Source organism: Polypterus senegalus, chromosome 3, assembly GCF_016835505.1.
Source record: "Polypterus senegalus isolate Bchr_013 chromosome 3, ASM1683550v1, whole genome shotgun sequence".
Classification (NCBI taxonomy): Eukaryota; Metazoa; Chordata; class Cladistia; order Polypteriformes; family Polypteridae; genus Polypterus; species Polypterus senegalus.
Genome location: NC_053156.1, coordinates 64,443,975 through 64,516,063, shown reverse-complemented (window position 1 = coordinate 64,516,063; position 72,089 = coordinate 64,443,975). Strand labels below are relative to the sequence as shown.

The following is a 72,089-nucleotide window of genomic DNA, read 5'->3' as shown; positions in this document are numbered from 1 at the left end:
CTCATTTTTGGTTCAGTAAATAAAACACTGTAGTAGACTGCCTGCATTTTGAGTGTTCAGTAATTGAATGGTTTCAAGTTTGCTCATCATCTGGCCCATTCCTGGTGGAAGAGTTGAGTTAAAAGGCTGAGCCTTTTGTTTTTTGTAATTTGAATTTTTAGAAAGGGATGTGTATAAGGCTATGGTGTGAGAAGTAGGTAGGCTAGTGCTACTATTGACCTATATCTCAAACCATGATTCACAGAAAAGTAGCAACCGTGCTGAAGGTGCTTTAAATCAGCTGTATATATGAGTAATATATTTTGTATGACTTTCAAAATGGGTAGAATTCTCTGTATTATGTAAAATAAAGAGACTTTCTGCTCCAAGTGTGCTGCTCATTTTCTTGCCTGGCCAAACTCTGTTAAAGCCGTTTCTGAAACAAGAAATTTACTAAAACACAAACCACCAATCACATGATTGGCTGTATTGTGCAGTGTGTGCTGCTTGTGAAATCGGCACATCACAGTACATTCTTATTAGAAACCCCTTCTTGACTGTGACTTAGCCATGTTGGGGCTTGATTTTTGTAAAGGAGGTTTCCTTTTTGGGGTGCAAAATAATTCTATTGAAAAACTGTTGACAAGAATGGTCTCTTTGGGGAGAGAGAGGACTGTTTTGGTCACTTATCGGCTGATATTTATGCTGAGGAGCTGCGGATCTGTTCCGAATTCTGAAACAAGAGTGACCCTGATCCTTTAAACTTGTGTAAGTTTACCCTATGCAATGTGTTTCCAGTTTAATCTTAACATTTGAAACTTGATTTCTGCCCTTCTAGGCTTTCTGAATTGGTATGTATGACGGTATACAGTCATTGTTTAAGTGCCTCGTTATTTTTGCAAGACTCATCCAATCCTTGAGAGTAAAGAACAACTCCACATGCAAGTCACTGCAATGTACATAACCTAGAAACCTCTAAAAAACATTTCTGTGATGCAGTTTTGATTAGGGGTTATTTTTCTGAACGACAGGCACGTTTTGAGATACACTGCCAAAGTCTGGCCAGGTAGTTTTCAAGCGTTTGAAGTTGGCATTCCAGACCCAGTGATATGTTCAGTCCAGGCGCAGTTGGTCATTTAATGTTTTTTTGGATTTAAGAATATCGAAGGCAAATGCCGTTGGTTATAATTGAATTAATGTCATTGGGCTCAGTGTTTAGGAATTTATCTTTGTGTTGCAGGTGCAGCCAGTCAGAAGTGCTCATTCCAACAGCAGAGACAAGTAATGTAGAATTAGCAGTATAACCATGTGTAGAACTGCACTCATTCCCTTCCACCGACAGTCTATCAAAGCAAACTTAATTCAGGTTGACTAGAAGCTGTGTGCCATTTTGTTTCTTACCTGGAGTAACTGGTAATTTTGTGGAAGGTAGTATTTGAAACAGATATTTAGCTGGGTTAGTGTGGTCTTAAAAGCCATTATATGAGTAATCCATATAATCCATTTCTTCTGAACGGTATGCTGCAGTTTCTTTTGAATGAGCAGATATACTGTTAACCAAGACCAGTATAAAAGGAGTGAGGGATCATTAATAAATGCTCAATAAAACTGAACTGGTGTGGATTGGCAAAGATTGATCCTTTTAAATTGGCAAAGTAAAAATATAATACTGCTGAGCTTTTTCATAGAAAAATTGCTTTCATCCCATTGGAAAATATGAGTACTGTCAGTGCCAAGAAGTTTTAAACCCTTTTCATGGTGATACCATTTAATAACAAGTAATGTAGAATTAGTTGGGGTTCTGAATTATATTGGAAGGCTCCTAAGATCCAAATTCGTTTCCACCATTGATCAGGCTTATAGGTCCAGATTGCTAAAGGCACACCAAGTGACCATCCATGTCTGCTACCCATCATGGCATCTCGTGTTCCCCTGCAGTGGGGGGCCAATCTTTGGAAAAATGTAACCAGTTTTACAGATTGGAGGTGCACACTTTGTTGGGGAGAAGACAGAACACATCCCTTTGTTTTGAAATAAAGACTTTGACTAATATATTCATCCAGCTTCATACTGACCTCTTGTCTCTATAAAAGCCAGGCATCCGCATCTGTGACAAAGCCTAAGTACATATCCCTTTGAAGAAGTTCTGGTAAAATGGACAGACAGAATCCTTACATAAGTACCTTGGGGCCTTATTTATAAAGCTTGTGTCCGCACGAAAAGAGGATCCCTATGTGCTTATGCTACCTCCCACGTAAACGCCTGGATTTATAAAAGAAAACTTGATGTATTTACTTCAGCTCTGACCTGTGCATATGCAACATTTTGGAGAAACTGGCAAATGGCAGCCAAACCAGCTAATAACGGCTCAGTGGTATGAATTCTAATAATTCACTAGGCGGCTGCACTATGCACTAGCCTCTTTGCATTTCTGTTGCTTGCGTATGGGGATGAGGTTGTACAATTTAAACAGATTTTTATTTTCATGGAAATTGTTGCACTTGCATAATAGAACTATTTTACATTAAAGCGAGTAATTAACCATATTAAAAAGAGAGTAAAACGTAATAATTTGAAAGTAAATTTTGTTTCGTGTTGTGTTAAGAGTTATTCATTGATAATATGATTTTGTTTTGTTTGGCTTTGAAATTAACACGCAAGTACTTTTTAAACTTACACTATTACTGTAAAGCTTCAGGGAAAACAATTTTTTTAGTTACATTTCCGGCAATGTTGCATTAAATTTTGATTCTTTGTTCGGACTTTCATTGTGACAACGCAACATATAACTGCCCGTGATTGAAATTCCTTTCTTTCTCTCTATTAAACAACTTTGAATGTTTGGCCCCAAGATTTGTAAATTTTCTTTGCAAAAGGTATTCTAATGGGAAACAACATGTTAACGTTTTAATACGAATGGCATATCAAGATCTTCTTTGTTCTCTAATGTTATCCGTGGGAGATGTACAACATTACCTTTCTTGGATACCACCTTCTTTCTACAGTAATTTGGCCGGTGGAAGACCAGACGTTGTTAATGGTTATAGATAATCTTCGGGATTCTGTAAATTGATGTTTTTATCTTCTGCACCATCACCGCCAACTGTTTCAGCATAGTCTATTGATACGCATTTAACCAATTTCCCGTGTAACCGATCGTCATTTTGGCATTAATTAGTTTGTCTTCATTGTTTTGATAGGATTTCCGTGTACTCATTTTTTCTGTCGATAACCCTTCGTGATGAAATTCTTCAATAAGATTTGGACATAATAAGTCTCCTTTTATTGGGAACTTAAAGTGAGGAAAACGTTAAAATTTAGAAGAGCTGAGAGAGCATAAAATGTATCTGTCAAAAGCATTCACACAAATGAGAGGTGAGACTACCGTGTGTGTGGTTGAAAATGGTTGAGAGGAGGGTGTGACTTGAAAAAATCTCATGGCCAAAGTCTCAACTCGCGGGACTTGAAAAAATCTTCCAAAAAGCCTCGTCTCATTGCAGGATTTTTTTATTATAATAGAGAGAAGAGAGATATCACCAATACGTAATTATATTGTGTGTTAATGTGACCAACCTATTAAACCTCAAAAACAATCAATATGATGTACAGACTTTTTTATTTTGATTTTGGCATACTTTAATAATCCTGGATGGGAAATTGTCTTTTTCTTTGATCTTTCAGTTTCTCGGGCATTTCCACTGAAGAACTTTTTTTGTTTTTTTGTCAACTTTTATATCAGCTACCTATTATCACTTCTCAGGGAACTGACTAAGAGGTCTGGAATATCCCAGCCAGGCTTCACTCCATTATGCCCGCTGTGCTGGAAGCCATTAGCTGACTGAGGACATTAAGCATAACATGTTTTTGTCAATATGCAAAGACATTTTGCAGCAGTCTTCTGTTCTCCTATCGTAATATGAGCAGTTTATATTGTAATAATTGTATTACAGTATATATTATATTGTAATAAGGGAGCCATAAGCTGTTATATTTCACGAGCGCACAAGTGCTCTGTAATTCCAAGATGAGGCTGACAAACATCACGTCCCCGTGGCCTGGGTCAACCTGTAATTCATTTATTTTGAGGCAAACTGGTTTTGGCAGACCTCATTTTTTCATTGTTTATACTATTTGTTTAGTCAGCAATCGTGTCATTTCATGCGCCAGGTAATAGTGGTTATTCACCAAGACGCTGACAACATGCGCCGTTCCCAGAAGAGTACAGAAGAGAAGTACTATAATAGCACACTTTATCTTACACACTCAATACTTGAGCACAGGTGGTTGCTCTCAGTGGGGTTTAGCTGCAGGGAAGGCCTCGATGTGTCAGAAGGAAGGCTGCTCGGCCAGCCAATAAACGTCTGCAACATCGGGATTGCATAGTGGCATGCAAAAGTTTGAGCACCTTTGCTTAAAATGTCTGTTACTGTGAATATTTAAGTGAGCAGAAGATGAACTGACCTCCATAGGGCATAAAGTTAAAGATGACACGGTTCTTTAATGTTTTAAATGAGTTTAAATTTTTATTTCATCATTCACAGGTACAAAATACCAAAAAAATGAAAAGGGCCTGAAGTAAAAGTTTGGGCACCTGATATGGTCAATAGTTAGCAACATCATCTCTGGCAAGTATCACAGCTTGTTAATGCTTTTTGTAGCTAGCTAAGGGTCTTTCAGTTCTTACTTGGGTTTTTTGCCCATTCGTCCTTGCAGAAGGCTTCTAATCCTGCAAAATGCTTGGGCCAGCTTGTATGCACTGCTTTTTTGAAATCTTTCCACAGAGTTTCAATGATGTTTAGGTTAGTGGACTGTGAGGGTCACGGTAAAACCGTCCGTTTGTGCCTCTTGAGGTATGCCATTGTAGAATTTGAGGTGTGTTTCAGATCTTTATCTTGTTGTAGGACCCGTCCTCTTTTAAACATCATTTTTTTACAGACAATGTTTGCTTCCAGAATTGTCTGGTATTTATTTTAATCCATTCTTCTGTCTTCCCTGTGCCACTGGCTGCAACATAAGCCCACAGCATGATTGTTCCAACCCCATGCTTCAGAGTTGGAGCTATTTTCTTTTCCTGGAATTCTGTAAACTTTTTTCTCCAAACACCTTTGCACATTGAGGCTAAAAAGTTCTATTTTGACTCCATCGGTCCACAGGACTTGTTTCCAAAATGCATCAGGCTTGTTTAGGTGTTAATTTGCAGACTTCAGGGGCTGAATTTGGTGGCTAGGAAGTGGGAAAAGCTTTCTTCTGTTGACACTACCATGAAGGTCATATTTGCTCAGGTGTCACAGCACAGTATAAGAGTGCGCTGCCACAACAGAGTCTGCTAAATCTTCCTGAAGGTCTTGTGCAGTCAGGTGGTTTTTATTCACCTTTCTAGCAATGCAATGAGCAGTTCTTTCAGAAAGTTTTCTTGGTCTTCCAGACCACAACTTGACTTCTACCATTCCAGTTAACTGCCATTTCTTAATAATATTACAAACTGAGGAAACTACTGCCTGAAAATGCTTTACTGTCTTCTTGTAGCCTTCTCCTGCTTTGTGAGCGTCAAAAATGTTATTTTTCAGAGTGCTAGGCAGCTGCTTAGAGGAGTTCATGGCTGTTGATTGTTACCACAAAGATTGAGGAGCCAGAGAATTTATACAGCTTTGCAATTTGCATCACCAGGAGATTTCCAACAATGAGTGTGAACAAACCATAACCCTAATGAGCTTATGAAGGTCTGAGACCTCAGATATCTTGGGGTGCCCAAACATTTGCATGGTGCTCCTTTCATTTCCTTTTTTCGCAAAAACAATGCACTAATCTTGCATAAAATGCTGAAAAGAAATGTGTTGTCTTTAACTTCATGCCTTTTGGTGATCAGTTCATCCTCTGTTCACTTAACTATTTACAGTAACTGACATTTTAAGCAAGGGTGCCCAAATATTTGCATGCCATGTATGTTTGAGGCTGTTTAGCATTGAGGCATGTTCACAAATGCACATTTACAAGGTGTTTGTGAGCTATAACAGGAACATTGAGTAGAAATGTGCATTTGCCAGGTTTTATAAATCTAATTATTTTTTTTTGCGTGCACATTTTCATACTAAGATCCACACAGTTTTATAAATGAGGCACCTGCAGTATAAAGGCTGCAGGATGTAGTGGAAAGCCGTTATAACTGCATTTTCAATGGCATGATGAGGAAATGTAAAGGACTAAGAAACCAATGAAACAGCCTCTGTTCAGCTGAATGTATCCAAGAGGCATCAGTCAGACTGGGGGATTTTTATTTATAATCACTAAGCATTTGTAGGCCTTTTAAAAATGGAGCATGCATTTGCAGAAAAATGTTTGAGCTTGTCTTTGTATTTGGCATTTTTGACTGCTCTGTTTGGCTGACCATTCACTTTTTCTTTTGCAGCCTTATCTTCACTTTTGTAAGCTTTCTCTTTAGCTATGCATACTAACTTGTTATGGATTTCATTATTGGTTTTGTTGGAGTGCAGTTTTTCCTGGCAGAAACCAATATAGGTTGTACGAGATTGTATATAATCACCTAATCCAAGACATACATTTCTGTACATACAGTGTCAGAGTGTTGACTTCAGCCTATCCTGTAGTCACTCCATAGTTTTAGTTGTGTGTTTTTGCCGATTTTCATTTGTCATATACAGGGTCAAGAAGTATCAAGCAGTGCTGCTTGTGTGGACAGGTCAGATACAAATGTAGGATGACTAAAATCATCTATAATGAAACCTGTGGAGTCTGAGCATTTATTCTTAACAGCTGAGGCCAGATCTGCTAAACTTAGTTTTGGAAAAGCAGCATTTTCTTGAGGAGGGACATAATCTCCATATGGGATAACAGATTCAAACTCCCTTGGCAAATAAAATGGTAACCATGAGAAATCCCAGATTAGTTGAGTTTGTCTTTTCCAACAGTGTGAAATGTTACTATGCAAGCACACACCACTCTTTTTTACACTTGGAAAAACTCATCATTGAGAAAAAGCTGTGTCCAGGAAAAGTGGCTGACTTATTGTGAAGTAAATCGTTCAGACAAGTCTCAGTAAAATGCATCAATGAAGCTTACGAGTAACTGAAGCTCATCCATTGTATCGTATTCAAAAGAATCATACCAGGGCACTGCTCCTTTCTTAATTTATAGCCACATTTCTATTGTATATAGTTTTTTTTTATTGTTTAAATAACAATCAAGCCAGTTTGTTTTAGTATTCTATATATTTTATCATCATTGCTTCTAATATTTTGTAATGAGTGTACATTTAAACCACATTTTATGGTGCCCTAATAGAGCGCTGTACTTGTACATCAGTCACCACAAAGACAAGCGTGGCAATGCTGCCATTCTTTACTCAATGAGTTTCAAGTAGAGGCGTTCTGTAGTGAAATTTAAAAAGTATATTTTATGGCCACAGAATGTTTGAAAAGATTAAACATTTGTGAGAATTGTAAAAATCAGAAAACGTTTATGAAGTATAGTGTTTTACCATATCGCTTTTTCTCAGCCACTTTAGATTTTAGGATGTTGGTAAGCCAATGACCGTAAGGTAACACTTTACTCGGTGCACTTTGAGCTCATCTGCAGGGGTGTGTGGCTTTTCTTTCTCTTTATTTCAGTTTGATTTGACAAAGCACTCCAAATCAGAACACACGTATGAAGTGCACTGCAGACAAGTAGTAAATATTGGGGGGTCTTTAAAATACTCCTGGCAGTCTGTAAGCTTCTTTATAAATGACATATCCTTTAGTTATCCTGTATCAATAATTTTTCTGCTTGGTACACCAGAACATTCACAAATAACCCTCATTACAAGACAGGCAAATTTATTTTGATACAATACTATACATATACAAACAAAATGTAAGAAAGCAGGGTTTTTTCTTCTTTTTTTCTTTTTGTATAAATAACAGAAGCTTTTGCTGTTTTAAGTCCTTTGTGTATCACAGAAATTAATTCTTTCGCAGGAATACAACATTAAGATTGTCACACACCTTAGGATGTGGGATACCTTGTGTACAAATCATGACTGGAACAGTTGCATTAGAAAATAGGAGACTCGAGAGGGCAGAAAGCTTTAGCTTTTATCATCAACCTTCACTCAAAAATCATTGCCTGTTTGGCCCATACTGACCGCCGTAGGCATAAGGATCATAAGGATCAAAATTGTAATAACGGCCATGAATATTAAAGGGAGCCTTTGCTGGGGGAGGGGGCTTCTTTATTTTCTTCAAAGGTTCTGGGACACTTGGGGGTGTAGATTCAGGATCCTCCTCCTCCTCCTCTTCAGCTGCATCCTCCTCATCTTCGTCCACAGGGGGAGGTGGAGGGGGTGGAGGCTGAGTCTTCCCTTTGGTCAAAATAAGAGGGAGTGGTCGTGGGCAGTCTGGGTCCCAGTATGGGTCACAGTCATACTCCATTGCTTTATAGCCCTTCTGTGGCACCAGTGGTGGCTGTGGCATTGGAAACTTGGCTTTGGAAGCAGGAGGTGGGGCAGGAGCTTCTACTTTTTTAGCTGTGGGGGCAGAACAAGCAGGATCATATCTGGGATCACATGGATAAGGGGTAGTACCTGTACCTATGTAAACAATATATGGTTGGCAGCCAGGATCTTTTGGGTTGCAAAGGTATTGGATATTGGCTTGTCTGATGGGTGCAGGTGGGGTTGGTGTTGTGGGTAAAGGAGGAGGATTGGTTGGATTGGTGGCCACAGGCTTGCACTTCTTATCCCGCGGGTCACACTTGGTCGGTGCCATTCCCAGAGTGTATTGATAGTAGGGTGCATTGGGGCCATGGACCTGCTCCAGATGCCTCATCTGTTGGTAGAGCATTCGGAGGCGGTCGATTTCATAAACCTGGTGTAAGCAAGCAAATTAAAACTTAGAAAGGAACTTTACTGCTTCCCCGCACCGAATTTAATTTTACTTTGTTTAGAAGTTGATGCACATTTTGTCTGGTATCAAAAGTTCTGCTCCTATTATATGTATTTTAGAGGTCAGAAGGATCCAGAAAGACAGGATTTTTTAATTAAACACAGTACTATATCTTGAATTGGTTTCTTTTCACATCTTGAGTAATCCTACTCATGTGGAATACTGGCTATTAATTTCGAGTCACAGTCTATTTTCTGTCAAGCAGGAGGTCTGTCCAAGTGGCCTGCATGACGTCCTATATGATTTGCCTTATAGCTTACATATCTAATTATCAATCTGTCATAACTCACGTATTTGGTCAGAGCATAGATGGGATGCACATGGACCCACTCTGACACTAGACCAAGTCAAAGAACAGGGAGGCACAGTACAGAAGGTAAACTGGCTCATGCTCCCTGCCCCTTTCTCCTCATTGGCTCAAGTTCCCTTTTATCCCACTAAAACACAAGCAAATGTGCGTACCTCCTTTCATTAAGAAGAAAGATACAGAAAAAGCAGCGGTTGGCAGCATGCTTTGTTCAAACCAGGTATACTACTGTTTACTATATTTCCTATATGGTCATAAACTATGATCTATGATAATTATTGCTATTGGTGCCACAAAAATTCATTAATAAATATTGGTGTTCTGTTTGTTTTATTATACAACATAGCATATACACAATCTTTTTGCATTGTACTTCTGGGATCTAGATTATACCGTAATAATTTCTTGCTGAAAGTCTAATGCACAAAAAGTAATGGTCATATAGTCATATGAAAAAATTTGGGAACCCCTCTCAACCTGCATAATAATTTACTCTACTTTCAACAAAAAAAGATAACAGTGATATGTCTTTCATTTCCTAGGAACATCTGAGTACTGGGGTGTTTTCCGAACAAGGATTTTTAGTGAAGCAGTATTTAGTTGTATGAAATGAAATCAAATGTGAAAAACTGACAGTGCAAAAATGTGGCTCCCCTCATAATTTTGCTGATTTGAATGCATGTAACTGCTCAATACCAGATTATTTGGATTAGCTCGTTAAGCCTTGAACTTCATAGACAGGTGTGTCCAATCATGAGAAAGGGTATTTAAGGTGGTCAATTGCAATTTGTGCTTCCCTTTGACTCTTCTCTGAAGAGTGACGTGGGATACTCAAAGCAACTCTCAAAAGATCTGAAAACAAAGATTGTTCAGTATCATGGTTTAGGGGAAGGCTACAAAAAGCTATCTCAGAGGTTTAAACTATCAGTTTCAACTGTAAGGAATGTAATCAGGAAATGGAAGGCCACAGGCACAGTTGCTGTTAAACCAAGGTCTGGCAGGCCAAGAAAAATACAGGAGCGGCATATGTGCAGGATTGTGAGAATGGTTACAGACAACCCACAGATCACCTCCAAAGACCTGCAAGAACATCTTGCTGCATATGGTGTATCTGTACATCGTTCTACAATTCAGCACAATTTTCACAAAGAACATCTGTATGGCAGGGTGATGAGAAAGAAGCCCTTTCTGCACTCACACCACAAACAGAGTCACTTGTTGTATGCAAATGCTCATTTAGACAAGCCAGATTAATTTTGGAACAAAGTGCTTTGGACTGATGAGACAAAAATTGAGTTATTTGGAAATAACAAAAAGCGCTTTGCATGGCAGAAGATGAACACCGCATTCCAAGAAAAACACCTGCTACCTACTGTCAAATTTGGTGGAGGTTCCATCATGCTGTGGGGCTGTGTGGCTAGTTCAGGGACTGGGGCCCTTGTTAAAGTCGAGGGTCGGATGAATTCAACCCAATATCAACAAATTCTTCAGGATAATGTTCAAGTAACAGTCACAAAGTTGAAGTTATGCAGGGGTTTGATATTCCAATAAGACAATGATCCAAAACACACTTCGAAATCTATAAAGGCATTCATGCAGATGGAGAAGTACAATGTTCTAGAATGGCCCTAACAGTCCCCTGACATGAATATCATTGAAAATCTATGGGATGATTTGAAGCAGGCTGTCCATGCTTGGCAGCCATTAAATTTAACTGAACTGGAGAGATTTTGTATGGAGGAATGGTCAAAAATACCTCCATCCAGAATCCAGACACTCATCAAAGGCTATAAGAGGTGTCTAGAGGCTGTTATATTTGCAAAAAGAGGCTCAACTAAGTATTGATGTAATATTTCTGTTGGGGTGCCCAAATTTATGCACCTGTCTAATTTTGTCATGATGAATATTTTCTGTTAATCCAATAAACTTAATGTCACTGCTGAAATACTACTGTTTCCATAAGGCATGTCATATATTAAAAGGAAGTTGCTACTTTGAAAGCTCAGCCAATGATAAACAAAAATCCAAAGAATTAAGAGGGGTTTCCAAACTTTTTTCATATAACTGTATATAGTACCTGATGATCAGTTCTGGTGGCTTCCTAAATGTTTGACCTAAAATAAGCACTTTATGTTGGGGGGAAAAAAATCTTGGATTTGCTGTACTATGATGTGAGATCTTGCTGTTAAGGTTCATGAAACCTAATGGGAATCCTTTTATTTGCATTTTAATTTTGTTACGATGTTTTCAATTAGGAAAATAAGGTGTATATTTAGAAGAGGGTGTTTTGCACCTTTTCTTATAATCTAACATAATCAGCAATCATGACATGCATTTTAAAGATTCTGCCCTTCAGAATGTCTGTGTATGTCGCTTATTAAGATGAGGGGGAAAAAAGATGCTGTAGATATTAAAAGGGGACACTAGAAAAGAAAAGTTACGACCAGGCAGCAATGATACCAGTCTTCCACACATTGGCCAGTAGTACCATGCTTAAACAATGTAGACAATGTCTCTAGACACAATTTCTCTAACGCACAACAGCCATTTAAATTACTGTTTGATACTCACCCCTTCGTAATGTCCAATACTGTTGTAATAGCGGTAGTACGCCTGGAAATCGGGGACATTGCGATGCCATTTGTCTGCATTGCGTTTTGGCCTGGAATGTGTTGACAAGAAGCTATGGGCTTGTTCTGCTCGAATCTTGATACCATCATTCTCTGCTGATGGGGCAGCTAAAAGAATAGACAGTTCAGAATCAAGCACACATCTGGCACATCATTTCCCTCATCTGACACATCAGTATCAAGAACACATCATTTCACACTTGGCTGTACCAAACAACTGCAAACAGCAGAAGCACTGTACATCAAAAAAGCAAAAAACCACATATTTTGATAATATGTTCCAAACTTTGACATTTGTTATGGGATGGTGTGGGAAGAATAATGGAGATATAGAATGTACAGTTCGGTCCATAAATATTTGTACAGAGACAACTTCTTTCTAATTTTGGTTCTGTACATTACCACAATGAATTTTAAATGAAACAACTCAGATTCAGTTAAAGTGCAGACTTTCAGCTTTAATTCAGTGGGGTGAACAAAACGATTGCATAAAAATGTGAGGCAACACAATCTCTTCATTTCAGGGGGTCAAAAGTAATTGGACAATTGACTCAAAGGCTATTTCATGGACAGGTGTGGGCAAGTCCGTCGTTATGTCTTATCAATTAAGCAGATAAAAGGCCTGGAGTTGATTTGAGGTGTGGTGCTTGCATGTGGAAGATTTTGCTGTGAACAGACAACATGCGGTCAAAGGAGCTCTCCATGCAGGTGAAAGAAGTCAACCTTAAGCTGCGAAAACAGAAAAAACCCATCTGAGAAATTGCTACAATATTACACATGGCAAAATCTACAGTTTGGTACATCCTGAGAAAGAAAGCAAGCACTCGTGAACTCAGCAACGCAAAAAGACCTGGACGTCCACGGAAGACAACAGTGGTGGATGATCGCAGAATCATTTCCATGGTGAAGAGAAACCCCTTCACAACAGTCATGTCTATGAGTTCAAGACTTCAGGCTGTCATTACCAACAAAGGGTTTTCACTGAAGTATTAGAAATAAACATTTTATTTCCAGTTATTTAATTTGTCCAATTACTTTTGAGCCCCTGAAATAAAGGGATTGTGTTAAAAAATGCTTTAGTTGCCTCACATTTTAATGCAATCTTTTTGTTTAACCCACTGAATTAAAGCTGAAAGTCTGCACTTCAACTGCATCTGAGTTGTTTCATTTAAAATTCATTGTGGTAATGTACAGAACCAAAATTAGAAAAAAGTTGTCTCTGTCCAAATATTTATGGACCGAACTGTAATTATTTAAAAGACTTCAGGTTGTCAAACTCTTCTGCAATAGCAGAACACAAAACTATCTTTGTACCGTTCTTGCTTGTCTAGTTATGCAGTGCTGTTTAGCATCTCTTCTATCACTTAGACATTAAGGTATTCATTTATAAATTGATTATAAATGTGAGAAAAATATATTATAAATTCAAGATTTATTAAATAACCTAATTATTTAATTCAATAATACATCCGGATAAGAACATATTTTCTGTTATTAAATAATGACTGATTTATTGCCAGTCACACAAATTGATTAAAAAAGAAAAGTACATAGTAAAACAATCTCACCTCACAATATTCTACACCAAAGAAACAGAATCAATTACATATTTTTAAAGAGAGATTAAATTCTATGGTTATGAAAAAGGCTATGGGATTTTAAGTCACTTCAGTTTTAGTGCTTTTTGTACCTTTCAATTGTTAATCAATTTGCATCCCTTTTACTACTGTTTCTTAATTTAATTTGTTTTATAAGTCTTTCTCTCTATAAACTATGTAGCATTATATCATTTATTAAACTTGATTATTCTATTAGAGGCTCATTATTATTATTAACAATATGTCACAGTAACATCAAGAGGTCTTTGTATACCTCAAACAGACGTTTTGACTCAAGCCCCATTGCTGTATGACTAGTGGTGTCAATAATGGCAGAAACTACTGCTTCAGTTGTGCACAGTTTCTAAGTTTGCAATGAAACAAAGAGACAAGGCATCTGTCCAAATGGCTTAAATGCATTTATGAATCATTCCTGGTCAAGCTGTATTTCTCTGCTGGTTGAAATCTACTTTGCTCAGTGATAGGAATTCAATGCTTTTTTTCATAGGAGTTGCTAGTTACCATCACACAATTGTTCTAAATGCAAGCATATCAAATCCAGATGATATATTGCCTTGCAGTAAGAATATCTCATAACCAATATAGTAGTGGGCTATGAGTGCAACACATGGAAAAGGCACTGTAGCTGCTTAAATTGTTTCTCTGTCGAACTCAAACTCATACCATTGACACCAGCAACTGATATGGAACATTATGCTGTACATATTATAACAATAATTAGAATGCTGTTATTTCTTGCCCTGAAATATCAAAGACTGAAAGCCAAGCTCATTCATTTTTCTATTGGGGAATCACGTCTGATTCACAAATTACGCAGGGGCGGCCTTAGGCATGTGCAAACTGTGCACCTGCACAGGGCCACCACTCCAATATATATTGAATATAAAACAGAAAAAGAAAATAACGACACAGCTGACAGGTGAAGCGAAGCTAGTGCAAGTGGGCGAGTCGTCTTACAAGTCAATGTTTCACTTAGTTTTAATAAAGTATTAGTGTTAGCGCAATAGTCATAGTGAATATCTGGTCGGATAGGGGACACAAGACATTCGCATACCCATTCTAAGCAAAAGGAAGAGATTTCGAGTACACAAATCTGGTTATTCGAAACGAAAGAGAAAGGTGGCTCAGGAGGCTTTCACTGAGTCACAGGAAGGAGCAATCCTGAACTTTATCATAAGTTAAACGCTTGTGTCATGAGCATGAGGCGCTTATACAGTGTCCGCAATAGACGTGGCCATCCGCCGTGCATCGGATACCATATTGGCATTGGCGGGCAAAGGGGCCATCGATTCTTTCTCTGCCCAGGGCCGCCACGAGCCTAGAGCCGCCCCTGATTAGTTACAGACTGCATAGCATTAAACATAAAGACAATACTGAATAAAAGAGTAATGGATATTTCTCTGGTGTTCAACTGATTTATACCCGTGGCCATTAAAAAGTATCGTCCCACTGTCACAGAATCTCAGGCTATTCAGTTTCTAGCTTTATTTGTAGTTACAGCTAGTGTCAGTAGCTTGGTTCCACTAACAGGTGAGCTTCTTCACCCCAAGACATAATGACATTGTGAGATCCTATATTGAAATGACTGATTCATCAATAAGATATAGACATGAAGGTTTAGAGAAAGGGTTAAGTGAAGCAATTTCACAGCAATGAAGTGTGCTTAGCATTAAGAAAAAATACTAACTTTCTGGCTTGAGGATCTTCATTAGTGATGTGGCATCCAGTTGCCCTAGAAAGAGAGTGAGAGAAATCTCATGAGGTATCACATTTTTGAAAGGAAAATACCCATTTCTTAAATACAGATTTGTGTACATATATTAATGGTTTTGTTGCAATTTGTTGCTATGAAGTACGTATCAATAACTAAAACTCAATCCAACACACATTCACTTTTCTATTAAGTCATTATGGCTTCATGGCCAAGAATTTTGATTTGGGAGTGCAGCATGAAGCCCAATTACCTGTCACTGATTCAAAAGGATCTTTTTGAAAAAGTCGTGTAACATTAATGAACTCCAGTGGCATTTTGTATTGCATATATAGATCAATGTGGATGGGTTTTCACCATGTAATTTTCAGTATAATGAGCATTTGTTTATTTATTTGAATAATATTTTAGGACATAACGTTACAATTGATGATCAAACAACTGAAAAACAGTAACTCCTAAAAAATACATAATCCTCACTTGCATTCTTAATTCCTCCTCTGGATAATTAAAACCCGTCTTACCTCAACTTCCTAAGCCTGTTGGCTAATTTGGATGCTTCTGATATTTAAAAGGACTAACAGCTGGATACTTGCACTGTAAACTAAAATACATTTGAGAGGCCCTGGCCGAAGGCGTTTTGCTGTGAAGTCTACAAACACCAATACAAGCTGTGGCTTAACAGTATTCCTATAAAACAGCACCCTGTCCTTTTGGAGCAGAGCCAGATAACAGCTGCTCTGGATGGTAAAAGCTAAGAAAGTGCTGATTCACAGTTAGTCCAGCCCTACTGGTCTAGCTGGAGCCAGTCCATCCAGAGATGTAGAGGTAATTAAAGGTGCTGCACTTCAAAGCAGCTCAGCAGGAGACAAGGGCTCAGTAAATGTTTTTCTTTCTGGTTGCCACATTTGCCAGAGTTCTCATTTTTCCAGCAACTCCAGCTACTTTTAAACAATACAAGTTTATATAATCGACCACCAAGTGTTTTCACCCTGAAAGCTAAAAGGAACTTCCATAGACATGACCAATGAAAAATGATATAGAACTTTCTGTATAACATAGTGGTTTTCAAACCAACTAAAAAGCAACATAAAAGATCAAAGATCAATTAAAAGCTACAATATCTTCTTATATAATATGCGACCGTGGCTGTTTGTTTGTCTGTCCAGGATTTTAAATCACCTGTGGCTCGCAAACCGTTTCACCTATTGACCTGAAATTTGGTACACATATACTACGTGACGTCTACTATCCGTTTTCAGGGTCATGATATTTATTACTCTTTTTATTTTTATTTTATTGTAGAATCAACTCTCTGCAGTGTGCAGCAGGGCGGCCGTGCAGCACATGCGTATGTGCACCGTTCTCATTCCTACCACTTTCGCTATCACTTCCCCTACTTCTTCATATCTTTAATCATTCTTGAGGCAGATTGAAGACTTAAGTGCCAGCTTAAGTGAAAAATTAAGAAAAACATACTATGTAATTGCAACAAAAAAAAACTAACGTAATCAGTTTTAACGCGAAAGATGCCAATGAAAGAAGGGAAGCAGCGGGCCGCTAGGGTGCAGAAAAGAAGAGCTGCTCAGGAAGTAGCAAGTGCATCAACTTCTGAGCAAACGAATGGTAAACGTACAGAGAAAGAGTATGAAAACTATAAGTCAAGTGTATTCACTACACGTTATCGTGCAATGCGCCATTACTGGTAAGGCTATATTAGGTGTGAGGCTATATTCAGGAAATATAGATAGTGTTTATTGAAGTAAAACTTTCCTAAATCTGCATAGCACTGCAAATGATACTCTTGTGAGCCTGAGTCAAATGCAGCAAATGAGATGTAGAAAAATCACTTTGAACATGGGAAATGTGCTATATAAATAACATGTATTATTATTATTGTATACTGAAATCATTCTGATCCTTGCAAAAGGACGATTAACCTACTCCTCCACTGCACTGTGCTGCATAGCTGGATGGCACTACACAAGGCTCTCAAATAAGTTTATTCTAACAAATATATTAAATAAAAATGAACAATTACGTGATTAAGGACTTGGTTACATCTAAAACCAGTAGATACAAAGGTTTTCCAGGATTACAGAGTGAGGGTAACCAAGCACTGGAGAGGTAATATGTTTTGTGTAGATTGCAATTTTAGTTATGCCAATTTCAATGAGGAACAAACACTCAAAGCAGTCACTCACAAACTGTGGCAGCCATCTCTGTCCTGACAAACTCATATTGGATCAAGGTTTTTTATCCATATGAACTTAACAGGCTTTCACAACAGTGGGATAAACCAGAGATATAAAAGGAAGCATACTTGAATGCTGGAAAAAAGTAAAACTTTGAGATGAACCTCCAAATGAAAATGTAAATAAAGTCCACATGCTATGAGATGGCAGTACTACTTTCTGTGCCATGTTTATATTCACATACATGGCAAATTTGTACAGTGAGGTGAGATCAAGGTTATCATTAAATACAGAATTATATAAGATGTTTATCTTCACTTAACTTAGGTAGCATCAGGAGAAATTTTAACAAAACACAAAATTGAACCAAAGCCATATCTGTTTGCCATGCTCACCTGGTAAAAACGTACAGGACAATAGCGCCCCAATGGGAAGTATCCAAGAAATCATCTTCACCTCCTGCATTCAGATAAAAGATGGTTTAAAAGGAGATTAACATTTATTTAAGGTTTATTTAAGCTGCAAATGAAAATAAGAGTTTAAATGGATTGTATAAACAAACAAAATAGTTTGATTTTTATAATAGAGTTTTTTTGCAGTATAGTTTAAGAAAGCTTGGACTTCTTTCTGTCGATAAAATATGACAATACAGACTGAGATGCAGTTTCAACAATGACAGCAAAGGTAAGATATGCATTTGGAAACTTCCAGGAGCTGTCCTATATATCTTCTCTGATATTGATGGGAAATATTTAATCAAGCTGAGTGAGGTATATTATATGATGCAGGAGACTGCAATGTGTTAACCAAAGCCACATAAAGTGTAAAATTAGAAAGGACTGAGATAAGAGAGATCAGATGACAGTCTGTTAAAGTGATAAAATATTGTGATGAGAAAATGGGCATGTGGAGCAAAAACCTGAACAGCACTGGATACAAAACTTAAATGTGATCAAGGTGGAGATTACTTCTTTTAGTCATTATCACTTGGAAATGTACTGTGGAACACAGAGTAGATTCACTGTACAATATATACACACTCTTAGACTAACAAATTTTACCATTAACCCAAAGAGTAATAATTAGAAGACTAATTATTTTTTAGAAGTATCAAAAATAAAAAGTTAAAGTGATTTCCTATATTTGTAATCTCACTGCTATATCAGAGATGTGTTTGGGAATATTTTTGTCTCTAAAGTCAAACTGGTATACTATGTTTGTGCAACTACAAGTCTCCTCTGCACATCTGCACTCCCCATCTACTGTAAACGTGGCAGAAACAGTTTAATTAATTAGAAACTACACACTAATGAGCAGCAGTCCTTTGTACTACATACACCTTCACTTTAAATTACCTCCAGGTAATGATTTTTACACATAACATAGAAAGACATTAATGAAGCTGTTCAGGAAAGTTTTACAAGCTAGTCCCGCAGCCTCACTGCAACTGAGAACAAAGTAGGTTGAGGCAATCTGACTGAATTCCATTGGACCTGTCTCTGTTTTAATGTGAAGGCCCCCGAGCAGCTGGCACCATTTTTCTAGCCATCTACATTAATGGTTATTTTTTAGTTTCCCTGCAGCTACTAATAAAGCTGAAATCCTGGCATTAGAATTGTGCAGCCAAGCCAGGATACTGCAGATTAATGAAAACTACTGGTTTATTACAGTTCAGCACAATATTACTCTACCCTAGTTACTTGAAGGAATACTAAGACTGCTGGATTTCATTCCAAATGAATTCTTAACTGGAATAATTGGGTTTTTAACTGACATGCTTGCATATACAGATTACTCAGATCTCAGTCTGGTCGTTATCTGTGTGAAGCTTGCCCAGTCTTCCATATAGGTTTCCCTTTATACTGTGCTTTTGATCCCAAATAATAAAGTTATTCAATCATTTTTAACTTTAAATTAGCCTAGTGTGTGTGTGTGTCTTGTGATGGAACTCAGGTTTAGTTCCAGTCTTGTGCCCAATGTTACCTGTAATGGACTAAACACAATTCATTAAATGAAACAATTAGTTTTAGATTGCATATACTTATCTTTACTGATATTTTATGCTACAACCACATCTTATGAAGAGTAAACTGTGAAGCCAATTTCCTAGTGTAAGTCTAATACTACTGTATGTACAAATAGTTAATTTTAGCCTCCTCCAAATATGTATTTTGATGCACTTTATCATCCATCTATTTTATAAAATCGCTTTTTTCATTACAGAGTGGCAAGGAGTTGGAATCTATCCTGGCAGCAATAAGCTCAAGGTAGAAAACAGAGTCCAATATCTACTTTCTTAGGAGCAGACTGAGTAACTCAATAGACAGAATCAGTGTCCTTAGAGCATTCAGATATTTAAAGAGGCTAAAACATATGTTGATAAATTCCTTCAGAACAAAGGCTCCTTTTCATTTTATTTCCAACATTTATTAAAGAAATTAATAGACACTGTTTTGAGAGAGCATTGGAAAGAATAAGTTAAAACTATGTCTAATAAAAATGAAAGTTTTGCTAGGTGTAGGCATTTGAAGAGAATGCATACCACTCTAAGATGTGAACATTACACATAATGGTAGCCACTGGTTTCAGGCAACAACTTGCATTGTCTGGAATAAATCCTAGTATTTGATGTGGATCTACTAGTATTTCATGTCAGAATAGCTAATAAACGAACAAAGATTATACACAGAGTACTGTCTGCTGAAGATGCAAGTTCCTAATGAGCTTTTATTAAACAGTAGTTCAGAAATATACAGTAAAGATGGTATTCAAATTATAGTGAATTTAAACTTCCTGAAAGCATGACAGTGTAAATCCCACACAGAAAGCAATCAGGATGGAATAGCACTTTGGTCATGGATTATGTTATGTGGATTGGATGTTGGTTAAGGAAAGTGTAAACCTCATAACTCAGATATAGGTGTGTGATGGGGAGTGTATGGAGGTTTTTTGTTGAAACCAGTCACCCCTTGTATCTGTGTTATTTCTACCTTCATGTTGTGATACAAGAAGGCCTCAACATTCAAGTAATCAGGATGGAATAGTACTTTGGTCATGGATTTTGTTGATGTGATATGAATTTGGTTAAGGAAAATATAAACCCCATAAATCAGATGGTGTGTGATGGGGAGTGTATGCAGTTTTTTTTTTGTTCTTTTTTTAGTTGTTCCTTGTATCTGTGTTATTTCTACCTTCACGCTGTGATGCAAGAAGGCCTCCACATTTAAATATTTCAACTAAAAACGAATGTTTTCATAAGAATGCAAAACTAATACATTCTGTGGCAAAGATGTTGTTTATCCCCCCTCATCTCAGCAATTAAATTGACTGTACGTTTCACATTTTTGCATCATTTTTTCACTCTGGATTGTAATACTATAGCTTTTAAGTAGACTTGCTATAAAATAAAAAAAATTCTGTTTTGTTGGAAGCACTCATCATCCCAGTCCTCCCCTATGACGCTTTTGACCTCAACAGGCTATAAACATTCGTGATGCGTTGCCTGCGGAAAACTCTCGGAATCTCGCTCAAAGACAGTCTACGAAACGAAACGATAATGAACAGATGCATCCAACAAAACAGTATAGCTGAGGAAAATCGGAAAATAATACTACGCTGGTTTGACGAATCTTGCGGGACGTCCAAAATAAATCTGCACCTACAGTAGTAGCGTACTGACTCCGAGGGCAAAGAATTAACAGCGATTGGAAAACCTACAATGAAGCGCACCTATAAAAGGAGTTTATGTAGCATTGCTTTTAACTGATGAGATATATCTCGCGCTGTTGGTGGTGCAAATCCACCCTAATAAAAGAATAAGTGTCTGGTTGCTCTGTCTGTCATTCTAAAACAAAACATTAACGCTGCTCTTACGAATTCCACATTAAATGGCATATAACAGAGACATATGCATTTCATTTGTCACCTCAAGGGGTGCATTACAAACACTTGTGATGCGGCATGTTTTGGAATGAAAAATGCAAAGCATTTTATTACTACATGCATTACAAAATACATTCCAATAGATGGCACCCTGCAAGCGTTAAATCTTAGGTTTACGCTGATTAGTTGGCTCTTAGCCCATAGACGAGTAAGCGCTAGTTGTACTTGTATACTGTAGCATCTTCACAGCGTGGCTCATTCGAAAAAACTAAACGGAAGTCGGCTATTTTGGTGGCTTAGTTTTCTACAATATTCAGAATAATAGCCTGAAAACTGAAGTCACGTAATCCATTTAAGCTAATGTCGGGCACGGTTAATGTCAGTCTTTACATGCGCCTGCATCCACCTCTTTACTAGGCCGGTTCGCTGTAGCTGCTCCGCGGCCCTTATTCGATATAAAGCGTAGCTGAGTATAGTAGAAGTAGAAGATTTCGGGATTTGCGGGAGAAGATTTATTTTGGTTATTATTTTAGAACAAAAACTGACTGCGCTGTCTCTTTTCATATAAGAATAAATGCACATACTATTTTCATTTTTCTATTTTGACCAGGAGTGTTCATGTACGTATGTACATCCACCCGCCGTCATTTTTTAAATGGCTGCCAGAATTTTTTTTTCAGCATGATTATTAGGTTCAACGGAGTTGTGTTCTATCCAGTATTGGTTCCTGCTTTATGTTGATTGTCAGTGAAAGAGAATCCCTTCAGCTCAAAATATAAAACAAAACAAAGAAATGCTAGCTTCTTCAGTTAATGATAACCCCCAAGTCTACCCCTGACTAACGGTATCACTCTTTATTTGCTGAGACAGCAGAGTTCATTTTCCATAAGATAATCGTTTAACATTATAACTGTATAATCACCCAAAAATCCATTGAACAGTCCTCTTTCTTTACTCGCTTGTCCGGTTCCTTATCACGTTGAGTCGGCGGCAATCCTTAATAGCATTGGCTTGAAGCAGGAACCAGACATGTTCAGGGAGACAATCGACCTATAGGACACACTGACACATACCGAAACAACTTTGAGTGCCCATTTAATCTAACTAGTACCCAAGAAAATAGCAATATCAACGTAACCACGGCATGAACTTGCAAACTCTATAAGCAGTACTTCGGCCAGGGATTAAAACAAGACTTTGGACCATGGAGCTAATTACTGCGCCACCAACTGCCACCAGTCATCAAAAAATCATTATGAAAAAACTTTTACAAACGAAATAAGACCATTCTGCCCAGCAAGCGTCTTAGTTTAGGAAATTGCTTGGCTGTCCCAAATATTCTTCTTCCGTAAACTAAACAAGACAGGCTTTCCACAACAGGTTTGGTACTTATTCTTCATATTCCCTAGTTTTAATGTCATATTAAACAGAAAGCTGTAGCGCATTTCGCAGGCTGTACGATCGTATGGCGCTTAATACAGCTCATAAGAATAAAGTACAAAGAGACACATATTAGATTACAAAACAATACAAAAACGAATGCAAAAATATAAATTGTGCTGCTGATGATGTGTGAATGTTTTCCGTAAGCATCAGCTGAAATATTTAATAAAGGACCACGTGTCTACTAATAATTTAATAAAGTCTAAACAACATAGAAAATGATCAGACTTCCATTTTACGTGAATTGTCTTTCTCCAGGTCAGTACTATGTATGTTTTTCCATTAATAGCAATGCTACTCTCAGTATTTATTTTTTCTATCTTTCTTAATTCACTTATTGCATATTCATTTCCAAACACTTCTATATACACAAATGCACACATACATTTAAATCAAGCCACTAATTAACCGAACGTGTTCAAATATTACATGAATAGAGTCCCAAATTGCTTATGCCTGCGCTACCGGATAATCTGTATTGCTTGCGTGTGTGTACTCCAATGTTAATAAATAATATTTATTGTTAATTCGGATTGTTTTCACTTTATAAAAACTGCTCGTCATCTTTCTGCAAAGAGTCAAATAAACTGAGGTATACTCACCTGCTCTCGAGTCAACCGCCTAGTACCTGAAGCGGTCCCACTGCTGCTAACCCAAGCTGAGCTCAAGGGCTCTAAATACCTCAGGAAACGCACCTCGCAGTCCACGGAGGGCTCCCATTGGCTACCACACACTTGGGCGGGAGTGCTAGTGGGAGACCTCGGGCTGCAACTTCAGTGTCCTGTTGCTGTAGAAACACGTGGCAGCGGTACCCCGACGGTTTTAATTTAAAGATTTCTGGCCTTCGACGGAGAAAGTTAATCGAGAAGCTCGCTGTGTCATCCGTGAATATACAATTGAGTCGAAATCAACAGGTTTTGTAGTTTTGAGCATATATGGCAATATCAGAACTGTAAATGATAACGCTTGTAAACGATAAAAGTCAACTGTGCTGTGGACGGTGGAAGAGACTATATATCATTACGGGGATGTACGCTGCACTGGAAGTAAGAACATTTTATATTGTTAAGACCAGGCACATTCATATAACTTTAGAAATAATTTCTGTCATTTCGGTTTTGTTATTGTGTTATATTGTGCCTATGCATTTTCACAAAACTGTGTTTATAAAGTTTTACACATAAGTCTGTTAGCGAAATTCATACATTTCATGAGCTCCACAGCTCGCAAATATGAACAGTCAATTTTGAATTAAGTTTTTAAAGGCAAAATATGTCACCCCACAAGCATGAAATAGAGGGCGATTGTCAGATCATTTTATTCATTGATTTTCAAAAGCAGCATACTGCAGTACAGAATTGTGTGTAGTGTACCCCCATTGCACCTGGGAAAAAGCAGGAAGCAGCAATGAACCAAGCACAAAGCTAACATTTACTCATATAGGCTTATTTTCTTATCAACTTAAATACTTACGGTCACCGTCATAACTAAGCCACCTTGAAGCAATAACCTATCCATCCATCCATTTTCGTTATACCTGCTGTCTACACTTCCAGATAATGTGAAGCTACAGCCTGTCTCTAGACAGGGTGCCATGGTGGGAAGAACAGTCTAAAAGCAGTGTGCACTAACTATACTAAGAAAGAGAGAGATTTAGAAACCTCTGAACAATTAGTAAGAGAATATTTTAATGAATAACAAATAATATTAATACTTGAGCAAGTAAGGTTGTCATAAGTTTAAGTCATTGCTGAAAGATGTTTAAGTTGAATAAAAGTCAGGGACATGGATTATGCAAAGACCCTGTTTAAAACCTAAAGAGCCAAGCCCTTCAATTCAGCATTAGCTGGCTAGTCTTCAGATTTGGCAGAAAGCTTAGCAGGTAAAGAAGGAGGCATCTATAGGGAACATCAGTGAGGCCATGATCAGTGAATTTCACATGGCCTGAAAGTGGTTCTGGCAAACAGTTTTCCAACTTGTGAACAAGCACTTATCGGAGGCAAAGCCAGAAGATCCTGGTAAGACCAAAACCATTCTTGTAGTTGAGAACTTGCTCAGTGGAATTTTTTTAGGAGATAACTAAAGGAATGAGTTAAAGTCACAGAAGTAAGGTTTCTATGCAGGGATGCTGAGCTCTTTCTACTGTATATTAATGTGTGATATGTCTACCACCTCAAAAGGACCACTGATTAGTTAAAAGGGATCTGTTCTGAAAGGTAGATACTGAGGTGCTTTAGGCACCTAGCAAGACATTTCCCAAGCATCTCCCAAAGAAGATGTAGAGAACCCTACCCAATGGAAGGGAGCACCGAAACAAACCAGCACAACCTTCACCAGAACTTGAGTGTTAGGCAGATTAGAAACAAGTGGACCACAAAAAGAGTTTATGCATTTCTTTTTATTGAAATTTGTGTTTTTTAAAGCAATACAACACAATTAAAAATAATGTCATCACTTTTACAATATTATCAGTTTCATTACTTAAGATATTCTTCTTACATGGCAATTTAGCACTTTTTGCATTTAGAAAGTCGGAAACCAGGAAGTAGTGAGCAGAAGAAAGAGTCTAAGACTAGGGAGCTGAAAAAAGGAGCTATCTCTCAGAAAGAAGCTGCCCAATTTTAAAAATGCCTGGCTTGATCCTCACTAGATATTTTTTTTTCTTACCTGCTTGAAATATAACACAACCATAAGCCAATTACAAAATGGAGTGTGGTATGAGAATTTGCCACACAAGCTAAAATAGCCAGGGAAAAAAAAAAAAACAATGTAACAAAAACAACAAGTATACTTGACTGATGACCCTGGTCTGCACCAAAATCTTCATGTGCAAAAAAAAAAAAAAAAGTATACTTTATAAATTTACACAGTGTGCCGGATCTGTTTGTGAAATTGTAATTTCTCTAACACAACTTCCTGACGACACTGCTATCGTGCGCTGCATCAGGAGAGGGCAGGAGGAGGAGTACAGGAAGCTAATCAAAGCTTTTGTTAAATGGTGAAACTTAAACCCCCTACACCTGAACACCAACAAGACCAAGGAACTGGTGGTGGATTTTAGGAGGCCCAGGCCCCTCATGGACCCTGTGATCATCAGAGGTGACTGTGTGCAGAGGGTACAGACCTATAAATACCTGGGAGTGCAGCTGAATGACAAATTGGACTGGACTGCCAATACTGATGCTCTGTGTAAGAAAGGTCAGAGCCGACTATACTTCCTTAGAAGGTTGGCGTCCTTCAACATCTGCAATAAGATGCTGCAGATGTTCTATCAGACGGTTGTGGCGAGCACCCTCTTCTATGCGGTGGTGTGCTGGGGAGGCAGCATAAAGAAGAAGGACGTCTCACGCCTGGACAAACTGGTGAGGAAGGCAGGCTCTATTGTAGGAATAAAGCTGGACAGTTTAACATCTGTGGCAGAGTGACGGGTGCTGAGCAAACTCCTGTCAATCATGGAGAATCCACAGCATCCACTGAACAGTGTCATCTCCAGGCAGAGGAGTAGCTTCTATCTATCTATCTATCTATCTATCTATCTATCTATCTATCTATCTATCTATCTATCTATCTATCTATCTTAAAATAATGGATTCAGTGAAAAATGCTGTTTTGAAAAAGAAGTTGATTTTTAAAAAATAAGTTACATTTATTTTACAGCACAAGTGTTTTTCATGGATATAATCTTATTTGAAGCATATCGTGAGCTACAAATCACAGTCTTACTAATTCCTAACATTGGTTGAGGTTGTAACAACTTAAAATCAAGTATCTGTACAATTTGTTTTCTCTCAATCAGTATTTTTCCCTTTCTTTTCCTTTAACTAAATAACCAGGAATTTATATTTAGAATGTTAGAAAAATGCATTTATATTACGCAGAAGAGAAAAAGTTGCTGTTTAAATGTTTTTTGCAGAAATACGTAGAGCTGTGTTGATCTGTTCTTTGTCTTGACCAGGTAACAGGTAAGCAAATTGTTAAAAAATACCTTTCCTTTATTGGAAAAAAAAAAAAAAAGTGTGACAATGTTCTTGGGATTACAATAATGCAAAGCTATGAGAAACTAGTTAAGGAGCTTCTCTCTTTTTGCCTAGCACTTGGGGTGCAACATGTCTTTAAGAATCCATTTCCTACACTCTCATTCGAATTTTATCAGTGAGAACATAGGAGCAGTCTCTGATGAACATGGGTAGAGAATGGAGAGACGTTATAGTGGAAAATGGCTATTCCACCATGAAACACCTTCAGAGGATTACAGTATATGAGAAAATACTAAGTAACTACTTTTTAAATTAATAAAGATATTCAAAACAATAGTGTAACTTATCTGCGGTGGTTTGGCACCCTGCCCAGGATTGGTTCCTGCCTTGTGCCCTGTGTTGGCTGGGATTGGCTCCAGCAGACCCCCGTGACCCTGTATTCGGATTCAGCGGGTTGGAAAATGGATGGATGGATAGTGTAACTTATGATTTTTTCAAGTTTAAATAATAATTTAAAAAATACATTACTTTTTCTCCAGAATAGTTTTTTTTTTTCCATTTTAAGCATCTCCCAAAAACTGGATGTGATAGAGAAACCCTACTGCCAGATCTGGATTTGGCATAATCAAATCTATAAAGAACACACAGATTTGTTATGGGAGTGAAAAACTATTTTTTTTTTTTTTGCTAACCAGTGTTATACGGGGGTGGGGGTTGGTCTATACATCTCTCTATTATAATAAAAAAATCTTGGGTCGAGATGTGATCTTCTCGGAAAGACAGTTTGACGTCCTGCGAGAGACACTTTAACATCCCATGAGACAAAAGGACAGCTGCTTTACAGGCTTTTAAATGATCAACGTGCAGCTCAACAAGCAGCACACGCAGCTCGGCAGCAGCAGCAACAAGCCAGCAGCTGATCCAACCACATCTACTTAGTGTGTGTTCAGCCACCCGTTTCATAGCACGAGCAACAGAGACGCGAAGTGGCAGGCGCATCGTGTGACACGGGGGAGGGGGTGCGTGAGCGAAGCGAGCAGGGGGCAAAGCCCCCTAGTTTTAAACATTTTTAACAGCACATTTAATACGTACAGTAAATGCCTTAGGCAACAGTGATAATTCTGAAAAAGCACAATGTACTGGCAAATGCAATCAATACAGGGTGGTCCAGATCTAATTATGCAGATCCAGATCGTCTGGATGACTTTGCTTTATGCGTGGACGATTCAATTTCGGAGTGAAGACGATTCTTCATGTCGTCTGTTCGCACACTTCTCGATGGTCCGGGATTTTTTGGGAGATTTTCTGTGTAATAAACTTAATAAGTTATAGCGTAATGAAAATTGCATAATTAGATCTGGACCACCCTATATAGTGAAATGTATAACTGTATATGAAAATGAATGATAAAGTGTTCCACTTCACTTAAAGAAACTGTTGTTATTCTAGATTTTTATAAAATGTGTTCAAGTGTAAGTAATTTACAATATTGTATCCTGATAAACACTCCCTTACTCTTTTTCCATTTTCTGAGGGAGATAAAGTAAATTAGTAAAGGCATGTAATTTTTTACTGTTATTACTGCACATTGTAATGTGTCTGTTTTATAGTGAAAGCATAGAACCATCTTGTGGTTTTTGGTGCAACACATTTAATGAGTAATAAAACTCACAAAAGATTATAAATATAAACCCATAACAAGACTAGCTGCACATCAGTTTATCTGGGCCCAATTTTCAGTTAATTGCAATAGGCTTAAGACTGGAGACAACCTTTGAGGTATGCCTTACAGAATGGTCTACATTAGTTCAGTAACATGTTACCTGCTCATAATTTTTGCACCAGTTGCAAATGTGTTTTCCTTCAACTCGGTTTTAGATATTAGAATGATGTACAATTGTGGGAAGTTTTTTTGATACATTTCACCCTTGCTACCATAGTCATCCAGATATAAAGGAATACAGTTTTCCGATATTTTCCCAAAACACAATCAGCAATTAAAATTAAAATATTTACTCCATTCCGTTTTCCACATACAGTATACCCATATATACCCATCTTGTTATCTGCATCACCTGTTTGAGTTAAACCACATCATAAATGTGGTTTCATCATAAAATCTGGTCACATCTTTATCTAATCATGTACTAATCTGCAGCACAGTGTTGGGGTCTCTGAATGAAAGGGACAAGCATCAAACAAGGAAAAGGGACATAAACCACCAGCCTTAGTCTCTAAAAAGTTTATGCTAGAATCCACCATGTAACTGTTAATTGCAATATAATTTACCAAAAGAGAATATAAAAATGTCATTTTTATCAAGAGATGCTGGGCCTACAGTATGTGAAAAGGTGGTATTATTCACTGGATGTGTTGGGCACTAGGACTAGTACTAAACATCTGCATCAGTAGCGTTTGTCTGTTTTGAATTGACATCATATGATTGCACTGATGTACCACAAGGCACATGTGCAAACGGCAATGGTTCCATGAGTTACGACATTAGGACATTTGTCAAGTGTAAAATACAGGAAATACACATTTTTTAAAACTACATTAGAGCAACTAAATTGGTGTTGATATAGAGAATTATCCCAAATTATGCAGGTAGTCTCATCAGACTAATGAACAACAGCTTACTTCTTAACCATTGTCAAATCTGCAGTCTCCCTGTACATGAAGTAAGCAGGTTAACCCCATCATCACAGCAGCACACTACCACTCTGGATTTCTTTAAAAGATAAACAATAATATTCTTTCTGTAATAATATATTAGTGTTTTTCGTCTTTGCATGAGACAAGCATATTTGTGAGCAATATGAGGCTGTCTTTACAAGGAGCATTATTTTAAAAAGTTGACAAAAGGACCAGATACTTTTTCAACAATTGCTTTTCGTGTATTTATTCTTGGCAAAAAAACTATTGAATGAAATATAAATCAAATATTGAGGGTTAATGTTTTCTAGAATACAGACATTAAATGTGTTTAAAGTCTATATTACAAGTTATTTTGGCTGCTTGCCAACTTCATTGTATTAATTAATTGTCAACTGGTAAATGTCAAATGGTGTGTATTCTGCCAGTTCAGAAATAATCTTTGTATCAGGGTTCAAATCTTAGTCTGGGTACTTTTTGTATAAAGTTTACATTTTTCACTGGTTTCATTTTTCATATTGCATATTCCAGTGCATACTAATTGAATAATATTCTGTTTTCTTAAAATGAATGAGTGAGGTTGAGTGTGTCACGTGTTGGAATGGTGCACACCAAAGAATTTTGGAATTAAATATGTAAGCCATTCACCCCGCAAAAGCCTAGAATGCTCACATGTAGATTAAGAGTGGGATATGGAAGACTAATGACAAATGACATCATAAAGCCCCCTGTAACAAACATTCAGGCAACTGAGCCAGAGAGAGGCACTTGTAACATATAGGAAAAAATTCTACAGGTTAAACAAATAACTAACATTTAAGAAAATAAAAACACTGCCAGTTTACCAGCACAAAGTAAAACTGTTTCATCTTTATAACATGATTAACTTTTCAAACATAATTTAATTTAGATGCACCTATGCAAAATCATTACTACTACATAATAATTCTTATTAAAAACCCTACAACTATAGAACAAGACAATTGATACACCTTGTCCAGAAAATCCAGTCTTACTAAAAAGCATGAATGTTTCAAATCAAATCAAACAGCTTTTTATTGTCAATTCACTATATGTACAGAACATATAGAAGAATCGAAATACTGTTTCTCTCTCATTTTCGTAGTACAATAAAATTTAAAAAAGTACAGTGTATAACATATAAGATAAATAAAATTGGAACTTGTAAAGTAAACCTACGTACAATGTGCAATAATAAGTAGTGCAAAAGCCACTTACAGTAAAAAGTGAGAAGGTGCATTATAGAGTAGCTTATGAGATGTACAAAAAGACAGACAGTTAGCAGCAGATGTAATATTGAGACTTTATATAATACCGGCTGAAGTAGGGTACTTGGTAGATAGTGACTCTTGTTATGGTCCAGGGGCAGGGGGAAGATAGTGGACAGAGTTCAACATCCTGACAGCTTGGTGGATGAAGCTGTTTGACAGTCTTGTGGAGCGGGTCCAGAGGCTCCGGCACCTTTTCCCTGAGGGGAGGGGGCTGAAGAGGGAATGTAAGGGGTGGGAAGAGTCCCCAGCTATGGTAATAGCTGTATGGGTGAGGCGGGTATGGAAAATGTCCTTGAGGGAGGGCAGTGGGGCTCCAATGATCTTACTGGCCGCATCCACTATGCATTGCAGGCACTTCCTACAGGAGGCAGTGCAGCCTCCATACCACACATGGATGCAGATAGTGAGGATGTTCTCGATTGTGCCCTGGTAGAAAGAACACATGATGGGGGGTGGAACTTGTGTGCTCCTCAGTTTGTGTAGGAAGTAGAGGCAGCTTTGAGCTTTCTTGGCCAGTGATGTGGTGTTATCTGACCAGGAAAGGTCCTCGGAGATGTATGTCCCCAGGAACTTGGTGCTACTCACCTTTTCCACAGCTACACCATTGATGGTCAGTGGTGGGGGTGCTGTGAATGACCTCTCCTGAAATCGACCACAATCTCTTTAGTCTTACCCACGTTCAGAAAGAGATTGTTGTCTTTATGCCACTGGACCAATTGGCTCACCTCGTTTCTATAGTTGGCTTTGTCATTGTTGGTGATGAGGCCGACCATGGTTGTATCGTCCACAAACTTGACAATGTGATTGGAACTGTAGATTGGTACACAGTCGTGGGTCTGCAGCGTAAAGAGCAATGGACTGAGCACATGCCCTTGTGGGGCCCCTGTGCTCAATGTGATGGACTTAAAGTTGGTATTTCCGACTCGCACATTTTATGGCCTCCCTGTAAGAAAGTCCAACACCCAGTTGCAGAGAGAGGTCTTGAGTCCCAAGTGGCTGAGTTTTGTATTAGCTGCGGGGGAATGATTGTGTTGAATGCTGAACTAAAATCTAAGAACAACATTTGCATATAGGAGTTCTTTGAGTCCAGGTGGGTGAGGGCTGGATGGAGAGCAGCAGAAAGAGAATCCTCTATGGACCTGTTTGACCTGTATGCAAAATGTTTCTAGAGCACCTTTAAAACTTGGTCCTCTGTTCTTATAAATTTTTAAAGTTCATTTTCATTTTGAAAAGTTCAGAAAAACACAATTAAAAAGAGAGGTTATTCTCTTTACTGCAGTGGGCTGGCACCCTGCCAGGGGGGTTTGTTTCTTGCCTTGCGCCCTGTGTTGGCTGGGATTGGCTTCAGCAGACCCATGACCCTGTAGTTGGGATATAGCGGGATGGATAATGGATGGATGGTTATTCTCTTTAAATTCTTTTCAGAAGTGGTCATAACAACTGAACAGAGTTTTTCATATAATTATACCACTGTATACACTGGGCATGGCACTTACACAATAGTATCTGTCTGAAGTTTGTAGAACAGATGTAAATGAATTAGCATTTTTCAATCCATGCAATCCAATTCAGAGTCACAGAAAGCCAGAGACTATGGTGCAAGTACATCACAGGGACCTATTCATGTATAGGCTACCAAACAACCTCACCTGCATGACTTAGGGAATGTGGGAGAAAACCCACTTATAATGTGCAGGCTCCATCAAATGAGAAAGTCCTCAACACAATAGAAATCAAAGGAAACCTGGAAAATTCTAAAACCATTTTTAGAAAGATACAGGTTGAGAATAAAACAAATAGAATCATTACAGTAAGAGGATATAATGGGCTGCTGTACTGTATATTTACATATTGGAACATGTCATACAGCAAAATCAAACAGCTAATCCAATAGAACCCCGCAGAAAGGGTTTTATAGCTTGTAACCCAGGCAGGATTTCAAATTTATTCAGTGCTCAGCTCCCTTACAACCTCTTTCATGCCTCAGTTTTCACTACTATATCCAGGGAACAGGTAATGGGGGGCTTGGCATATTGACACACTTCACACATACCATAGGAGATGTTTGCAGAGAGGTAAGTGGAACTTTCAGTAAATAAACATTGCAATTCACAGAGACAGGTCATAGCAGACTACTCTTTAAGGGTCATGCAAAATACTATTTATACACTGAACCAGATGCTGCAACACCTGGAGCACGGCTTTAGTTAACTATGATATGGTGCTACACTTTATGTGAAAGTTGTTTACCCCTACATTGTTCTAAATGCCAGGTACATACAAAATACCTTCCAGACACCAATGAAAAGTTATGTTTTTTTAGTGTTTGGGGGTACTTAAGATGGACATCATACATATTTACACTAAGATAAAGCTGAATGAAGTGTTACTGCACAAAAAAACACTAAATTATAACCTGATCAACAACTACTATGAAGAAGCCTAATGGCTTTCCACATATACTACTGTATCTCTCCAACCAGTTTTTACACACTGGTTAAACTATGGGCTCAGGTCTGTAGTGAAGAACCAGTGCAGGATGTACAGTAGACTTTAGCATGAGGGCCGTTCACCATATGGCCTGTTAAAAGGCTTTATCATTTAAAGCACAGCAACCCCATGGTCACCACCTTTAAGTACTTAGCTCATCATTACTGTTATTTTACCCATAACCTTAACTAGATCTATAAGGCAATGAGCTTGAAAGTCAAGGTGCAGTTCAAAACAGCATTTACATTACCATATAAGACTGAATAACTACTGTACTACCATTACAGAATGACCAAATCCTTTTCAATGTAAAAACATAGATTAAAATCAAAACCATTTCAAGTATGTCACCACCCAGATCAAATGCTATTGATTGCACCAGTACTGGTTATGTAAAAACTACTTAATGCTGAAAATACAGAACCTTTAAAGCCACCCTGTTCAGCAAAGTCAAATGAAGATACTCTCAAAATAACAAAGGAGATAATATTGTAGCTACATTTCTTAACTAACATATAACTTTATTTTATACATCTCTAAAGAGTGTCATTTTGAACCTAGAAACTCTAAAATGATACTTGTATCAGTCCATGTAACTTCTGAATACATTAAGTATGACGCTCATGCAGTGGTAATGAATTGGATAACACAAAACAAAATAATAGTGACTTGCTTTGCCATGCCTTTTTCATTTTAGTCATATATTGATTAGTTACAAACCAACACCATTAGGACAATGGTATCCACTAAGGAACCCATTTGCCTGAAACTACTGTATATACTCAAAGAAGACATTTCCTAAAACATCAGTTTCATAATGCTTATTCTCCTAAATCATCAAGTCCTTCCGTGAGAACCCTAAATCCAGAGGACCGTTTCATTTATGTTAGGTAGAATGCCCAGAGGGGACTGGGCAGTCTAATGGTCTGGAATCCCTACAGATTTTTTTTTTCTCCAGCCGTCTGAAGTTTTTTTTTGTTTTTTCTGTCCACCCTGGTCATTAGACCTTACTCTTATTCTATGTTAATTAATGCTGACTTATTTTATTTTCTGTGTATTTTATTTTTCTATTCTTCATTATGTAAAGCACTTTGAGCTACTTTTTGTATGAAAATATGCTATATAAATATTGTTGTTGTAAAGATAGCCACTTGATTAGGTACACCATAGCCCAAGAGTGCCATGTTGTATTGAGATCTGGTAACTGTGGAGACCATTTGAGAACAGTGAACCCAATGCCATGTTTAAAAAACAGTTTAGAATTATTCAAGCATTGTGACATGACACATTATCCACCTGGAAGCAGCCATCAAAACATGGGTACATTGCAGTCATAATGAGATGGATACGGTCAGAAACAATACTTAGGTAGGCTGTGGCATTTAAATGATTTCCAAATGGTACTAAAGAAGCCCAAAAAGTGCGCCTAGAAAATATCCCCAAACACCCTGAACAACTGATACAAGGCAGGATGGACCCATGCTTTCATGTTGTTTGTTGATGCTAAATTCTTACTCTACCATTTGAATGTTGTAGCAGAAATAGAGACTCATCATAAGGGCAACATTTTTCTAATCTTCTATTATCCAATTTTGTTGAGCCTGTGGAAACTGTAGCCTAAGTTGCCTGTTCTTAGCTGACAGGCGTGACACCCTGGGTGATCTCCTACTGCTGTAGCCAATCATCATTATGGCATTTTAACCTAGTCAACTGCCACTCATTAGATGTTTTCCCTTTTTCAGACCATGCTCTGTAAATCCTAGAGATGGTTGTGCATAAAAAAAAATCCCAGAAGAGAAGCAGTTTCTGAAATACTCAGAGCAGCCTGTCTGGCACCAACAACCATGCCATGTTCAAGATCACTTAAAGCAAGGATTGAACTTCAGCAAGTTGTCTTGACAAATGTCTACATGCCTAAAAGCATGGAGCTGCGGCCATTTTATTGACAGATTAGATATTTGCCTTAACAAGCAGTTGAACATGTATGCCTAATAAAGTGGCCAGTGTGTATATTATTGATTTACCCCTCTACTTCACAATTTTAAATTATAAATCAAACAATTCAGACAAAATGCAGATTTTAAATTAAGGCATTTACATATGTTTTGGTCAGGCAATGTAGAAATTACAACACTTTATATATACATAGTCCTCTGGGACATACTGTAGCAATGTTAGTACTGTATTGCAAACAAAAAGAATTGGTCTACCAGAAGAGATTTGGTTTCAGGCTTCAAACCAAATGAAATGCTGTCACCGGACATGGAGAGCAGTTTTTTGCAAAGAACCCCAGAAACAATTAACTAAAAAGATCTTTAAAGTAGGAATCGCCCAAAATTTCCTTGCTGTTGTGCAACACCTGCTAAGGAAATGTTTGGTGGATATTATTATTGGCGAGGGTGGTTCTACAAGTTACTAAATACAAAGATCCAGTCTTTGAGCCTGGACTATAAAGGTTTCAACATTGTATTAAGGACTAATCAATCTTTGCGATTTAGCGGATTGGATTTCTGCATTTATTAATGATAAAAATGTAAAGAGCAAAAGAGTTCATAAGCTTTGCTTGCAATTTAAGATTTGAAAAGTAACTGCATCTATACTTTAGATCAGTGGTTCCCAACCCTTTTTTTTAGCCATGCCCTACTAGGCTGCTCTAAAATCATGATGTCCCCCCACTGTAACATATACTTTATTCTTATTATTACATATTCAAAAAGTGAACTCCTACTCACATGTAGGAAGCCCATAATCTCATTAATTTGGTCTAAACAAGCATCCAAAGAACATAGAAACAAAAGAGGGAAAGGATAGTTGAAGTATGGACAAGAAAATCACTAAGAAATTGTTTATATACAATTTTGAAAACTTGAGATGTGATACTCAAATATAAAAACAGCCCTTTCTGTAATATTTTGATCCTTTTATATTTGTTATATTGCAAAAATGTTATCATCATTGTTACAGTGTATTTTAATAGTAAAAATGATTTCCAAGTAGAAAATTCATAAATTAAAGGGTTCTTCACCATTCCTTCTATGTTTACATAAATGTCTCTGTAAAAATATATTTTTTTTCTATCATTAACAGTGAATTTGTTTTTTTCATTTTACAAAATTAAAACACACCTAGATTCTCAAATTACCCCCTCCCCCCCCAAAGGGGCATGCCCCCCACTTTGGTGAATAATCTAAAGCAGTGATTCCCAACAGACCCATGGAGACCCTTATGAGCATGAAGCAATTCTTCAAACATCTTACAAATTAATCATTATTCTCTATACCATATGCATGAGCTGTATCTTTATTCTGAAATTTAAATCTATTTACTATCCTGTCCCCTCAAAATGTTTTCTGTCCTACTTCCATATACAGACACCAAGTATGTTTACTTACAAAATGTATTGAAGGACATTTTATTTATTTTTTTTTTTTTTAATACAACTTCCAGCTGCTTTTTTTTTAGGCAATAGCCACTAGAGAGCACTCAGTGGGAATCTATTGCAGCCTTATTAAAATATAGTATCCACTCTGTAGATGTTGAATGCGATTTCAGACAAGGATAAACAGGACACTGAAAAATGTATTTACCTAACTTGCTTTTACAGTTTGCTTAAACTCAAAAATAAAATCTCTATGATGCCTGCAAAATCAACTTGGGGCAGCTGTTTAATGGTCAAATTCCAACATGCAATACCAGGTGTTATTCAAAGTGAAGTTTAAGTCCTAGGAATTCTAATAATTTCCATATAATACATTGTGCCATTTGCAATGCTGACTAGTACTTCCCATCATAAACCTTTTTAAAAAAAAAGTGTAAAAAGTTATACAGCTGCATGTATTTTATTTTTTACAGTTGTGCAAAGCAAGTACTGTGTATGCCATAAGACCAGAGGTCTTAGGGGGGCATTCCTTTGCTAGACAAAGGCTTGCTAGTTATTTCTTGGTCAATTTCATCGGTTTGTACTGTTTAAATATTGTTTTTTCAAACATACATTGTCGTTAAACGCAGTACTTAAATGGAACATTACCAACAAATTCTTTGTCATATATAATTGGATTATATTAAATACACTTAGTGACTGCGTTGATCTGGAGACAATAGCATTAACTTATTTAAAAGCATTATAAAAATGTCCACACACTGCTGGAAATAAAGAACACAACACAGAGCAGTAAAAACAGGTTTAATTGGCAATTAAAAGTGAATACAAAAACCACACATTCTAAGCACAGAATGGTGGAGATAAACCAAGTAGTCAAACATTTTAAATATCTCTCGGTACAGCTTTCTATTCACATACATACACAGGTAGAAACTCTGTATAAGCACAGCAAGGTATATCAAGTGCAGTCCAGTTACAAAGTATGGCACCTTAAACAAAGGTGATGCGGGTCCGAGCCTGATTAACTTGCCAGACATTGAGCTCCTCGTACTCCTCAAGGGCTGCTTCAAACTGAGCTGGCGTGAAGCCTTTAGAGATGCACCTCTGCTCTGCCTCACCAAATTTTACGCTGCGTACACCTCGGTCGGGAACCATTTCACGGAGTGTGGCAAAAATCACATCAGCAGGCCTCTGTGTCCTAAACCACAAAAATCAAGTCAGAAAATTAGTTGAAAGTGAGGGTTAATTCTGCCTTCTGCTAATCCAATATGTACATGTCAGAACAAGAAAAGCTTATGACTGCTTAAAATATACCTTTAGGGAAATTCAAATATACATATTAAAGCTGTAAGACATAACTTTTAGGCTACTTTTGCTTTTTGACTAAATAGCACATTTCCCTTCACAAACTGGTTGTAGTATTTATTAATGTTAGCACATGAATAAGCAAAGGTTGATAACATCTTTGTTGGGAATATTGAAAACATGTGAAAGGCAATTACTTTTTTAATGTTGTTATTCTTAACCGAGCACAGTCTTATATAGATGGGCTTGTGCTTCTGTAGACCATTCAGTTTCTGCAGTATTACATGGTTGTTTAATCTCGGTACATTTGCAGCAAATTAAGCCTCTGGTTGTGTAAAATTACCAGAACTACTTCATTCATCTGGTGAAAGAAAGTATTAGTATGGGCATAAGGTAAACAATTATCAAAATATACAAATCTTGATTTCGTACTACAAGTTATGAACTCATTATCAGCTGTGTCCCATGTTTAAATTTTCTTTATTTTGCACAGTTTCTGATGCATAATGAAACTGGGGATCTGATCCAGAAAGCAGGATTAGTGAGAAATCTGCCCTTTCCCCAAACAGCACATGAAACATTTACAAATTGTACATGGAAAGCCTAAGTAAACACTGAATTACACTTCTGGATGTCTTGTAGAGTTCCACAAGCAATTTTACATCTTTCTGCAGAAAATCATTGAAGAGTTTGGTACTTGAATAAGAGTTGTGCAAAATATTTATTTATTAATTTTATTACAATCAATACATAGCAATCAAGTTTTACAAAAAAAAAAAAATTATGCTAAGAACAGATCGATCCCCACCCTTGAGAGAGAGAGCAAGCCAAGCGTGTAAAATTTAAGGCTTTTAAAAATACCTAAATCAACAAATTCTCTGTGCTTTATAAAATCATTTCAAAATATTACTGATTAGATCCTGCCATGTTTTGAAAAAGTCTGCACAGATCCTCTAACTGAGTATTTGATTTTTCCAATTTTAAATAATATAACACATCAGTTTCCCACTGACTTAAAGAGGAGAGTTTGGGTTCTTCCAGTTTATCAGAATAAGTCTGCGTGCCAACAGTGTAGTGAATGCAATCACAGTTTGTTTGTCTTTCTCCACTTTAAGACCCTCTGGAAGAACCCCAAACACAGCTGTTAATGGGTTAGGAGGGATTGTGAGTCCAAGACTGTCTGAGAGGTAATTAAAATTTTTGTCCAGAATAATGTTAATTTGGAGCAGGCCCAGAACATGTGACCTAGTGAGGCTGGGGCTTGGTTGCAGCGTTAGCAGGTTGGATCATGCCCTGGAAACATTTTGGAGAGTTTTAGTGAGACAGATGTGCTCGATATATAATTTTGAGTTGTATAATTGTATGCTTTGCATATGGAGCTTGAGTGAATTCTCTGCATTGCTACTTTCCACTCCTTTTCTGATATATTAATTGAGAGGTCATTTTCCCAGTGTCCTCTTGGATCTTTGAAAGGAAGGGATTGTAAAAGGATTTTATATATTGTAGAGATGGAGGCTAACTCCTTGAAATTGAGCAATAATTTTTCCAGAGTGGATGAGGGTGCAAGATGAGGAAAATCTGGAAGGTTCTGTTTAACAAAGTTCCTGATTTGAAGATAGTGAAAGAAATTTGTAGCTGGAATGTTAAATTTGGAATGTAATTGTTCATAGGATGCAAAGGCGTTGTCTATATAAAGATCTCTAAGCAAGTTAATTCCAAATTTTTCCAGATATTAAAACTGCATATGTTTGTGAGGGTTGAAAGAGGTGGTTCTTTTGCAGGGTGCCACAGAAAGAAGCTTCTCCGTCTTAAAATGCTTTCTACATTGGTTCCAGATTCTAAGTGAGTGGAGCACAATTGGGTTATTAGTGTATTGCCGATAGCGTGTGTTTATTGGAGCACAAAGCAAGGAATACAAAGAAGTACTGCAGGATTTTACTTCTATTGCGGTCCATGCCTGTGTATGTTCTTCTATTTGTGTCCAGGTTCTTATCGACTGTATATTTGCGCCCAGTAATAAAACTGGAAGTTAGGTAGAGCCATGCCGCCTTCTGCCTTTTGTCTTTGTAGGGTCGCTCTTTTGATGCGTGGATGTTTAGAATTCCAAATAAATGAGGTTATTGTTGAATCTAATTGCTTAAAGAACGATTTATTAATGTATATTGGTATGTTTTGAAATAAAAAGGAGCTTAGGAAGAATATTCATCTTAACAGTGTTAATTCTTCCAGCTAGTGTGAGATGAAGGGTTGACCATCTATGCACAGTCTTGTTTAATTTTTTCCATACAGACGCACGAAATTTTTTGATAAAGAGCTTTATGTTTACTTGTGATGTTTACGAGGTATTTAAACTGTTCTGCAATGATAAAAGGAAGGGTGTCTAATCTAATATTATATGCTTGCGAATTCACGGAAAGAGTACACTTTTATTCAGATTAATTCTGAGACCAGAGAGCTTTTGAAATTCTGTGAGTGCTGCTAAGACTGCAGGCACAGAATTTTCTGGATCCGATATATACAGTACCATGTCATCTGCATATAATGAGATTTTCTGTTCCAGTCCTTCTCTGCTAATCCCCTTTATCTGATCAGTATTTCGACAATGTATTGCCAGTGGTTCAATGGCAATTGCAAACAGCAGTGGTGACAAAGGGCATCCTTGTCTTGTGCCACGTTCTAGTTTAAAGTAGTCTGAGCAAATGTTATTGATGCAAACTGAAGCTTCTGGGTTAGTATACAGTAATTTAATCCATGCACAAATGTTGGGCCAAACCCAAACTTCTCCAAAATAGTAAAAGGTATTTCCATTCAATCATGTCGAATGCTTTTCTGCATCCAATGATAATAATATTTCTGGGGTGTTTGATTTAGTTGGTGAGTATATTACATTAAACAGGCGTCGAAGATTTGAAGATAAGTGTCGGCCCCTAATAAATCCAGTTTGGTCTTGTGATATTATTGAGGGGAGCACTTTCTCCATCCTTCTAGCTATGATTTTAGAGAGTATTTTAACGTCGTTATTCAGAAGTGAAATTGGTCTGTATGATGCACATTGTAATAAGTCCTTATTTTGTTTTGGAAAGACAGTGATTAGTGCTTGGCGAAAGGTTTGTGGAAGAGATTGGTTATCTCTGGCTTCTGTAAATGTTGCTAATAGGAGGGAGCTAGCTGAGCGGAGAATTTCTTGTAAAACTCTGCAGGGTAGCCATCAGGGCCTGCTGCTTTTCCACCTTGGGTGACTTTATAGCATCCAGTAATTCTGATAATGACAGAGGTTTATCGAGCTCCTCCACACTAATAGCGTCAATTTGTGGTATCTGTAATTTATCCAGAAATGCATTAGATTGTATATTGTCTTCTTTAAACTCAGTAGTATATAGGGATTTATAGTAGTCTCTAAAAGTGCACATTATATTTTTGTGTTCGATGATTTTATCTCCATTAGTGTTAGTAATTACGAGATTGCGTTGCACTTCTTGCTTGTGAATTTGTTGCGCTAAAAGCTTATTAGCTTTCTCTCCATGTTCATAATAATGATGTCTGAGTTGTGCAAAATAAGTGATAACTAATGCTGTGAGGCCAATTTAACATGCTTCAAGCCAACGCAGTAGCTATTCACGTAGGCTGTGTCATGAAAAATATATTTCTGAATTGCACCACAGACACATGCTTAATTTAGTTACCAGTTTTTTGTTAGTATTCAAGGAAAGTGAACAGTCCATTAAAATACAAGCCATTTTTGCCCTCCAGGAACACCACTCCTCTTACTAAAGATTTTCTTCCTTACAGGAAAATTTGCCCCTTACAGTTTTCAACTTTAATACATTTTTCTTGCTTCCAAACCAACAAACCTAGTTATTTTAGGAAATATGTAATTACCAAACCAGACAATCAGACGCAAAGGGTCTGGCCTGGAACCCCTGCAGATTTTATTATTTTATTTTTCTCCAGTTTGTCTGGAGTTTTTTTTTTCCCCCCCTGTCCTTCCTGGCCATCGGACCTTACTTTTTTTTGTTAATGTTCCCTTATTCCAATTTATTTATTTTGTCTTTTTTCTATTCATCATGTAAAGCACTTTGAGCTGCATAATTTGTATGAAAATGTGCTATATAAATAAATGTTGTTGCATAGGGTTCGCATTAATATGATGCATAGTCACATTTGTAATGAGGTGCACAACACACTACATCATAATCTGAGATAAAACGACAAACACTCAATGCAGAAATATAAAATTAGCCTTAAGGTACAAATTAGAAAACTCACGACTGTATCCTAACTAAGATCTCATTCATTAAGAGCAGACTGATCTCCCAATACACATGCAAAAACATTTCTGGTGTCAGCCAAAACAAACCACGTTATTACTCATTTGTTTATTTTATTATTATTTATTTTTTAAACAAATGTCTATTAATGAGAGTGCGATTTGCCTTTATTAAAGTTTTCCATAAAACAAGTCTTTTTGTTAAGTAATATTACCGGCATGCCACTGTTAGACTTGTCTAGAAAAATGACAGACACAACCAAGATGTACTCCCAAAGAATCAGCACAAACCTATTTCAGGAGATTGCACTTTTGCAAAAACAGCTCCTGGCTGAGGGCTCTTCACTCCAGTGTGTGTTAAAAAGAGGTACGGATACACAGAGTGATCGAAATGAACTGATAAAATGCACAAATCCAGTAGTTACCATAAAACCTTTCTCCCCTTCTGTACAGCCCATTGTATTTACTTATTTGCATTTTCACAGTATTGTTAACATTTAAAAAGGTGGGGAAAAAATGGTAAAGTGTTAAAACTTTTGAAATCAATGCCTTGGCTTAACTTGCACCAAGGATATCGTGCAATTTTAATTCCAGGCAAGAAACGTTAATGGTCACTTTGTATGGAAAAGAAACTTTCCAGCAATGAACAAGTCAGTTTTTGGGGGCTGCCTCAAACCCTGACTTGTGAGGTGGAAGAACTTGATTATGCAGTAGCTAGAGGTTAATTTTTCCTGTGTCTGCCCTAAACAGGCAAACAAAACTGCCAAACTGGACACACATTTCAGCCACAGGTGCAGAGAAGAACTTGCAGACAGACTTCAGTTTTTGCAGAAGATTAAGAACCTTTGGTCCACTATACAAGTGTTAAAACAGCACCCAACCAATATTCGGCCAACATTTGTTCATATACATCCATCAATTAAACCTGTATCGATATTATGATGCTGAAACTACCATAAGCAAAACTTATTTTCTAACGTAAAACCTTTCTGCAAAGCAACTCCCGTTGATTGATGTGCACACAGACAGCAACAAACTGAGTGTTAACTATATACATGCTAAACAATATGTTCAAAACACTAAACTTCACTCATATTCAACTAGGTGCCACACTTTTTATGCAAATGAGCCTTACTGGTATGAAAATGTACAGTTTGTGTGTGCAACAAAAGAAATCATGTTATGCATCCTTAGAAAAGAAGAAATATTTTTGCAGAGCTGTAATAATTTTTGGTATATGTGGAGTCCCATGTGTGTATAACATGTCCCTTACTAGCCCTGTACAACTTGTATGAAAAGTTCTGAAACCAGTTAACCTCTTAACGCGCACACGTACCGGTCCCGGGACATAACAGCGGTTCAAAAACGTTACAGTAATGTGTGCATGCCCATCTGCCATGCATCTCGACACCCTACCCATCAAATGAAACTTCAAAGTCTCGTCTTTCCGATGATATAAACCATTTTGACACACAACCACCACAGCACTGACACTAAAGCCTTTTTTACAGAGAAGTACATACTTTTAAGAGTTGACTGTGCCTACCTTTGAAGACCCCCTGCAAGTCAAATATCAATATTTCCAAGCAGTATTGATCCCATTGTGTCCGTAAGGCTCCAGCGAATATAATCCAGTAAAACGATTTAGGTCCAAAACACACGATATATTCTCAAAGGGACAAAAACTCCAGAAAACGTTTCATAACTTGAGACCACCCAAGTAATTTTTTTTCACTTATATTGCTCATATTAGACGTAATTTGTTTCTGTCGGCGATAACCATGCTACCGCATGAAACACGGAAGTGTTAGCTTCGAAAGACACCTAAGTTGGCCAATTACGACGGGTCTGGGGTTGACTGGCACCTCGTATAGCCAACCAGTGTCACAGAAAGCTTGCAGGGTGACGTATAGCCCTGAACTCTGGTAGAATCTACCAGTTTGATTGGACACTGTGACTGACACTCAAAACTTACAGCCAATGAGCAGCCGAGCATTTTGATATGTAACTTGCCATACTAACTTGTAAACAAAGCGATTGGAGCTGCGTGAAGGTGGCATTTGTGCCAGTCTGCAGAGTTGGTGCGTGGTTGTTTATTGTGATTTCGCCAAGTTTTTTCGCAGTTTAAATATGAATAAAAGTAGAAGTTTAAGCGTAAATAAGCGCTCGATTAAATAATAGATGCATGCAGCGTTGCAAAGTATTCAACCGCACACGGGCGTATAATGGGAGAGAGCGGCGTGCCCGCCCTTGTGCTTTCTGCTTGCTAGTGATTGCTGCCATCAAGTGGCACATGGAAAAACGCTGAGCTGTGTTGTAACAGTTTGTAAAAGAAATATATATAGTTTGTGTGCATTTTATTAAAAAAAAAGTAAAAAATATAAATATATTTTTGGCCCATAACTTGTATTGACTATTTTTACATAGAAATGTGTATTTTTTATTGTTTTTATTATGGAACATGAATTTCCATAACTAATAGAGTGACACTGTGTGTAGATATAGATTCCTTTAGGTGTAAGCTTTCAGTAGAGCCCTTATTGATATATGTGGGTTGAAGCATTCAAAATTTATTACACTTTTTCCATATGTTCCAAAATGTGGATAATGGTCCCTCTAAAAAGCCCCTGGGCATGCCCACATAAAAACTGGTGTAAAAAATGTCATTTTTACAGGTATTCTTTTCAAAATAATGAAATTTGAGTAGTCAACAAGTTATTCTGTTGGTACATAGTGTGTTTCTGTCCCCACCTACCTACTGCAGCTTTATTTTCTTTTATTTTCATAAAAAAACTTAGGCGAGAACAAAAAAATTTGTTTTTTTTGTGAGTTCTAATGTGCATAACTTTTGATCAGTCACACCTACAGTGATTCTGACTACTAAGGGTGAAACTAGAGAATGTTACCTTTACAAAGAGACCAAACATGTGTTTATACTCCAGATAGTTCAATAACAGCAATGATTCTAATTTGGAGAGGTCGAATTACAAGCGATTTAGCAAAAATGACCCCGAATGATAATTAAGCTATTTCTCTGTTATGATTAATAAAAGCAGACAACTTCAGAAGGGGGAAAAAAAAAAAAAAAAAAAAAAGGATGTTGGAACAGCATGCCAACAGTCATTGGGCTCAGCTAATGAGAAAAATTAGACTTCCAAACAGCTTAATTCAGGTCAGGTACTGTTTTTAAAATGTCAGGTTTCCAATATTATGACTTACAGTATGGCTGATGCACTGCTGTGGTTTATTACGATGCATTCAAATGCTACTTTGTGATCATCAATTTCTGTCTTTGCTTGTTGTCATCCCTGCAGTTTCGCGTTTGTCTTGAACTTGATAATGCGACTCTACTGAAATGTTTAAATTCTCACCTCTATCAAGTCTAAAACAGGTACTCCGGTTTACATATACTACAATTATTTTTTTTTTTGGCTTTTAAATTCTAAACAGTTTGTCTTTTAATAATGAAGCTGGACAAGCCTATGGTAACAATCTTGGTTGTAAAATCTACACTAAAAACAGTGTGTACTATGCACATATATATTTAAAAATACTTCAAGTTAACTTCATGTCAATATTATAGGTCTATAAAAATATCTAGTGCAACATTAACTGTTCCCCATTAACAGTAAGATGTCAAACACTCTGATTTTAATGAATTTAAGACATTAACACAAAAAAAAGTTCCTTATGAAGTTTCCGGTAAGGAAGTTTGAAGTTTCAAAGTAAGCTCATGGAATCTCTAATAATGGAACTGGCGCGTGATATTATTGATTAGCACATGGAAGAAAATTTAACTGCACTTATAGGTGTACTTTACAGGTGACAGTAACAACTCTAAAGCCATTAACCTTTGTCTTTCGAATTATTAACAGATTACCTCTACAAGTACTACTAACTCTAAAGGATGTGGAGAAAAAAAAAAAAAACCCACACAATTGACTAACCAATTTGAGATTTTAGAGAAATTAGCAAAATATTATTACTGTTCTAATGAAGCAAAAAAAGTGCCATAGTTTAGGAGGTTGACTTTTTTTTCATAAATACGTGAATTTCCAGCAAGCTATACTACATAAGCACTATGAAGGTCAAATATCTATCAACTGGTTCTTAGTGTCCAAGAGGTCTGTCGTTAAGAAGCTTACTCCAACACCTAGGACATGGAAAAAAATTTCAGTGTAGTCAATGTAATTTTGAAGCTTACTGTGTGCTACATACTTAACTCACCAGGAATATATAAATGATAAATAATGAGAATAAACAAGTATACAGAGTAACAAAGGTCAGAAGCAGAATATACACGTGGCCAAGTTTAAAAAGGGTTCAATCCAACCTACCTCGTTGTCTGCGTTTTGTCTGCCTGCAGAGAGTCCTTGGACATCTCCATGAGTCTCATTGCTTCATTAACATCTTCCTTCTCAACCAAATCTACTAGTCGCAAACGAGCCTGTGGAGTTTATTCAAAAATAAATAAAAAAAAAAAGAATGTAAAACTGCCACATACACACAAAATAAGCAATGCAATTTCGAGACAGAACCCTGGATTTTAAAGTAAATGATGATTTCTATGTAGCGCTGTGCCAGCACTGTCAGACCGAGACAAGTGCAATGCTCTCTTGGATTGCTAGCAATTGCTCAAGTCTCCGCCTCTCAACACTGGCCATTCAACTTTCATCCATTTGTGGAACAAGATGCAGTTTTCTTTAAAATGTCATAAGGAAAAGGCAGCAGTGGCCCACAACTTGTGGTGATTAAAAATTGTATAAGGAATAAATGCACACTACTTTTCTACTGGACTATGGTCAAAAACCCACTTTTGGTTGCATATTAGAACCGAATTTAGGAATTTCTGCCATAAAAAATAACTATTTGCCAATACGAGTAAGTGACTTGTATAAATATTTGTAATCATCATGATATGGAGAAAAGCAGGCTAGAATGGAGAAAGCAGTAAGATAAGGAGAGCTCTTGTGAGGACAACCTAAACTAAAAAATTCACTGTCATAAGAACATTATATTGAACCACAATACGAGTACATTTTTTTCAAAACCTGATTACCCAGAACAGGGTCAGAAGCTGTAACGTAGCTAAGCAAACATAAGACACAAGACAAGCACCCTATCACAGGGTGCAAACAAAGTGCTACTGCTGTGCCACTCAAAAAAAAAAAAAAAAAAAAGGTAAAGCAATATTTGTGAATATAAATCAATTACCCTGGGGTACACTATGTCAGATGTCAAACATGTCTGACAAATTCTGTCCCCGAGCTTTTCATATTAAAAAGTTTGTCCAGGGCTGGGGAAACACTTAAGATAACAAACAAAAGAGAACTATTTTGGAATGGCTTAAACATGATAAATACTGTACAAGCTGACCTGTTTACATGAATGGTGCGGTTGCTGGAGGCAACAAACCCATTAATGAGGTCACAATGTATAAAGTGACTTGAGAACATTTTAAATTTATTGTGGTGCTGTCAATGCGGTTGGGTACAAATAGGCCAAGTGGTTGACATTTACTAACAATTCAATGTCAAAGGTTAACGTTACATGTTAAGTTTTACATCTCATACAGCTAGGTATTGTATCCCAACAGTCTGGTTTATCAGTCTACCGAGTGGCATTGTGTTAAGGTGATCAAGTGCATATTTCTGGCAACTCAGAGAACTTTGCCTGCCCCATATACCTTTGTAGCTTGGGCTGAACACCACTGGATATAATGATAAAAATTTTAAGGGGATTCTTTCTAGGGATAGCTCTGCCAAATGTCAGCACATTCTCTGACCACTGCCTCTAAACTGGGATGAGAGCATCAGAACTACAAGTGAAGCATACAAGTGACAGAATGAGATTCCAGTGGAGGTGAGCCAAAAACAATCACTCTGTAGTTCATGAAGCTAAATACAAACACAACTGGATACAACTTTAATGTAAAACTATAGTACTGCTTTAACAAATACACAAATCAAGCTAGTTAATCCACAAATGGACTCAACCTTTTAATATCATTGCCATGGGTTTAAGTTAAAAATTTAACATAGAAAATATGCAATGTGCACAAATATATAAAATAACCAAAAGGCTAACTATAACTGGTTTTAACATAGGATATAAAGCTTAATGTGTGAAAAGATATTCCAATGGTACAGAGTACAGATATTGACATTGAATATATAAAAATACAAATGTGCAGTGTTTTTCATTTGGTTGGGTAGTCCAGGATTAAGGCCATTGTGTTTTGGGTCAGAGTACTTAATCAGAGTTTTAAAACTTTGAAAGGTAGCAGTACATTAGCACATATATATTATGTACACACACACACACAGATTATAGCTTGTATTTCACTATTAATGGAGCAATGATTTGATATGACATGCTAGAAATAACAATTAGCTTTAGAATTCATCCTTAATTTTGAAAATGGCACCCATGTATTTTTAGCAGGCGACCAGATCACCCATTTTTTTCCCCCCATGTGTCATGCATCTGAATGAGCTAGCATTTTAATGCACTGAACGCGTTTTAGATGGAGTTACTGCAACAGCATCCATTCTACAACTGGGAGAGAGAAAAAAAAAAAACACACAACACAAAACAGATTAAGGAGACCATAAGGTGGTTTTTGAAGAGCCCAGTAGAATTTAAGAGAAACATATATGAAAGTGTTAAATGATGTGACCAGAAAATATACAAGCTTCTAGTAATAACACCTTATAAAAGAACAAGCTCCTCCTCCTCCTCCTTACTCACAAAAGGGCCGATAATGACAACTATAAATACTGTATACACAAAACGCTTCAGTGATGGTTCTAGCCACAGTCAGTTTTGCATGGGTTTGCACAGTGGCAGAGATGTACAAACTGACTGCAACCCTGCAAAACTGATCGTAACTAGTATATTGGATAAGAAACCACAGAAGAATCCTTATGAAAAAATGAAATGAAAATGTGGAGGACTCCTGGTGGGAAGGGCTTGGATATCCTTATAAAAATGTTAAAGAAAAAACACACCGCAACAACATCTTCGCCTAATATATAGGATACAAGCCAAAACCTCTGCCTTCAAGTTATTATTAAAAAAGCTGCCTGCCTATACCCAAGTGATGTTAGAACCTCAAGGACTCAAGAAGTGCTGGCTTTGCAGTAGTTCTAGATACATCTACCTGCACAAACAGCACTTTGGAATCAGAGAGGCACTACAGACTAATACTCAGAAGGGAAAGGGGTGGGGGAAGAACACACCATTATCTAGATAACTAATCACCATCATCCACAGGCAGCAGATATGACAATGGTTCCCAGTCCCTTGTTATGTCTTCATGAGAAGCAACTGTATAGTGGTCAAAAGGTTAAACAATACAAGAGGAATTTAAAAACATGGCTCTTGGGAGAATTAGCTCTTCGATAAGCAAGACAATAATTCAGTAGCTGGCTAAACACAGTACTTCAGATTTAACCCAGATCTCATGCTTCAGAAAGGAAAGTTTGTAGCAACTAACCCACTTATGCTGCAAGTGCTCACACTGCAGTAGGCAGGACACTGATTCTACCTGCACTGTAAGCACTTTAGCACACACTGGGCCATTAAGTGTATTGTCACATCTACATAGGGAGTACATTTTCATACAACATGCATGAAAGTAGACTACAGCCTAAATTCCAATAATAAAAGAAATGTTGTACAGACTCACAAGAGCAGTTGACAAACGAAGAATGGACAGCAGTGTCCTGGCTGATGTGAAAGTCATGTCTTTGTTGACCCTGGCCTCCTTCCTCATTTCCACATAGGCAGCTGTGATGTAATCTGCCAGAGACTCAGGAATAGCAGGTTGCTTTTTCTTGCAAAGGGCAATATATCGCCTAAAGAGAATAAAATTGAGTTTAGTGAGAGACACACGCATAAATGACATCCATTTTGCTTACATTAAAATTAGAATGATTAGAAATCTTTTGAAAGAGCACAAAAATATTTTCTGCATAAATTAAAGCATTCTGTGACAATGGCAGCAATCAATACTACAAAAAATTTGGCTTTATGAACATATGCCAAAATATAATTTAAATAAACAGAATGATATATTTACACATGCTTGGAAATGCATAAAAGGTAAATAGACCCATTTTATTGCATAACAGCAAAAAGTGCTCAGTACAATATCACTAAAACGTTTTAATCATGCAGACTTGCTCCAGAGTTGGAACACTGTATGAAGGCCCCAATGATTTGTTTAATCTGTAGCATTTCCACAGAAAATAGTTTCCTTTTCAGCATTGTCAATTGGCTGTACCTAAATTATGACGTATTAACTTTATTCAATCATTGTTCAAGTGTCAGCCATACAAGTCAAACAAACAACCGAAAAACACATTACACATTAGAATTCAGCTAAGCCTGGTAAAGAGAATTTCAACAAATTGGAAATGTGGTTTTCCAATCATGCAAAGTTACCTGTGTTTATTAAAGGGCGGGTGGTCGGGGGGAAAAAAAAAATAAAAAAAAATAAAAATCACAAACCAACCTCATCAATTTCATATCAATAGGGACAAACTGAGATGGTGGCTGCTTGCTGTGCTGGTGGACATAAGTAATGTGCTGAGCCAGACGAAGATCATTATCACGGTCAGGCTTATCTTGGATCAACCACAGCAGGTCAAACCTAGACAGCAAAGCAGCAGGAAGCTGGATGTTTTGCTCTACAGACTTCTTTGGATTATAGCGACCATACGCAGGATTGGCAGCCGCAAGGATGGAGCAGCGCGCATTTAGGGAAGTCATGATACCAGCCTAAAAATACAAATTAAAATAAAACTGACTTTACAGAAAACTCAAAAATGCTACTTCAGTCTATATAGTTATAAAATAAAGATTTTTTTCTCAAAATCCTTCAGTTTTCCTCTCACATGTGTATAAGATAAATAATGAAAAACTGAAGCAAGCAATTGTGAGAAGCCACAGCTACAATGATGTATGTTCCTTATCCAAGTTAGTCTCTACTTTATACACAATAAAGCCGTATAATGCTCCATATTCTTGGGACTGAACTGGGAAAGCAAGTAAAAATTGCATACCGAGATTAACCAGAAGTTACAAGATTTTGAATGCAAGAAACAATGCAGGAATATGCCTCATCAGATGGACAGCTTACCTTAGCAATAGATATGGTCTGTTGTTCCATGACTTCATGAATAGCAGTCCTATCAGAGTCCATCATTTTATCAAACTCATCAATGCAACAGATTCCTTGGTCAGCAAGCACGAGGGCACCCCCTTCTAATGTCATTTCATTTGTAATGGGATCCTTCATCACGGCAGCAGTCAAACCTACACCTGATGAGCCACGTCCTGTTGTGTACTGACCTGTGTGTGAAGGACTTGTCAGTAACTAAATATCATACAAAGCAGTGTAGAAGAATGTGGAAAAAAAGGTACATACTTCTGGGAGCCAGTCTGTCAATGTAGGAAAGAAGTTGTGATTTGGCTACACCAGGATCACCCATCAGGCAGATATTAATATTACCTATAAAAGAGCAAAGAGTGTCAAACAACAATGTTGGGTCATCACTTTAATAGTGAACAGAAGGTTAAGTAAAAGGTTCACACCTCTGATCTTCATGCCTTTAGGAGACTGGTCTACTCCTCCTACTAGAAGGAGAAGCAATGCTTTTTTTACATCTTCATGGCCATAGATTTCTGGGGCAATAGAAGAGGCAAGCTTCTCATAGAAATCTTCCTCTATGAAGGAGAAAAAAAAAGTGTGACACACTTATTTGGTTAATTTTTGTGTTGACACTATTCATTAAAGACTCAACACTGAATAATTCTAGCTTGCAAGAAGTAGGGGTTCCAATATGGAACCTTTAAATATTTCCTCTAGACAATCTTGAGAAATCTGGGCACCTCTGAACAGGTGTTATGGTTTAATTAGAATCAAACAGACTATATTAAAAACACACCTGTGATTTGCCGCAACTCTTCCTCACCAAGTTCTTCCATTCCCAGTTCATCATCCTCAGTTTTATTCATCATGATAATCCGATGAGCCTCCAAGTAGGTCTCTGAAAGGAGCCCCTGACAGAAAGTGTGAAACACACTTGAGTATAAAGCGGTCTCAATTTAATAGTAGCTGAAAATGCTTTGATCATTTCTCAAATCGGTGATCCGAAAAAGCTTATTAAAATCAACAGTAACCCAAACAGACTTCAATTTTTCCAACACGAATGTTAATACACTTGCTATACTGTTCAGATAGCTTTTCTATACCACACAATATGTGGGCTTGATGGCATCAACATTCTCGTGAAACTGACTGTCTTCAAAACTGGAACCACAAAGTCTGGTGCAGAACAGGGGGCAATCACATGCGGCTAGGTCTGAAGAACAAACCAGGTGGGTGTGGCAATTCTTCAGAACCAATGTTTTGCATTACCCCCTTTGCAGTTTACAGTGTGAGCTGGGGCATCACAATAATGTAGAACACAGTTGCTAAAGGTTTTCCTCATCTCTTTTCAAAGACTGACTGCTGCAAAAACCCATTATATGGACCATTTCAGGTATGCAATCATAAAAAGTCATGCCAGCACTGGATTGGACCTATGGTGAATCTTCTAACAGCAATGAAATTAAACAGTAACCAAACTGACGTATCCATGTTTCACCCACAGCTGTGACATGCCCCTTCAGTTTCTCCTAGATAGAATACATCAGCTCAAGATCATTCCATGGAACACTAGGTGTAGTGATGCTTCATTTTAGTAATGAACTACCCGGAAACTCTATACTTAAAGTTTTGTTTATATCTAACTACACACACACACAAACAACTCATAATTAATCCCTATAGTATCTGCTATCTCATGAATGGTCTTCCTTTAATTCTCCATTACAGCTTGCTCCAGTTACTGCAGAAATCCACTGCCCATCTCTTAACTGTTGCATATAAAGGGGCTTGGTTTTGGTACATGTTTTGCAATTTTAGGTATCCATGATGATCGATTCTGAAACAAGCAGCATACGCTATAAAGCATTAATATTAGAAATTTGCATATTTTAGTACACAGGACCCAATCGTTGGTCACTTTCAAAACTACCTCTCTAGAATGCCTCCTTTAGGTTCAGGCTCAAAAACCAGACAAGTCACATAACAAGTAGCTCAGATAAGCCACCTGAATTTAGAATATACATTGTTACAGACTACAGTAAAAGAAAGCAAATAAAAAGGGCCAGAAATCTTTAAAATCTTCAGAAAACTTTAGGAGAAACTGGCAGCTAGCAGATAGTTAAATCTCCACATATATTTTAGGATGAGTAATGGACAATGTTCTCTCTTAAAGGTTAAAAATAAAAATATGACAAAATATAGTTTTCTTACCTGCACAGCCTGTCGAAATCCTGTTTTCAGTAATGGCAAAAAGACCCCACTGACTGCAACGTGGTCCCCTGGTTGAGCCAAGCGTGTGTTTTCACCACGAGCAAAAATAGTCATACTACGGGGGATATTGCCCACTGGCACCTGGTCACTCTGTTAAAAAGAAACATTACCTTCTCAGAGTACATGCATGGACAATTACAATTAGGCTTTAAAGAAATTTTATCCACATTAAGTTAAAAGCTGGACATGCATCATAAATATTAAGGCTGTCTCAAAACATAAGAGGATATTCTCTCCACTGAAAATCTCAATGGTACCATGCTGTATGCATTTTCTCGGCAGCACAAAGAGTAGAAAAATCAATTACTATTTTCTCAAAAATATTATCCATCAAGTTAAAGTGATTCAAAAGTTCAAAGGCAGGCAAGTAGTGTTGCCTAAAAAGAACTGGTTGAAAGATGCATCAAAATATAAACACTTAAACAATTCAGTCTACCTGCTAATATTTTAGATGAAAAAATAATTTCCATATCTGAATGTAGTTGCCTATGGGTTAACCAAATGACATATACAGAAGATTTGAAGACTATGAAAAGCTGCTGTTCATGGCCAAACAGACTACAGCAGTCATAAAAGGACGGTCTGCTCCAGACTAATTTCACCCTTAATCATAAGCAACGTTCCACTAGTCTTTCATGTATGCAGCAAATTCATGCAAGCACAGGCTCCACAGTACATACTGATGCCTTCCTAGTCTGATATTACCCATGTATGGGTTTTGGATGGAAATGTTAGTAATTGGAAGGAACTATGCTGACTGCGACAGTTTATTTAAAACTAAGGGAGACTCTGCCCCCTGCTCACCAACCCCTGTGTTTCGTTAATCGGATGTACAATTTTAAAAGCTGTTTTTTTTTTTTCTTTGGGATTGTTTGTTTCATTTTTTGCACTTTTACAAGCTTCATCAAAAATATTTGGAATTACCTTTTCTTCAGGATTGCACCGAATTTCTGATTCTGTTTCTGGAGATACATTGTAACAACGCCTGTGAGCGAATATGGTTTCTTTTCCTTTAATAATCTGACTTTTTCTAAAAGGTTTGTCCCAGTGATTTGTAGAGAAAAGCCAAGCAAAATGACACCTTTTTATCAGCTAACTAAAAACATTACAATATGCAAGCTTTCGAGGCAACTCAGGCCACTTCTTCAGGCAAGATGTAATGTAATGCATATTGTAATCTTTTTATAGTTATCCAATAAAAAGGTGTCATTTTGCTTGGCTTTTCTCTACATTCATAATGGCTAAAACGGTACAACACCCTAGTACTACATCCTTGTGATTTGTTAATTGTCATAGCAAAAGCTATTCTCACGGGAAACTGTAAACATTTAAATACGAACGGCATATCAAGATCTCCTTTGGCGTCTAATGTTATTTGCAGAATATTAAATGTGCATCACTTCTCCATGATCATAAATATACACCTGGCCGAATTGTGTTTTCTTTGAAATTAAACTTGCTGTTGCTTTAACTTTTGCAGCACCACAGATTCTCATAGCGTATGGTCCAGAATTTCTCTTTAGCGCTAATGTGATCTCTTGTTTCGATACAAATTTTTCTGCTTTTATATTCTGTAACTTGCTCTGTATGTATATCGCGCCTACTTTTTTGTGTCTTTTGAATTCCACTGTTTTCATTATCTCCAACCTGCTCTGCATGGGTTTCGCACCCTTGTTTTTGAACCTCTTTATGACGTTTTACTTTGTTTTCTACTCTTTCCTTTTATTTCTGACCTCGCTTTGTCCTGCTATTTCTTCAATTATACCTGGTCCTGATGATTAATTTCCTTTTGTTTGCGCTAATGCGATGTTTACAATCTTTTTTTTTGATACTGTAGCGACCTCCGCGTCCAGCTTGAAAAGTAGGAAAAACAGACTTGCGTAATAAAGTGTCACAAAAGTTTTACTTGTTTGCCAACTTCGTAACCCCAAACACAACCTTCTACCACCCTCTCCAACCCCACCCCCCTTACCGCATCAATCAATACCCCGCTATCAGTCTTCCATGCTGTACTCCGTCCTCCCTCAAATCAGACCCAACAGTCACTTAAAACAAAAAAAAAAAAGGGCCTTAACCTGGCTAGGACGCTACAATTCCACTGCTTTCATAATCTCTTATTTGCTCTTTTTTCTCTCCCAAACGCTTTTGGGTCTCTCTTCTCTGTGCTGCTCTTTCATTTTTGCTTAGTCGTTGACGTTTTATCTAGAACGTATTGTCCTTATACGCTTTATATGTGCTGAAAGCACTACGTGCCTTTACACAACTGAGTGTTTTGCTGGCTGTGCTCTTATTTGATATCGGTTGTAAGCAGGGTGTGTCTTGCAAGAATCTCATGTTACACGTCCCCGCGAGACGGTCCTCGGACAATCTCTTGGCATTAAGTCTCATGTTTACGGTCCCCACGAGATGCTCCGTGGCCAGTCTCTTTCAAGTTTCTTCGAAGAAGATCACGTCTCGTCACCCTGCTTCTTTCCAAGATTTTTTTTTTTTTATAATAGAAAGATTATAAATTAAAAAAAAAAAACACCCCCCACACACAAAGAGTTACAATCACCATTCGTCAATTTGGGGGGCATCTTAGAAAACATTTTAATCTTGCTAATGGATGAAACATAATGTTGATAGGTTTTGTAATGTTTCAAAATAAACAGGATACTAAGAAATTCATGAATTTATTTTAGTAGGAATAACCATGGCAAAGCAAGTTATTCACTGGTTATTCTAATCATTCATTATGGAGCTTTAAGTAATTTTCAAAATGCTGCTGCAAGAATTGTTACATGAACCAGAAAATACAAAAACATGACTCCAGTTCTCAAGTCCTTACACAGGTCAGTACTAATTTCAATGTATTCTTTTAAAACATATAAAGCCTTAAACAGACAAGGCAGTTTATTAATCTGAATTTAATGCTCACCCTGGTTTGCAAGTACTGTTAAGATCTCAAGAAGCCGGCCTACTTATGATTCCAAGGATTAATAAGATAACAGTGGGATATCGAGCTTTTAGTTACAAGGGCCCCAAAGCTGTGGAATGATTTGCATGCTAGTATCAGATATGCCCCTTCAGTCTCAGCTTTTAAATCCATACTAAAAAACATGCCTTTTTTTAATATTTTGGTTAAAATATTTTACGAATTTAAGGACTACAAAAACTATGAACTCTAAGCCTCACAAGAGTAACATTTTGAACTGAACTAAAAGCACTTTGATATTAACTATTTCCAGCATATAACACAATGATGTTCTTTTAAACATCAGAAAAAGTGGATAAAGTTATTTGGCCCATTCTTTCAAACAGCAGTATTTCTGAGGTTTTAACATTAAATACTATAATTTTGCACGAGAAGAGTGCATAAACTTAAGGATGAAACTCCGTAGAATTTTAACAAGTACCAGAAACAAGTTTAAGATAGTAAAAAGGGAAAGAGCGTGCATACTAATGCAACAGTGTATGTATACATTCTATATGGGCAACATTCACAGGTGGGCAGTGTTTAACCCCCCAAACTCAACCCCATCTCTAAACCCATAACTAACTTTGGTGCAACCAAGTACTAAGACAGGTCTCGTGGGACTAATGGGAATGCATGCTTCTATCAAAATGTTATGCAAAGGTGGTCTCTAACAAAGAATGGGCCAAATATCTTGACAAAATCTACATGAGATTTCATGTTTTTATTTTTTTTTTATGTGACCTATGCAGAGCAGTCGTTTCTTTTATCATTAATGGCTGGGTTTGGAGGAAATCTGTTCACATTACTATAGTAACTGGGTGGGGGGAAAAGTTCTCCAAGGTTTAACTTATTGAAGTTCCTTATTTTAATCCTGAAACACCAGCAGCAGCCTGCAAAATTAACACAAACCACTTCATAAAGTTTTAAGTTGCATCCCACAGGCATTAACTGAAACAAATTCAAACACATTTGGATAGCATAAAACCTATAGTATATTTGTGCCTGGGGGGTTGGGGGATCATAAATGTTCCAATATCCAATACTGCATCAAAATTAAAATAGAGGGACATTACAAACAGACTGAAGACTTCTTCTGAACCATACTGAATGACAACAGGTTTTACTCCTATCACTGTGCACCTCTGTGCAACTTCTTTACTGACAGTTGGCTTTTCCTAGCTAATGCTACCAAAATGGCATCATGCTGCAGTTTAAGAGTGTAGTCACACTAGGCATGTTTGTTCTATACCGTGGCCAGGTGTGACTAGGGTGGGGGTTTGAGATTTGGAAATGAGACAACCTCCCCCAGCTGGCCTGCACTCACACTATGATTAACGTTTTGGACCTGGGCACACTTTCGTCATGAGCATGGGACTTCATGTAAAGCCAAAACATGGAGTGAGAGAATGCATGTCAAAATGATTTTACTTCTTTTGTAGTTGTTTTAGTTATGTGGGGCAGGATTAACACCCTACCCTCTTACAGATTTGAGTGTGCAGCGGGGCATTTTGCTGTTAATCATGCTGCACGCTCAAGATTTTTACAGTGACAAAATGATGTCAAGGGGGATATTTGCAGCTTTTCTTGCCAACTACAATTCAGGCTCATGTGCAAGGTGAAAATAAAAACCCATTTTTAACTCAAAACATATTGAATGAAATGAGAATTGCACTGACTTGTCGCATCAGACGTCATGTCTGTTTAGCAATGACAATGTTCCCGAATGCTACTGAACTGTGCTTGGAAACACCTCTTCCAGGGAGGCCATGGCACAGCATGGTTGGCTCAGTACAGAGCAATGATACTTACTAGTCAAACAAACTAGACATTGTGGGGTTACATGTAGAAATGTGTGCTAGGGCATGGAGTGAACTGTCAGTACGAGTACACCCTAAACCTGCAAAAAATATGGATAAAATGTCAAACTTGTAATGTATTATAAAGAGTATTCTGTCATGCTGCAAACTATTCCAATCCTGCTATGGTTTACTGAATTGTCCAAAGAATGTTGGGAGAGATACAGTATTAACTTCTAATTCAGTTAGTTACAAATTAAAAAAAAACACCATCATCTTGCATTAAACCAAAAAAAATAAACAAATAAAATCCCCAAACACCTTCAACCTGGAGCAGTCCACAGTGACAGGTTATAGTAATACTTCCTGTATTTCAAAGCAGCATCATCCAATGTACATTTACATGGCCAGAAGCTTCATCTGCCATTTATACTTTCTTGGCTGTTGAAGTTTAAAATCAGACAGTACATTACAACAGTTAACTTGACTGTGCTTTAAACCAGAACAGAAGAAAAGTTTGTACTTCAGATGAAAATCTCAGTTATGAAAACCTGGTGATATTAAAGATTGTTTGTGCCTCTATAGTAGATGAGACAGGCAACGCCAAAGATAAAACAGAAAAATCTCTATACTTACATGTTCTTGAATCTTAATCTCCTGAAACTTGATGAATTTTGATCCCCGAGTCTGGATATACAGTCGACCCCCTGACTTATTTGTTACACACTCTTGACTTGGGCACATGATCAAGGGCATGAAGGAGGGAGACTGGATCTGAAAAGGGAACATACACAGCAACATGAATTAAAACCATGATGGCTAAGCATTCATATGAAAAGTTCAAATTATTTACAAAATGCAGCCAATTACTAAGTTGAAAAAGAACCTTATTGTTTATGTAGAACAGAAGCAATATTGTTAATTCTAATATTCTTAAGAATATTCAGACTATAGACAGTTACATTGTTAAGATTTTACTCTAGAAATTAACATTGTCTTTACAAACGTCTCAATGCCATTCACAACCATAGCAAAACACTATGCAAACTTTAGGAGAATGTATGGATTGAAAATGTACACCAAGATGCCAACACTGGCATAATCCTATTTGATTAAAAGAAATGTATAAGTTAGAAATCCCTAACTGTTCTCTAATGATAAGACTCTCATTAAAGCAAATGGAAAAATACTGCATTTTTTTTTGTTTTTATTAAAAACACTCCATAATCCTTACTAACACTATCCTCGAATGTTGTGTCCAACGAATTGCATCTATATTAATCTGCTGCTGGTTTAACACATAATACCTAAAACAATTAGCTATAGCTGGAAATAGTTATGCCATATTTACAAAAATATTGTAGCATCTGTAAAACAGAAAAAAAATATTCAGGATCATCACAGTATCAAGTCAGGATCCACATAATCTACTTTTCCAAGTGAATCCACAGGTGCAGAAGGCTGGCTTTCTAATCTTAATGCGATCATAAACAGTAGCTTGCCCTAATATGTGCCCATATTCCACCCGATCCTTGCCAGGTTTAACAAGACAAACCATCAGAAAAAACAAACCCAAGTCCTTACAATGAGTGTTGGCAGTGAGCGTTGCAGCAAAATTAATGCATTTTTAAGTTGCTGGTGCACCAACAAATCTTGAAGTGATAGACAATGTTGTCTGTGTCCCGTTTGTAGTATTCACCTATTGCTTTGAGCTACAAATGTGTTGTTCGATGTCTTGCTGTAGCAAGTACAGCAGTGCGAGAATGGGAAACAACCTAGGATCCACCCTAGTTTTAACATCACTTTTTGTGAGACTGCAGGGCACCTCAATAGGATAAGTTCAATCGCACGGGTAGGGGATAAGGTTGAGATCTCACACCCAACAGGTTGAACATTTTCAACTTACATACATAGCTGTCCATATTAGACTGAAAAGATGGCAGTGTTGATGCTTCGCTTTTATAGGGTGCAGCTGCTCATGATTGATAGCCGATATTTAAATAACAGCTGACCAAGCACTAGTAGGTTTTATTTCACTACTGCTATTTGTTCTTACTGCGGTTAGATGCAACGGTAAGGTCTGCGTGCAAGAGTTAGCACATGCGACACCCAGAATCATTAACCCAAGTTCAAATAAATCCTAAATTTTATTAATTAACACAACTTATTTTTGGGCTAGTCTGACATGCCTACTATTTACTTTGAACTAATTAAACATTTCACCTCAACAAATAATGCTACACTCAAGTACTCAAAGGTTAGTTAAAGGGAGGAGAGAAGCTTCCCATCAAAACTTAAGTCAACACCCTTGCAAGTGTTAGAAGCCTTTCAGACAATAGAAATTGTTAATTACTGAAGGTGTGATACAATGCTAACTGCCAACCTCGGATCATTACAAAAACAAAGCAAGTCAGGCAGAAGTAACATTTTGTGGTCTTAAGTGTGTTAGAATCATGTACTATTTCTTGAGAAACAAAAACCACTTTACTATTTTTGAGCAGATCAAGCAGCAATTCCATCTTATGCTTCTGTCAAGCAACACTGCCAGGAAAATAACTTAACAGAACAAATTCCAATAGATCAAAAACGCATAAACAGCTTTGTTCACCCTCCTGTTAGAGACATTATGACCATCTGCATAGTATTCTTATGCCAAAATATCACAGCTAAAGTTTCAACACATTACTTAACCAGACTTCAATTGTCTTAATGAAATTCTTAAAAAAAAAAAAAAAAAAAAATTTGATACATGTATGATTAAACAAACATTCAACCTGTTCAGTTAATTGTTTGATTTTTTCTAAAATTTTTGTGATAGCCAATTACAGTCAGTAAATGCCTAGGTTTAGGTCAGTATTCCAAGGAGGAACTGAAAGAATGTACACACTAACCAAAAGGCAGCTGTCAATGTACATAAATTCATTGTAAGGGTTTGTTTGAAGTGGTGGAAAGAAATCTTAGCAGAAAGAAAAACCTGACAGACCTTACGAGATACAGAGAAAAGATAAACATATGAAAGAAATGTTGGACAAGGAACAGAATTTTCAGTGAAAAACACCCATTGGGTGCTGATCAGAATCAGTGAAGAAATAGAATCCAATGCTTAGTTGCATTACTCTGTCCCAGATCTAGAAATGGACCATTTACACATATATTCAAGCATAAATGAAGCATTTAGCCTATGCATACACTGATGTAATAATGCAGCAATGGTGTAAATGTAGATAAGTACCCCCAGCACCATTGCTAATGCTCTTCGGTTTTCTACCCAGTAGAAGCACAGCTAATTTTTCTAAATATTAGCTAACACAGAGGGGAATCGTGCTACAGGATTTTCAGCTGTAATTTCCTCCAAATACATTTAGAGAAGCATATGAAGACAACAGGAAGAGTAAAGAGTGGCTGGACTATTGTTAGCCACTTCGAAAATAAATCACAATAACTTGAGAATCATTTACTTCTGTGCAACTGTTGCTCCACCTACCATTTTTCCTTTTAAAGTGGTGAATGCTGGACAAAAATGAATTCCACCAAATTGAGCAAAAATCCAACCCAACAGCAAACCTGCATTAGACACAGACTAGACCTGTCAGAAAAAACTCTAAACACTTCTTTAGCATTCCAAAAAGTATTGTTTTGCTCCTGATCCATTTCACTTTAACATGAGATCTCTGATTAAGTGTTGTTTTATATTAAAGTCATTACACCTTCATTGTAACAAATTCTGGTTTTTACTTTCTTATTAAATAAGGAAATAGCTGCCATATTACCTTTTACTATTGCAAAAGGTTAAAAAAAAGTGACAGGAAAGTTACCTCAATCAACAAAAGATGGTTTATTAAATATACTTTAATTTATGGCCTTTAAAGTTGTGATTCTTAATGTTTTTGGATTAATACAAATTTCATGTAAATACACATTCAATACTTTTTTTCTACTGTATTTTGGTCAAACAAAATGAAATCACACAGACAGGAAAAACTGCTGTTAATAGACAGAAAGAAAGATGCTTGTTAAATTGACCATAATGCAAGCTATAAACCCAAAATATGAAGGACTGTTTCTGGAAGTGACCAGAAATCTCCTAATGCTCCATAGCAGCTCAGTTTTTGAAATACTTAACGTATCCAAAAAGCGTACCTTAAAAAAATATCCCACTGATCAACTCTTGACAAAATGAACTACACCAAAATATTAACTTACCGGCTGATATGTCTCTGCGCCACACTGGTCACATGTGTAGGTAGCTACCACCATCATTGGCTTGACTTCTGTTGCTCGAGTGACTATACCTCTCACAGTAACCAACTTTCCAATACTGTCTGCTTTAACATCACGGACCACACGAGGCTTTAATGTGCTGGGAGGCTTAAAGTACACCTCACTGTAATAGGAAGAAAAAAAAAAATATATAACACAGTCGGAGACAAAATTGACAAATGTGAACCTTTCCTAATATTAATATGTCTTATGCGCAACGATTATGTTATTCTCCAGTGAAAATATGGTAGCTGAAAAGAATACCACGCCTCTACTACAATAAACTGTTGGCATTAAATAAGTAGGTTGGACTCACAATCTCCTCATGAGTTCGGCTGGATACTGATTCCTGGGATCTCGGCTCTCATTCTGCTCACGGCCTCTCTGTTCCATCATAAGCCTGTGCTCAATATAGACATCTAGTGCATCTTTCATGACAACCTGAAACACAAGATTTTTTATTTATTTATAATAAAAAAAAATTAAAAAAAAGAGGATTCTAGCCACACCACCAGCTATCATTTCACTGCATTTTTTGCAACAGATGACAGTCCCAAGCAATCAGAATACACATGTGCAAATCAAATTACTAAAAGATATTTACAAATAATATAAGCATGGGGTTGGGGGAGCGGTTTGGTGTGCGAGATGGTTGTATGGGGAATCTTGAGTTTCTTTAAATTTTATTCGCCCACGAGGAAAAAGCCTCTCTCTAAATTTTGTAAACATTACAAATGATAATCTCACCTCCCTCTCTTTATATTCTGGAAGGATTTCATGTATAGCATCTGCAGAAAGGTTCACATAACGCCTAGTATTTTCACAGATTGAATCAACAAGCTCGGGATCATCTTCTGCCAGGTCATCCAGATCAATGATGAGTGACACTTGCTCCCGGTGAGCTATCTGCACCTATTAAATTAAAAAAAAATTGGATTTTAAAGCCATCCACATTATGCAAAATTAAATATCAATCCAAGAGTATGGGTACACAGAGAAAGGTTTGAATTTGGCAAGCAAAAAAAAACAAAAACAAAACCAAAACACAGAAATTTGCAAAGTATACTCACCAGCTGTGTCCCATACTTGAAAATTTTCTTGCCGGACTCATCTTCAGTGTAGAACTCTTGAAGGAATTTCTTTAATTTATCTGTGGAAATAAGGTTAAGCATGTAAAGAACCAAACAGACAACTATAAGAGCTGAATAATACATAGTAACACTCAAACACATTCTGCAAAGCTGGAAGACTTTCCCCATGGCGTAGCTCTGGATAAAGTGGGTTTGGGTGATGGACGGTCAGATGAATGCGATAGCCAGTGAAAAATGGTACTATAAAAAGTAGACTGTTTTCCACAACAGAGAAATAAAAAACTGAAATATATTCAGGATAGATTTACAAAGCCTCCCATAAGACAGGCAACTAGCACTTTTTTGTTAACCAAGCATGCCTTATAAAATCATTGGGATATGACTAACTGATGAATGGAACGGTAAAAAAAAATACAAACAGTAAAATGTTATACTGTACTTTTGATATCTTCATTGACGGGCCCTGCAATCAAAGCACAAATACTAATGCCTATATAACTAGAAAAAAATGTCATCAATAAGGGCTAGACTGCAAATGGGACATTGGTGAAAAGTTGGCTGGAGGAGAAAAATCGAGTTTTTAAAATCAATTATTCTGTGGTATTTTACCTCACCAGGATGGGGAAATAACTAACGTGTCCATATTTCTTTTACCAATTGCTGCACGGGTTTGTTTAAATGGTGCGCAATGGATCATACAATGAGTCAGGCGGGAAATGAACCGGCAAACTTGGGATCCAAGCATATTGTGCCTTAAATGAAACAAAGTGCTTGCAGCAGCTAACCAAAAATAAAGTGCTCACAACTTTCGTTGTGCAATCCTTATCAATAAAAAGGTAATATGTCCTGGGATTATCATCTACCTCGCTAGAAAAACGACGGGGATGCAACTAAAGAGAGAAAAAAAAGATGCGGGCGGTAAGGCCACCCACTCGTAGTAGGGCGGAGCAAAAGATCACAAACTCATGTCGCATAAGTGAGGCCACAAGGGAAAAGGAAACAGTCGAAAGCAAACCGTACAACTCGGTTACTGCGAACAATAAGTGAAACGGGGGGTGGGGTAGCACTAGTACCCAAGTGAAATATACAGAAACCGTACTTATGACGGGCGAAAACAGCACACATCGGAGGGTGGCCCATCTGGCCTCCATCCACCACCACAGCTTATAGGCCTGGATTCTACCATTACCTTCGTAGCTCATGCTCCCCGCCTAAACAAAAGTGTTGCACTGTTGGTGCGCCCATGACACCACCCTTCCCCCACACCAATTATCTGTAAACAAAGGCTCACATGGTCAATTCCATACATTCTCTGCTCAAAATTAAACATCACCATAAAGTAAAGCTAATCATCCCTGGACCCTCAGCATCGGAAAAGGAAACATTGCTCACCTTATGTTCATCGCCACTGCCCAATCAATTCCTGGGCCCACAGAGGCCGCTCGCTACCTAGGCGGATGTGGAGAGCATCGACCCCATTCCCAATAAACGAACTCAGCAATAGCCAACTGGTAATCAGCCCAGGATGGGCTATGCGACTCAAACATTTTGCAGAATACAAAAAGGATATTTTTAAAAAGGGTTGCTTAGAAAAGCTACGACTTTTTCATGCTAGCCTTTACACTCGCCCGCGCGCAAGCCCTTGTTATTGTAAACAAAGCAGCACATGGCTGCTGGGCCTCGCCACTCTCCGTAGGAGTCCCACAACTCCTCCGCGCGTAAGATAGATACCATTTATGAACAAGGGCATCACCATCACAAAAGACAGATAAACATGTTTAGTTATGTGTTAAATTGTGATACACTTCCTACACTATTGACACGACCAGGTAAACAGTCTGATATGAAGTGAAATAAGCGTCACGAGAGGACAAGGCGGAGGTAGCGAAGTAGTAGGGGTGATGCGGCCTCCACAACAAAGCGAGTATTTCAGCTTCCCTCGCGCTTTTCGCAGCGCGTCTGCGCGTTGACGTCATGGCACACGCGCACACCTGCGATTAAAATTATTGACTGTACAAAACATGACTTGCTCCACACCTTTTAATTTCCGTAGTTCAAAATAGTGTTGACAAATCTGCTCATTCGGTATACTTAATACTTAGCGAGAAACAGCCCAATATACCGCGGTAATGCTGCGGCAGAGACGTTATCAGAGGCGCATGCGCAGTATAGTCCACCAGGTTTAAACTACACAGTGCACACTTGGTGAATTATAAGACCTAAAAACGAGAAGAGTTAAAGTAAAACACCGAGTAGCGGATTAAAAAAAAGACAAAACCTTGCCGGCGTTATGGGTAAACGCAATACTACATAGAACGATGGCTACACGTCTGCCACAACTGCGTGCGATATAGTCATTCAAAAAAAAAAAACAACAACTTGGTACAAACATCGCGTTCAGAAAGGACCCGATTAAGCCGGATAACAAAACGTATGCACAATGCAGGAGGGTGCACTATTTTAATAAGATTTTATTAACCTAAAATGTTGTTCTCCAGAAACTATAAACGCCAGGCCCTTCTATCTGCATGTCATGCTTACCTTTCTCAGTTGCGTAATCTTTTACAGGCATTTTAGAAGATCTTCCTCGGTTGCTATTAAACAAAAAAGACCTGATATAATTCCAGAAACCGTGAGCAGAAGATCTGTAGAGTTAAAAACAATTTTGAGCCCAGCACCGACGTTACCCACAAGGTGCAAACGAATAGGAGGAGGGCTCTAAGAATGGCGCGAAATGTCTCCCTGGCAATCACGTGCTCTAAGTTGCCAATCACAGGCTGAAACGTTTAAACAGGCCTTTCCTCTGGCGCGAAAATGGACTGACGCGTTCCGGATAGGTCAAAATTCCCGGTGGGGTGGGCCAAAGAAACATGGATTCAGAGCTGGGAAGGGTAGAACAGAGTGTTTATCGAGTAAACTAGTATAAATGCAGGTATCTTTGTGTCTCTTATAGTTGTTTGACGTGTTATAAAAGTATAACTTATTTCTTTAACTTAGTATCTTTCAAAGAGAACATTGACATTTACACTTTATATTTAAATAGAACTTATTCCCTCCCGATTTTAGAAGTTGGTCCAACCTTTCCCTGCACGTTTGGCGCCAAACATTTTTGTTTCGTTTTAGAACGGCTGAATGGCCGGGGCACTGTTGATATATTATTGGCTGAATTCTGTTCCTTTCGTTTGAAGAAGCAGTACGTGATGATATATATGAATTGTCTGCAAATTTGCATATAGCTGAGTAGCCCGTTTCGGTAATCGTACCATTTGTTGCTTGAATTCGCAAATGTATGTGTTTGCATAGACGTGGTTTACTTATCCTAATAAATTGTTTAACGCAGATTCCTAAAGAAATGGCAGTTTGCATATTCTGCGCGGAAAAAATGTGAGGTAAATGTCCCAAACTGAAGAATAATAGCTGTAACGTTTTTAGAAACCGTACGTATCTTAACAAGTTTCTTTTAAATTCTTAAAGTGCTTAATCAGGAGGTTCTCTGAAAACAATGAATTGTGCTGACACTGTTTTGTAGTATACAGTATATTTAGCAGAGCTTGGAGATGTTAATATGGCCTGGTGGTTTCAAGATAACTCCATTCTTAATACTATTACATTGCGTGACTCAGAGTATGTTACCTGACCTGATAGTATAAATATGGAAACAATTTTCCCGGATGCAACACAATGGTGGTGGTTGAAGTGACTCTTCAATCTTAATATAATTTAGTTTGAGTATTAAGAAAGCGCTATATAAATGTAATTAATTCATTATTATATATACCATATGTGTTCAATGTTGCAGCATGATGTCTGACTATATAAATATTGATTAATGTAACCCTGTATAGTTGTCACTCTAATGGATTATGCACATCAAAAGATTATTAATATATAAATATTTAACTAAGAAAGAATTGCAGCTTCACCCTCCAGATATATTAAATCCTGGGTTTACACTTGTTTTGCTTTTTGCAATAGATTAAAACGGTTTCAGTGGTACACTGGTTACTGCTGATGCCTACCACTCATTGTCTTTTTACAGTAGAGTATTGTGTTCATTTTGTGTCTTTTGCTCCTAGTCCTCAAATACACATAGGCTGGTTTAATTGGCATTTACAAAGTGGCCCTGTGTAAATGTGAATGCATGGACAAGCCTTGCAATGGGCTGGCTTCTGCCATGTTCCCAGTGCTGTAGGAATACACTCGATTCTTCTGCAACTCTGAATTTGGTTATGCATGTTTGAGAGGGTTCAAACAGAGAATACAGCAGTATTCTTTCTCAAACAGAGAATGATTATCACTTCATCATCCAGTTGTCTTTATATTCAGTAATGGAACAGATATACTGTATATTTCTAATATCCTTAAATAGTAGTATGAATGCAAAACATTTTCAACATGCATTAAAATCTTTAAAGTTAAAAATTGTGTTTATGTTTAAATAATATTTCCATAGGCAACCCCAAGGGTGAGTGACATTTTATATTTTGTAAGTACACACATTTTATAGGATTATTTATTTTTATCCTGAAAAGGACTGTCATTGTTTGATCAGAATGAGCTAGACATATTCCTATCACTTAAGGCAGTAGTGGAAAGTGCATACATGAAAGTTGTTAATATAAAAAACTCCAAACTGCATTCAAATCTTGCTTTCAATCATCTCGGCTTGTTTTAAATTCACTTCTTATACTTCAGATTACAAGGGGCCAATCTTCAAAGCAGCAAGTACAAGGCAGAAAGTCATCTTCCATAAAAGGAATACACTTTCATGGTTACATCATTTTATTATTAGCATTTTTAAAATGCTTCTGTATTTTGCTTGGTGGGAAATTTAATTGAATTACCACAAGCTCTTGAACAGCCACATAATTTGCTTTGTTCATCTCCGTTATCTTTCACTTAACATTATTATCCTTATTTCTGCACATTGCAATTACAAAGGACTACATTTTTCATTTTGACTAAATTATCAATTATCATATGAGTTTCAAATGTTTTTTTTTTTTTAAGTATCTTTCTACTTTAACAGCATTTTTACTTCTTGTCTCAGTTTCACTGGAATATTTGACAAATTAACTTCCGTCCATCCATTATCCAACCCACTATATCCAAAGTACAGGGTCATGGGGGGGTCTGCTGGAGCCAATCCCAGCCAACACAGGGTGCAAGACAGGAAACAAACCCCGGCCAGGGCGCCAGCCTACTTCAGGGCACACACCCACACACCAAGCACACACTAGGGACAGTTTAGAATCGCCAGTGCACCTAACCTGCATCTCTTTCGACTGTGGGAGGAAACCCATGCAGACACGGGGAGAACATGCAAACTCCACGCAGGGAGGACCTGGGAAGCGAACCTGGGTCTCCTAACTGCGTGGCAACAAATTAACCTACAATATGTAAATCTATACAGTATTGTAAAATTAAATGTAAATAAGTAATATGTTTTTTAAAGGGAACCACTGATGATCCTTACTTAGTTTAGTGCTCTCGTATCTGTACTCATTGAATACTTGAATCTGTTACAGTAGTAATATCTGTTAATTCATTTTGTAACCTTGCTGAATACAATTCACAGTTACAGGAGGTCAGAGTCTATGCCAACAAAGCAGCAGTCACAGGAAAGGAGTCAGACTTGATTGGGGTAACAGCAGTACTTGTATCATCAATTGTAACACAAGCCTTATGCCAAAGGGATTTAAACTACTACATGTCTGTAATTTGTTGCAAAGTGGTTAGGGGTAAGGGTAGGTATGATAGCCCAAGAGGTACTTAAGAAGAGTAGATACAGTGGTGTGAAAAACTATTTGCCCCCTTCCTGACTTCTTATTCTTTTGCATGTTTGTCACACAAAATATTTCTGATCATCAAACACATTGAACCATTAGTCAAATATAACACAAGTAAACACAAAATGCAGTTTTTAAATGATGGTTTTTATTATTTAGGGAGAAAAAAAATCCAAACCTACATGGCCCTGTGTGAAAAAGTAATTGCCCCCTTGTTAAAAAATAACCTAACTGTGGTGTATCACACCTGAGTTCAATTTCGTAGCCACCCCAGCCCTGATTACTGCCACACCTGTTTCAATCAAGAAATCACTTAAATAGGAGCTGCCTGACACAGAGAAGTAGACCAAAAGCACCTCAAAAGCTAGACATCATGCCAAGATCCAAAGAAATTCAGGAGCAAATGAGAACAGAAGTAATTGAGATCTATCAGTCTGGTAATGGTTATAAAGCCACTTCTAAAGCTTTGGGACTCCAGCGAACCACAGTAAGAGCCATTATCCACAAATGGCAAAAACGTGGAACAGTGGTGAACCTTCCCAGGAGTGGCCGGCCGACCAAAATTACCCCAAGAGTGCAGAGACGACTTATCCAAGAGGTCACAAAAGACCCTGGGACAACGTCTAAAGAACTGCAGGCCTCACTTGCCTCTATTAAGGTCAGTGTTCATGACTCAACCATAAGAAAGAGACTGGGCAAAAACGGCCTGCATGGCAGATTTCCAAGACGTAAACCACTGTTAAGCAAAAAGAACATTAGGGCTTGTCTCAATTTTGCTAAGAAACATCTCAATGATTGCCAAGACTTTTGGGAAAATACCTTGTGGACTGATGAGACAAAAGTTGAACTTTTTGGAAGGCAAATGTCCCGTTACATCTGGCGTAAAAGGAACACAGCATTTCAGAAAAGAACATCATACCAACAGTAAAATATGGTGGTGGTAGTGTGATGGTCTGGGGTTGTTTTGCTGCTTCAGGACCTGGAAGGCTTGCTGTGATAGATGGAACCATGAATTCTACTGTCTACCACAAAATCCTGAAGGAGAATGTCCGGCCATCTGCTCGTCAACTCAAGCTGAAGTGATCTTGGGTGCTGCAACAGGACAATGACCCAAAACACACCAGCAAATCCACCTCTGAATGGCTGAAGAAAAACAAAATGAAGACTTTGGAGTGGCCTAGTCAAAGTCCTGACCTTAATCCAATTGAGATGCTAGAAAACCCTCAAATAAAGCTGAATTACAACAATTCTGCAAAGATGAGTGGGCCAAAATTCCTCCAGAGCGCTGTAAAACACTCATTGCAAGTTATCGCAAACGCTTGATTGCAGTTATTGCTGCTAAGAGTGGCCCAACCAGTTATTAGGTTCGGGGGCAATTAATTTTTCACACAGTCTTACATAATTTCCAACAGCACCAAAACAAGATCTGTGTATCATTTGCAGTGGAATCCACAGTTAATAATGGTTGTCCAAGATGTCAAAATATCCAAATATTTACTAGCTGAAACATACTGTATACACTCATCCAGTTTCAAGCACACTTTAGTCCAATTCAAGGTAATGGGGCTGCTGGAATCTATCACAGCAGCAATGGGTACTGATAAAACAATTCTGCACAGGGTTCTAGTTAATCACACTAGAACATTAGAAATAGTTTGGTGAGAACAGGCCATTCAGACAAACAAATCCTGCCAATGTTATCCACTTAATTTCTCCCAAATAACATCAAGTCATGCTTTAAATGTCACTAAAGTCTTACTTTATACGATAATAATTGGTATTTTTCCATGTGTCTGTGGTTCTCTGTGTGAAGAACAACTTTCTCATGTTTGTCTGAAATTTACCCTTAAGAAGTTTCCAGTTGTCTCCATGTTCCTTTTTAAAGTAATGGTTTGGATTTTCTTTCCTGTGAAGTCATCGTTATGCATTATGTTTACCGAAAACATCAGCACATTCGGCATAACTCATACTCCACAGTACTTGAGTCAGCCTAGTTGCTCTTCTATGGACCTTTTCTAGCATGTGGTACAGTACATCTTTTTTTTGTAGCTCAGAGACCCAAGCTTTATCCAGTTTTACCATGTGAGGCTTGACTAGTGTGTTATAAAGGTTATGCATGACCTCCCTTGATTTTTACTACATATCATGTTATATAACCTAATATGTTGTTAGCCTTCCTTATTGACTTCTGTAGTTTAGATGTTGATACTAATGAGTCCACTATAACTCATGCATCCTTTTCGTAAGGGGTACTTTCAAATTTTAGTCCTCCAATTGTGTATTCTAATCTAAAATTCTTATTTCTTATGTGTAACACCTTACATTTTTTTACATTAAATTTCATCAGGCATAAATCAGCCCAAGTCAATGTCCTGTCCAAGTCCCACTGTAATGATTCTGCTGATTCTAGATTATCTGTCGTCCAACACCTAGTTTGGTATTAACTACACACAAAACCAGCTTGTTGCTTCTATTCCTATTTGTATGATTTTTATACAGTATATTAAAAATAGCAGCACTCTAGCACTGACCCCTGAGGGCCACCATTTTTAACATTGCCTAATTCTGATAAGGTCCTTCACACAGCATCACCCTTTGCTAATCAACGTCTCACCCTGTTTTGTACCTATCTATATAGCTCCCCAGCTCTGGAACTTACTACCACCTGATCTTAGAAATATTGAACCATTTTCACT

General features: G+C 37.5%; 3 protein-coding genes across 3 annotated transcripts in view; 1 reads left to right on the top strand and 2 right to left on the bottom strand.

The window, feature by feature from the left end:
- cops6 (COP9 signalosome subunit 6) overlaps positions 1 to 42 on the top strand; it is a 7,790-nt gene extending 7,748 nt beyond the window's left edge. Inside the window, exon 10 of the mRNA XM_039747376.1 lies at positions 1 to 42. This exon is cut by the window's left edge and continues 290 nt beyond it. The gene's annotated coding sequence lies outside the window, so the exon portion shown is untranslated.
- Positions 43 to 7,790: 7,748 nt separating this feature from the next.
- Positions 7,791 to 23,399, bottom strand: and3 (actinodin3). Its single transcript, XM_039747375.1, has 5 exons — positions 23,308 to 23,399; positions 17,776 to 17,839; positions 15,162 to 15,206; positions 11,797 to 11,963; positions 7,791 to 8,840 (listed from the first exon to the last, which is right to left on the bottom strand). Exons 2-5 carry the CDS (start codon positions 17,828 to 17,830, stop codon positions 8,094 to 8,096), a joined length of 1,014 nt encoding a protein of 337 aa, XP_039603309.1. The 5' UTR covers positions 17,831 to 17,839; positions 23,308 to 23,399; the 3' UTR covers positions 7,791 to 8,093.
- A 13,886-nt stretch (positions 23,400 to 37,285) lies between these two features.
- Positions 37,286 to 66,350, bottom strand: mcm7 (minichromosome maintenance complex component 7). Its single transcript, XM_039747374.1, has 15 exons — positions 66,146 to 66,350; positions 63,584 to 63,663; positions 63,261 to 63,425; positions 62,830 to 62,954; positions 62,457 to 62,637; positions 58,890 to 59,027; positions 53,442 to 53,591; positions 52,027 to 52,141; positions 51,674 to 51,805; positions 51,507 to 51,590; positions 51,219 to 51,430; positions 50,592 to 50,857; positions 49,764 to 49,932; positions 46,411 to 46,520; positions 37,286 to 37,699 (listed from the first exon to the last, which is right to left on the bottom strand). Exons 1-15 carry the CDS (start codon positions 66,174 to 66,176, stop codon positions 37,492 to 37,494), a joined length of 2,166 nt encoding a protein of 721 aa, XP_039603308.1. The 5' UTR covers positions 66,177 to 66,350; the 3' UTR covers positions 37,286 to 37,491.
- Between the last annotated feature and the right edge of the window lie 5,739 nt (positions 66,351 to 72,089).

What these genes read in the sequence shown, in the direction of transcription:
- mcm7 (XM_039747374.1), bottom strand. Translation starts at nt 66,176, where the DNA reads ATGCCTGTAAAAGATTACGCAACTGAGAAAG. An exon ending in GCGCAGAGACATATCAGCCG is followed by an intron (nt 59,028 to 62,456) that starts GTAAGTTAATAT and finishes TTCCCTTTTCAG; the next exon opens with ATCCAGTCTCCCTCCTTCAT. An exon ending in TGACAGACTGGCTCCCAGAA is followed by an intron (nt 51,431 to 51,506) that starts GTATGTACCTTT and finishes CTTCACACACAG; the next exon opens with GTCAGTACACAACAGGACGT.
- and3 (XM_039747375.1), bottom strand. Translation starts at nt 17,830, where the DNA reads ATGATTTCTTGGATACTTCCCATTGGGGCGCTATTGTCCTGTACGTTT. An exon ending in GTCCTGTACGTTTTTACCAG is followed by an intron (nt 15,207 to 17,775) that starts GTGAGCATGGCA and finishes CTCTCTTTCTAG; the next exon opens with GGCAACTGGATGCCACATCA. An exon ending in GAAGATCCTCAAGCCAGAAA is followed by an intron (nt 11,964 to 15,161) that starts GTTAGTATTTTT and finishes CTATTCTTTTAG; the next exon opens with CTGCCCCATCAGCAGAGAAT.